This window comes from Convolutriloba macropyga, unplaced genomic scaffold (assembly GCF_964194025.1).
Source record: "Convolutriloba macropyga unplaced genomic scaffold, txConMacr16.3 SCAFFOLD_1010, whole genome shotgun sequence".
NCBI lineage: Eukaryota > Metazoa > Xenacoelomorpha > Acoela > Convolutidae > Convolutriloba > Convolutriloba macropyga.
In genome coordinates, this window is record NW_027449326.1 from 1 (window position 1) to 70,130 (window position 70,130).

The following is a 70,130-nucleotide window of genomic DNA, read 5'->3' on the forward strand; positions in this document are numbered from 1 at the left end:
CGTTAATTTCTTAAGTTCAATAAACGCTCAGAAACGGTCTTTCACTGAACAAAAATACGCTCAAAAACGGTCGTCTCCTCTAAAAACGGTCAAAAACGATGAATTCTTTGTCTTAAAAAACGCTCAAAAACGGTAATATCCTAATAAAAAATGCTCAAAAACTATCACTTTCTCGCTTTTTACGCTCAAATCCGTCAAAAAAACATTTGAACGCTTTTCCCTTAAAACACCGATCAAAAACGATGTTTTTTTGCAAAATTTTAACTGGGGTAAGCCCGGTTTTCGATCGAATGTTTGGCTCAGGATTGAGCCCAGTGTCCACCAGAAGCATTGGCTTTAGTATTAACATTGGTATTAACATTAGTTTTAGCAATAAATTTGAACCCTTTAACATGAGCAAAAAAAAGAAGCAAAATTTTTTAGCTGTAACAGAAAAATTTTAAACCGTCAATGGGAATTTTAGTCATTGTTTCACCATTAGGATTGAAGAATGACGTATCCATTTGTATTGAACACTAATTTAAAATGCTAATACCATTTCATGATGTACCGTCTTACAAAAAATTGCTATCCGTAAAGTAGTAAAATTATAGAATAATAATTTACTATCCAACACTTCGATGCGATGGAAAAAATCTAACTCAACTGATTATACGGAATTATATCCATATTACCATCCATTGCGATATGGTCACAATTGTTCAATTGAAACAATAGAATCAAAGTTCAAGGAACGTGTTTTCATTTTCTTGTCCATGAGTGGTATATATATATATATATATATATATATATATCATACAAACCCGGGTTGCTCATCATAAAATGTTCTTGGTCGTCATATTAGGTCATATATGGTTCTTAGTAATCATTCTAAATCATTTATAATTTGTATCATCTATTGGTTGTCATGCAAGTCATCATCAATTAAATATGTTTTCCTAGAAATCTTAGAAAGATCTTACAAAAAATTTCAAAGCCAGAAATTTGTATATTTTTCATTGTCTTTTGAAGTTGAAAAACTTTCATAGAAATCATACAAGGTCATATATGACACTAAAACATTGACTGGTAACATAAGTTCTCGTAAAATTTAGTCAGAGGACATATTAAATTATTATATCGCATTTGCAGAATATCTTTGGTGTTTAGACATATTCACAAAACAAAATTGAGGTTATATGCAAAATTCTTTTCAAAATAATTCTAACAAATGAGCATGTATAGGTATTGTCTCCTTAAAAAAACGGTCAAAAAACCATTCATATCTTAATAAATGGTTAAAAACGTTCATTTCTTATGTTTAATAAACGCTTAGAAATAGTCCTTTCCTATATGGATTTACGCTCAAGAACGGTCTTCTCCTAAAAATAACGGTAAGATACGGTGAATTCTTAGTCTTTAAAACGGTCAGATCCTAAAGAAGGCTCAGAACTATTACTTTCTATGTCAAAAAAAATCAAAAACGATCAGGCCAGTCAAGAAAACATTAGGGCTCTGATCGTTTTTCCCTTAAATACCGATCAAAAAGATTATTTCTTGTTTTTTTGACAAAATTTCAACTGGGTCAAGCCCATTGTTAGATCCAATTTCTGGCTCATGATTGAATACAGTGCCCAGCAGAAGCATTGGCTTTAGTGTTAACATTGATTTGAACATTAGCTTTACCAAAAGCTTTGAACCCTTTAATAGAAGCAAAAAAATCAAGGTCATATATGACAGATGAAACATTGACTGGTGAAATAAATTCTCGTATGATGTATTCAGAGGACATATTAACTTATTGTATTGCATTTGGAGAATATCTTCGCAGTTTAAACATATGTACCAACCGACTTCAAGATTATTTGCAAAATTTTCCCAAAAAATTCTTTCTTATAAACGAGCATATATCGGTACAAACTGGCTCCAGAGAATATCAAAACATTAGTATTTTCATTCTTTTATTTAGTGTCCAAGAAAGTATTAAAAACATAAATGGTAATAAAGATTGATGAAAAACAGATATATGATTCTTGGTAATCATTTTAGGTTCATATATGATTTCTTGGTAATCATACAAAGATCATGTATGATTTCTAAAAATTCATACAAGGATCGTACTAGGAAATAAGTTATGAATTAAATGACGTCATAACATCATAATATACCGCCGGCTCATGCATACGTGTGCACAGAACACCCAGTTGCACATTGATTTTGTAAGTTTCAATTTAATGACGGATTAAAAAACAATTCTTCCGCATCATGGCAAAAACTAACTCATGCCTTCCAGAAAAAATTGAGACGTTTGAACCTTGTTAAAAAGCAGATTATTTTGTATTTCCTTGTCTTCTGACTTAATTTTGATTATCATTCAATTACAACATCAAATTGACAACCTCAAATAACCTTTAGCCAAAACTACTAACTAATAAATAAAAATTTTAGATATATTGATTCTCTTAAAATATAATCAACTTTTTCTCAAAGAAACGTAAAACAAGGAGGCTCAGTAATGTGCGTTTTGTAGAGGGCCGACAAAACCTGTCATTAAAGAGGGTAAAAGACAGGACAAATAGCTAAATACAATAAAAGAACAATCATTACTTACGATCAAAAAATGTCTGTCTACATTTTTATAAAAAAAACTTATTAAAAAATCAAAATAGCATTAGATAAAAACTAAACTAAACCAATTGAAACACATTTCACAAAAACAGATATGGGACCAGTCTTCACGAGAATAATTAACCCGTACATAACAAAAAGAGACAAAGTTACAAAATGTGTTCAAACTTTTTGAACATAGATAAATTCAAAATAACGAAACCATTCGCTATCAACTGAAATCACTGAATGGCTTCATTTCCAACTCCATCCAAAAACCATTGAAGTCTGTCATTGCCTAGAATGTAAAGACTGCAACAAACAAATATAGGCCAAAATCAAAAAGTCATTAAACTTTGCGGGGAATAGTTGTCGGAGCCTATGAAATTGTCGTACGCAAATGAGATTGCGTACTTAATCTTGAGTCGCGAGTGACGATTATGTTTTATATCCTAACTTGCGCGGCGAGTGCGCTTTACATAATTTCTAAATAAATCCGCTTAGCGAATCGCTTGGTAATTACTTGTCTACTTTACTTGACTAGTAAGACAGTTAATGAAGAATAAGTTAAATTAGGCAACTGTTCGCGAAGTGCAAAACTAAAAGAGTGAGTATTAAGGCAACTGGTATTACAGAAGTCACAACAAATATGAACAATAATTTCCCGCTACGGGAGATGGGAATAACAGACTAGCATGTGAAATAACATTGACTTATACACATGCCCTTCAGGTATAAGTACACTAAATTATATTAAGTACATCGTATAATAAATTTACTGCACTAAATTAATTTATGATGTATGACACTTCTCCCGCATCAATGAAAATTAAAATTGCGTAAAATGAAATCTTAATAACAATATGAATAATATTATTACTTATTCACCGGTTAAATAGTATCAACAATATATGTACTGGTTATCATAGCTAGTCATAAATAATAATGTATCAAGTTTTAATTATTCAAAGTTTTCACAAGTCTTCTTCATCAATTATGAGCTCATTTGATGTACTGTGATCCGCTGGTCGTATACGAGGATCTGTTGGTGATACTTGTCCTATGATAGGCGATGGGAAGTCATTTTCTATGGGTTCAACCCGCGATGCTGTGTCTACAATTGTTTGTACAACTGAAGGTTGTATCGATTCAATATCTCCTACGCGTCGTTTCCTGCGGGGTAGAGCAAATTTCGGGGGGCACGAATTAGTAGATTCACCAGACGAGTCTTCTTTATCGTATCCATAGTATTTAGGACTTTTTCTAGTCCGTTTTGTTGCTCTTATCGGTATTTGTTGTAATGCTATTGCTGGAGCCGATGTAGATGGCAAGGTTAAATCTGGTTGGTTATTTGTAGGATGGGGTGCGATCAATACTTCTCCAGTTATGATTTGCTGTTCGGGAGCAACCTCGGGAATTTCGGGTAATACTTGGGGAGCGAAATTTTCCGGAATTTTGGGCATACGTAACCGCGTTGCACGAGCAATGTTTGATTTATTTGATGAGACACCGCTTTCAGTTTCTCGCTTGCGATGCTTCATCTTCCGATCTCCCTTTTGTATGCGCGTGGACTCTTTTATGTGGCTAAGTATCTTGGCCTCAGTTGTCTTCTCATGCGTGCGGGGTCCTCGACGGTTAATATATTCTGTTAATTTCGTTTTCCGTTCTTCCCGAGTACCAAATTTGACAATGTCACTATTGCGCACTGTTACCTCCACTTTCCCCGGTTCGCGAATGACAGAAGTATATTGATCGGTCTTTTGTACCACAGATCCTGGAGCCAACACCTCATATAGTCCATCAAGATTTTTCTTGGATCTTTTATGGAGATGTTTCTTCCGAGCAATGTTCAACTGTACGGCGTGTTCTTTTAGAGGTAGTGGACGATGCGCTTTTGTGGTGCGAAGGAAACGGGATTCGTTGTCTGTTGCTAGACGTTCACGTGTGGTAGCGTCCTTTGTTGCCTTGCACATGTTGCGCTCGATTTCATCGTCGCTACGGCTGTTACCCCAGTGGTCCTCTGGCAACAATTCATTAGGAGTTACTGTTTCTTCATCTAAATAATGATTCAAAATTTTTTCATAACTTAGATCAGATGACTTTGGTTGAGTACTTATGTTACTAAGCGTTGTATTGGCTTTGCGCCCAAAGTGAGATTCGAATGGCGAAAGCTTAGTTGTTTTATGTTTACATATGCGAAGCTGGTATAAAATTGATTTTAATGCTGCTTTAATGGTGAACGAATTTAATTCTTTATTTGCTTCTTTTATACATGCTAAGCGTTGCTTAAAAGTACCAATAAGTCTTTCAACTAGTCCTATTGCACGATGTTCAGTCGCCGGAGCTGGTATTAATGTGATATTATTTTTCATACAAAAACTTTTTACTTGGTTACCTATAAGACATTGAGCTTGGTCTATTCTTAAGGAACGAGGAACTCCAGGAATTTGTATATAATTATCTAAAAATTTTATTACATTCGATGCATTTGCATTATCAACTAATTCTGCAGGAGGAAATTTTGAAAATGTATCAATACATGTTAAAATGTATATTTCATGTTCTTTTTCGTTATTAATAGGTCTTGCAAAATCTATTTGTATTTCTGGGTTCAGAATTATACATGGTGTATGAGCTTTAAATTGTTTTGCGGGAATAACAGATTTTAAATTTTTACCAATAGTAGTGCAAAATTTGCACTCTATAGCTTTGACGAGCAAATCACGATTCATGTATGGCCACCAGCAGTGCTGAGCCATACATACCATCCCCCAGCTACCTGGGTGACTCGTATGCAAATCTTCAATGAGTGCATCTTTGAGCGCGTTCGGTATGGCTACCTTCTCGTCCATACAAACACATCCGCTATTCACATGAAGGTCCCGCCAATAGCTATGGAGATACGGGTTGAGGGCCTTTAATCGTTCTTCATCTCCCCTGATTATGCAATCCCGAACCTCCTTCAGAACTGCATCCTTGCTTGTTAGGGATGCGATTAGCCCTTTGTTGAACACCTTGCCCACCACTTTCTCAAAGGACACCACTTGAGGGCTATCCGTGAGTGGGGTGCTTAGATTAGAGTGAGATGATGATCTGCGTGGCGTGCTTGTTGTTGCATTATCCGTAAATGATACGCGGGGCGAAGCTCTTGTTGTTCGGGATGAGATGGATTTTCACTTTAGAGATGAAGCTTGTTGACTCATCGTTGATGAGAGTTGAGTTTTTTCGATTAAATCGATTGACAAAGAGGAAGACAACTGAATTTCGAGTTTAGTTTGGGCAAAAAGCACTGGTTTGTTGTTTGTTAATTTAGCACGTGAGTTATTTAAAGTATTTGAGTTTGGATTACTAAATAAGGTAGGATTTTGAGACTGATTTTTGATTGACAAGTGAGAATGACTTATTGAAGCAAATTTAGGAGTATTTTGGTAAGCGAGTGACGCTTTTCCTGTTTCTACAAGCATTTGAGACTCAATTTGTAGAGGTTTAATTGTAATTGGTAGACTATGTGACGCAAATTTAGAATGAATTTGGTATTTAGTAACTTGCTTTGCAAAAGAAGCATCTGAGGAATGCAATCTAATCTTTTGAGTATTTAATAAAGTATTATGCCTTGCGAGTGTTAATTTGTTAAATGAAAAGCGTACTCGCGATGCGAGATCAGAATTGGTATTAATTAATTTGTAAGTGTTTACTTTTGAAGTAGGATATGTATGTGCGAATACTGATTCATTTTGAGTTGAATGTACTCGCTGATCATGTGCACTAGTACAATTAATACTATTAGTGGGATTAAAAATCGGGTTATACTTTTGATCCGCGAGTGATTTAATATTTTGAGTTAAGTGTACGCGCGAGGCGTGTTTACTATACTGATTATTGAATTTAAGGGAGGTTACGTTAGAGTTGTATTTTTGCGCCGCGAGATCTGAACTAACATTTGTTAAGCGTACACGCTGAGCGGACTTTATGTCAAAGTTAGAATTTTGTTTTGAGAATAATTTTAAACTATTGTTTCGCGGAGCGAATAATTCGTTAACTTTTGTCTGAGGATTTGGTTTGACATAATCTATATTTAAAACTTGTTCAGTATTACTGGTGGATTTTTTATTTTCACCATCAATATCAATATATAATTTATTAAGTGAATGAGCTAAAATGTTGTGTTTTTGTTGAAGTAATTGAGCATCAGAGTGTATGCTTGATAATGTGGCGACTAAAAATTCCTCATCATATTTTGAAACACTTTTTGCTGGTTTATATGGATTTCGAGAGATGTAATCAACTAGTCCCATCTTCGCGCCGGGCAGATGCTCTATTGAGAATTGATAAGGCAAAAGACGATCAACCCATCGTGATAACCGACTATTGTAACTTTTATTTGATCGATGTTCTTTTAAAATAGAACGTAATGCGCGATGATCAGTGATAATAGTAAACTCTTTACCATATAAATAATTTTTAAAATATTCTATGGACCATACACCCCAAGAAGTTCCAATTCGTTAATACTATAACGTTCTTCACTACTATTTAAAAATCTTGATGCAAAAGAGATCGACTTCCAACCATCAACTGTTAGTTGTTCTAGTGCTGCTCCCAATCCGGAGCGAGAAGCATCACATTTGATTCGTGTTTCGAGTTGGGGGTTATAGTGAATGTTTTCTGTATGATTTGCTATGCGAGTTTTTATGGCAATAAAATGTAGAGTATGAGCGTCAGTCCAAATGTATTTAGTTGACTTACGAAGAAAAGGTCTTAAAGGATGGCAGAGTTGAGCTAAATTGGGAATAAATTTACTAATATATTGGACTGAACCGACAAATGAACGTAATTTTTTAAGTGTATTAGGTGGTTGTAATGACATAATAGAAGATGTTTTAGATTCGAGTGGTAATATCCCAGATTGAGTTATATTATATCCTAACCAGGAAATTTTTTGCTTCGCAAAATGGCATTTAGGATGGTTAATTCGGAGATTATCCGCGTCCAGTTTCTTAAGGCAATCTAATACAAGTTGTACGTGATCATCTTCAGAACCTTTGCTTACAATTAAGATGTCGTCTAGAAAACAAAATGTATTTTTGAGGCCAATCAAAGTGTAATCCATTGCCTTCTGAAACTCGGCAGGCATGTCAGTAAGACCAAAAAATCCCGTTTTGAAACGATATGTGCCTGTCATGTCACCACTTACAATATTGAAATTACAGTGTTTAGCAGTTTCAGGGTGAAGATTTAGTTGGCTGTATGCATATTTAAGATCTATAGTAGAGAAGCATATTTTATCCGCTGGTTCTGTTTTGTAGTTTGTTATTATTTGTGATATGGAATCCATAAGTGTTTCAATATTTGGCATCTGATATTTATTCTTGTGTATTGATTTATTAGGAGGTTTGGAATCCAATGTTAACTTTATTGTTTGATCTCGTTTAACTGTGATTACAATAGGTGAAATAACATATTGATCAGGACAGTTATTCAATTTTTCTATATGTCCTTCTTCAATAAACTTTTTAATTTCATTATTTACTCGTTCTTGTAAATTAATGGGTACTCTTCTGCCCTTTTGATGTTTTGGTTGAAAATTTCTATGGAACTTAGATTTAACAATGTGTATTTTTGAGCGACCAATACGTGTAATAAGTTGAGGAAATTGTTTTGCAATACGTGTTTTAAATGGACATTGGGATGTGATAGTGTTGACCATACTACCTTCATATTTTGGGGTTTGAGTTACTGAGATTCCGAGAGCGTCAAACAAGTCTCTACCAACTAGTGGTTTTAGCCCGTCACGGACCACCACAAATTCAGCTTCTTCAAGTCGCCATCCATTGCTCGCAATTGGTGCCTGTATCATACCCGTCACGTTTATGGGTTCGTTTGAAAATGTTTTGAGTTCCTGGGGAGGCGCTATCATCAACCATCGAGCAAGGAGAGAATTTTCCACTATTTCCGTAGCAAGAAACTCGGGTAAAATACTGCATACACTGCCTGAATCAATGAGAAGTCCTACTTGGGTATTACCAATTTGCAAGATGGTGTTCTTTGGTTCAATCTGTATTCCGTTACTTGCGATGCTGGCGACCATATTATCATCTGAGCTATCGTAATCTGATTCGCATTGTGGGTTATAATTCATTTTTTGTATGGCATTTACCGTCTGATCAGTTGAAGTTTCTTCAACAGAGTTAACATTAGATCGGATGGGTTTATTTGATGATGACTTCGGTTTCCTGCACACCCGCGAAAAATGATTTTGTAAACCACAGTTATTGCAAGTCTTGCCTCTCGCAATACACTTGACTTTATGATTTGCTGACCAAGTTAAACCACAGTTTCTGCAGAGTTGATTTGGTGGTCGAGTGAAACTAGATGTAGTCGGCCGTTGACTCGGTGGTCGAGAAGGTTGTTGAGAAATTACTGCGTTAACCTGTGGAGCAGGTTGCGAGTTTGTAATTTGTAGTTGATTTCTTTGACCTAATTCCATATTTATGGCCAAACGTAATGCTTGAGCTGGTTCTAGAGTTTCTCGCAGCAGTTCTCTTTGGATTTCCGGATCTAACATATTCGCAATAAATAAATCTCTGATAAGAGTATCTTCTTGACTCCCGAGTTCACAATTTTCAGAAAGTTCTTTCAATTTTCAACTTTCCAAAGAAATGTTCAATAGACTCTCCTCTTGTCTGTTTTGTAGTGAGAAGTACGTACCTATCAAATGTGATATTGCGCTGACGAATAAATGCTGATTCCATGATTGTCCAAAGTTCTGCTGTTGTTAGAATGTCCATCTTGAGGTGTGGGTTTCTGCTACAAACAATTCGACGTCCTTCGGTGCCCAAACTGAGATATAGCATTGACACAGTCTTTCGATCAGCCTGTGCCCACGGTTTATCTCCACACATTACTCCTATCTCCAGTTGTCTGTGACACCGATTCTCCTAGTTCATTTTTGATTGAGCGTTCCTCGCCAATCTTTCCCTCTCCGATTGTGCCGATGGTCCTGTTATCGTATCCTCATAGATAAGTTCAAGTGGTAGTTGTACTGTTTCGGGTTTTGGTTCCAACAAAGTGTCTAGTGTAATATTTTCCTTCGCAAGAAGAGCTAACCTGGCCTGCATCTGCCACTTTTCCCATTTCAACGGAGGGTCTGCACTAGGTTTATCCCGAAATGGCTCAATGCCGAGTGGGGTCCGCTTCTGAGTTGCTCACTGCGCCATGTCGTACGCAAATGAGATTGCGTACTTAATCTTGAGTCGCGAGTGACGATTATGTTTTATATCCTAACTTGCGCGGCGAGTGCGCTTTACATAATTTCTAAATAAATCCGCTTAGTGAATCGCTTGGTAATTACTTGTCTACTTTACTTGACTAGTAAGACAGTTAATGAAGAATAAGTTAAATTAGGCAACTGTTCGCGAAGTGCAAAACTAAAAGAGTGAGTATTAAGGCAACTGGTATTACAGAAGTCACAACAAATATGAACAATAATTTCCCGCTACGGGAGATGGGAATAACAGACTAGCATGTGAAATAACATTGACTTATACACATGCCCTTCAGGAATAAGTACACTAAATTATATTAAGTACATCGTATAATAAATTTAATGCACTAAATTAATTTATGATGTATGACAGAAATCATTATCCATTCAATTAAAAAACTAAAAGTAATTCATTATTTCTTTTATTGGGTCATTTTTAACGTGATTTTTGGCTGGTTATTAAATTGCCTCTGATGTGAAAACCGGACAATACAACAAAATCCTCAAAACATTGAAAATATCCATAACTAAGAGAATGTTATGAAAAATCGCAGTATGAACGCTAAAAAACCGTTAATTGAACAACGAATCAGAAATGAAGACAATTATGTAAGTCAATGGAAATATGAAGCCAATACTCTTTCTGTTTAAACTACGCTCAAATTTTGTAGAAAAAAGATTAAAATCTATTGTCTCAACAATCCGTTAGTTTCAAAAAAGAAATTCGTCACAAACAAAAAATCATAACAAGCTTAACAATTCAACTAGAAAATGGTGAACAAAACATCTTGCTAATCCTAATGAAGCCATTTGGGCTCTTCGTTAGTAAGACTAAGTTAAAAAAACTACACGGCAACAACAAATACAGGTAGAACTCAAAATTTCAAGAACAATTTTACTCAGACAAAAGCTTTACTGAAATGATTGATTGTAACCATCGAACATCATTTTACGTTAATTTAGCGGGTCTTAATTTGAAATCATTCCGATCTGTAAAAAATTAAAGTAAACAAAAATTTTAAAACAAAAATTATATTACAGCAACCCCTTACAATTCAAAGTTTTTTGGATTCTGAAATTCCACAATCAATCTTAAAAACAGGTCCTGCTATTGCTGCTTGTCCGCTAAGACAATGTTCCAATGTTACCAAAATTGCTAATTTGACAAAAAGTCAATATATCGAAAACAGAAGTTGAATTTTGGGTATCTATATATTTTTCTTTGGGAAATAAAACATTATGTATCATTTGAAAGCATTAAAGTATTTCATTGAAACTTCCATAAACACATTAATTTTTATTAATTTGACTCAATCAAAAGACTACGACAAAACTTCAGATTTCTTGGAGCCATAAAAGCCATGCACTTCACTCAGAAAACACAATATTTAGTCTTGAGACCTCATCTGAACATAAAAGTTAGCTGATAGAACTGAAACCGTAAAATGAGGACACATTTTCTTATAATTCATAAGACAAAAAAGCAAAAAAAAACTATTTTAAAAGGAAAGACCTAAAATACGTTCCGTGAATATTTTCTTTCCAGAAACCAGTAATTCGACCGCAGCTGGCCTTGCTATCACTTCTCGGCTTTCTAGAAAATCAAAAATCCAAATAACCGCCTAATAGTTATTTTGTGAAACGAAAATGGTGAAATATTAAAAACAAGTGCTTTTTAAAACTAAATTTTACCTTAAATTTGGCGAAAGACCGCAAATATTTTAGTTCCAGAACGTTTTCACTTGAACCGGAAGTAAAAATAACTGCTATGTGAGTAAGTTAAGATTGTGTTAACACTTTCTTATCTGCACTGCCGGTCAAATTGGACCAAAAAGCATAATCAATGCATTTTTTTATGAAAAGAAAAAATGCTGAAATTTCAAAATTTAGCCAAAATTTTGGCCAAACTAGCTGATTGAAACAATTCGAGCAAATCTCTTTCATCTTTAAAAGTAAGAACAATGAGATTATTGTTTCAAAGTTCAACCTTTTTTAGGACAAAATTGATCAAATTTTTACAAAATTTATCAAAAATGTGAACAAAACAACGGAAAATAAGCAGCTAAATTTCACAAAAACTTAAACCTCGTTAACTCCTCAGCAAAAATCCAAATTATTTTTTTTAATTTGAGTTCATACGCCGGACAAGCTTTCTAATGTTATCACTCACAAATCTGTACAATGAATACAAGGCTCAGCAAAAATTGACTGAACAAAAAAATACCTATTTGAAAGTTGTCAGGGTAATCAACCGCAAAGCAGTTCTAAAAGCCATAATCGGGGACAATGATGAAGGACACAAGCCTGACAAATATATATTTACCAATTTTGAACTATTAGACTCTGAAATTTTCCTCGACAAAAATTATTCAGGAGTAAAAATTGCGTTGAACAAAAGTCAAATCATAAATCAAAGAAAACATTTTTTGTATGTTTTTTAACCAGGTCAAATCTATTGTCAAATCATGGTTCGAGCAAAAGTCTTTCCACGATACTGCATGTTTGGCTTAGAAACTTGACGCGTAATTTAAAGCTGACTATTGCTTATAAGGTAGTCAGCATGGATGCTTCTTTTTCTTTATCTTTAGGTATTTTGAAAAACAATTAACCTGTCAAAAATCTGCATTTTTAAACTAAAGATAAATCATATTTTTATGAAAGGAAAACTTAGCCCGCAGTTTAACGGAAAAAAGACGCGATAGACGCTTGTGGCCTTCCATGAATTGAAGCAACTAAAGAAATAAGATAGACAGACCGACCACCAGTCCTTTAATAGACCACTAGACTTTTTGGGTTATATTTAGACTGTCAACGTTATGACACATACGGTCTCTAGGGAAATAGCCCTGAGAGCTTTTCCAAAAATGATATCTGAAATCGAAAACTCAAGACTATTACTCAAGAGGGCATATAAGTTTGGCACGACTTAGATGCACACTATTGATCTTTAACTAGTAAATATTTATAAAATTAAAGTTCCATAAACGAGTTCAGAAGTCATTTTTTAAATCAGGCAAGTCAAGCAAATGACTTAAAAGCGGAAATGACGTAACGCACTCAAATTTCAACTGCACAGCTGCAGGATTGACTGAAGTCATTAAAAAAGTCAGTTCAAAGAAGTCAGGTTGTAAGAATCATCGATGGAGGCGACGAATTAAAAAACATAGCAGGACAAGTCCTGACGTACAATTCAAAGAATTTTCATTGACTAAACAGAAAAACTAGACCTTTAATGGAATATGAGTGAATTGAGAAAACCAATTTTTAAAAAAATTAGATAAAAAAATAAGAAAAAAACAGAAAATCAATGTCAAAATGTCGCATGTGAACAAAAAAAACCACCAGCGAGAAATTAAAATTTAATTCAAACAAAAAAAATTAGGCCTAGAATGAGCTGTGAAAAAATCCGATCCAAAAAATCGAAAAAACAGTAAAAATCAGAGTGAAATTGCCGCATGTGAACAAAAAACCACTACCGAGAAACCGAATTTTTGTTCAAACACCGTTTTCCCACTCTACTTTAAAATTAGAGCGAAAAAAATTCACGCCGCAAAGCCACTCGCTTTTTCGCTCCATTTCCTGTTTCGGCGTGACCAAAATCACTACTCCAATTTGACTTCAAAAATCATGAAAATGTGTGAATAGATCTTAAAAAAAAGACAGCGCCCCAATACAATTCAAATTCTTTGAATTGTAAAAAACATAGCAGGACAGGTCCTGATATACAATCCAAAGAACTTAAACGTTAAACTTCGAAGTACTCTACCTGGCCAGCAGATCAATTGAACAAGGCCAGCCAAAACACAGACAAAAACATCTCAAAAAGTTGAGAAACTAAAAAAAATTAAACAAACTAAACAAAAATCTACTCATGGAAAAACTCTTGAAGTTTTTCACTCAAAGTCAAATATTTCCAATACGTCTGATAATATTTTAAAAAAGCTCTTGATCCGTTTAAACGTAGCTATTTCAAAGTAAGTTTTGTTCCTAAAATCGGTCCCGGATTATATCTGCCAGACCTGAAAAAAATTCATTGGGCATCGAAGACCGATTATCTCAGAAAAAGACAGAAATTTTTATTAAAAAATGAAACCATTAGCAAAATTTAATGAAATTCATAATAATAATAATATCTTCAGAAACAATTCTGCGTTTCAAGAGGTTATCCAATAACACCAGAATCCAATTCCTCAAAGAGTTCACTTGCTCAATGATCGATAGGCAAAAATTTTTAGAAATTTCAAGTTTCAAAAAATAGAACTTCGTTCTGTTAGAATGTTGCAAAACCATTCCATTGCCCCCCAGGAACTATTTAAAAAATTGTCAAAACTCTGGAGGATGTTACCTGGCTACTGAAGCAAGAATAACTGAATAAAAGACAAATTATTTTAAGAAAACTTGAGAAAAACAGCAAAATTTATCAAAAAATTTCCTAAATTCAAAAAGTTAAAATGTTGAGAACAATTCCTTTGACAGCAACAAAAACTGTGCAGGAATTTTTATCAGACCATGGCATAGGTTTTCTGGCAATTGAGAATAAGCAAATATCAAAAATTGACAAAAATTTTAGGAAAACCTAAAAATAAATGAAGATTTTATCCAGAAAAAGCTAATATCCGAGACATTAAAAAGTTGAAAACCATTCCATTGTAACTAGAAACTATAACGTGCTCTATTATCAAACCTTGCAGGAGATTCCCTGACCCCTTAGTCTCGAAAAACTCAAAAAATGACAAAAATTGTTTTAAAAAATTGCAAAAATTAGTATCATTTTGCGTGTTTGTTTGTAGTCCAAAAACAAATAGCTCATAAAATGGTCATAACAAGCAATTTTGTCTTGCAAAAGACATTCATCGATTTTAAAAACTTCAACCTAAGATTAATCAAACAGAAAACTAAAAAAAATCGCAAGAAAACATGAAAAATTGCAACATTTTAAGCCCAAAAACTCATAAAAATGACATTCTATTCATAAATTAAGGCCATCCCAGCAGCTGCAACACTCTAAGCACTTGAAGTACTACTGACGCCCAGTTTAGGCCTCTAAGGATACTTACTGCCCGCTGGGTTTTACCTGTTTATCCCGTTTTGAAAGATCAAAATCAATTTCACTCATGAAAAATGTGTGAAAACATCTTAAAAAAAACCACAACGCCCCAATACAATTCAAATTCTTTGAAATTTAAAAAACCACGATGTCTCCATTAACACCTACTATCGCTTCGAGGCCAATAACAATCCAATAATGCCACAATTTTATTATGCCCCATCTGAAGGAGATTACAATTAAGCTAACTAGTTTCATTCAATCAAGTAATGTGGCAATTTAGTCCAGCTGTGATAACAACTTTATATTAAGTATTTCAAAAAGTCATAAGACCTTTGACAAATTTCCGTCTTAAGTTCGAGAGCAGTGGTTGTGCAGCAGGAGCAAAAAAATTTTCCAATTTTTCAAAACAGCCGACTTATTAAAAGACTTCTGCTCGATTCATGAAAAGACGTTTGTTGATCTGTAACTAATAAGCTCGACTGTGTAATTTTGGTAAATATTGATCCCTCCTACTAGACTATTTGGGTCTATTCATAAGTCTAGGTGTGGAGTAGAGTTAAGTTTGGTCAGTAATTATTTAAATTTGGACTTAGGTATCTGAATGCATACTCGTGCCAAAGTCTTCAACTCACAAATATGAACAAAAAGAGCAAACTAAAAACTTCGAGATTGTTGAAACTTCGAATTTTTTCCTCTGATTTTGCTTGGGCTATTTAGGTGTTTATAGAACGATTGAGGAGAGGAGCTCTGGCAGCATTTTTTTGCGGATCTACGTTTTTTCTCAGTTTTCAGGTTAGTGAAAATCTGAAACTGATTCAGATGTCTTCAAGAGTTCTTCCTTCCATGTTAATAATTTTTGTTGTTTTAAGTTTGTATTGATCTTAAACGGCCCTTGTGAGTGTGAACTATTTTGTTAGCTGATAATGTTCTGTAAATTCTGTAGCTCCTTGAAAGTTTATGTTTTTGTAATTGTAAAGTTAAATTAAATCTAAAGGTTGTTACTTCTGTACAAAGATTTCTGGCACTAAAATTGTTAACATTAAAAAGTATAATAAAACAAGCTAATTAACTAATCACGTCTGAAAATAAACAAAAGACTAAGAATTAATGTTGAACACAAACTTGTGATTTAGAGCAAGTGAAGTTTAAAATAACAAGTTTATGCAATTTAACTGGTTTATAAACCAAGGTCACAGATCAGTCTTTGAAACCGACATCAAGATAATGTTTTTGAGTGCATAACTATTCAAACTGTGGTTTTTCATACTTTGTCCCTTGAAACGATCATTTTAGCTGGGCTCCAATTGGAGTATAATGCTACTCACATTATAAGATCAAAAAGCCTCGGTTGCGCTAAATTAATCATAATTTTCAGTGGAAGGTCTGAACACAAGCTAAAATTTGCAATTCGGTCTGATCAGTATAAAAGTTCATATAACAGATTTGGGTAACTTTTAGAAGCCCAAAAGCCTGCGAACAAGTCTGAAGTTGAGATCCCAGCTCATCATACCTAAACCGAGCACAAAACAAGGTGTGCTTCCAGACCGAAATTACGGAGCCTGGAAATCAGTTTGAGCTCAGGGCAGTGTAGACAAGGGCCTGATTGGGGTCTGATCAAAGGTCACTCGGTCATTAACCTCAACGTGGGTAGTTTTAGTGTAATTACTTGAAAGGTTAAATTGATTTTGTTGTTTTTTTTGCAAAATAACGTCAAAAACAAAGAATAACAAGACTAAAACTCTTCATAATTCAATGACATTGCTTTTTATTGTTCATACTCGTGAGCAGTCTTTTGATCAAGATAGCTTAGCAGAGTCTCAATGACAAATGTCAGTTCTTCGTTGTGGCACGACTGTTTCACTTTTTCAAAAGTTATTTTTGGAATTGAGTTGAGAATTCGGACGTCACTGATGCAGATTGCAACAGAGTGAACCAATTTGCAGCTGTTGATTTTCAGCTCCTTGTCTATATCTTTCAGTTCCAACCAAGCAATTGTCGACATCAATAATTCTTCGAAATGTTGGGTCAGAATACCGGCGCTATTTGGAAGCAAACTGAGGTTGAACAGAAGCATAACTCCAAAGCCTTTGGCAGTCAGAAAGTCTTGGGGCTGAAGGTAGCCTGTAAAAAAAATTGAGGTTAAAAAATGATTCGCATTTCAAATTATGGGAGCACTAAAATCCTCATTTTCAATTCTGGAATAAACAGGCAAGACTAATTTCTGTGCACGCAATATAATAGTATAGTAAGATCGTGGATCGCAGCTAATGGATCTTAGGTATTGGTTATTCCAACATCAACACAAACAATTGTATTTAACTTTTGCTTATGTTGTCAGGTTTTTTTTGGAAAATGTTTGTGATTTCTCATGTTTTTTTCTAGCAAATAAAACATCTTTATATTTTAAATATAGGTTAGTATGCAGATTGTTGCAACATAATAGTGGTTTTGAAGACGTTAGTACTGCGAAATTTTAGCAAATTTCAAGTAACGTTTTTCGAGTTGTGTTTTTAGCCCTATTTGTATCTCATATGTCAAGCAAGGTTTCTGTTGGCCTATACTGTAGTGCATGATTAGACGGATTTGATTTCAAAAATAGTATATGCTAAACAATTGAAGAAAGTTAAAGTAAACAAATGCAATATTCAACTTTTATCTCTATCTCTTTATCTTTCTATCTCTGCTTGGCCCTAAAGGGCTTAAGAGGATTTTTCTTAGCTGTCTTGTTTTTTTTTCAACATAGAAAACATTGTGATTTATAACTTTTAAAAGATTAGCAAATACATTTATTCATCTGGTATTTTTTTTAAATCAATTTGATGATATTTTTTTCTCACTCTCACTGGGTTTAAATGGTGAGAAAAAAATGTGTTGATAGATTACAGTACCCTGGATTTCTACGTTCTAGTTATTAAAACACGCACGGTGTACATGATCTCAAAAGTTTATTCATAGAGATGAGTATTGAGATCAAAATATCTTTTAGTACAATGCTTTCAGACGTTCATGACTTTCGTTCTCAATTTTTGGATATTTTTCCATGGTATTATGTTACTTTAGGCGAAGCAAAAAATCTAATTCCATCTTCACCTTGTGCTTTTGTTCAATTTCTTGCGATACCTATAAATTTTTAAAGCCAAAATAAGTTTTATTTCGCAATTTAATTGTGCTCTGCATTTAAAGTTCCAACTTCATTCTTTTCTGGATGTTGGTCGGAGCATTTCAAAAGCTGGCCCAGTTAGGATTTTTCAATTGGCCCATTTAGTTTCCTGCGATTTATTTTGTTATTTGCCCTGTTATGCCTTTTATTGCAAGTTATGCAATATGCAATTGCAAGTTATGCAAGTGGATGCATTTGGGATTTTCAAGCCGTAAAAAAAGTTTTCTCTCACAATAAATGCAGAGAAGAAAAAATTGTCCATTAAAACTTAAATTGATATAAAAAAAAACGAACGTTTTCGAACATTGCCTTCAATGTCAGGTTTAAAAATCAAATAAAATCATTTAGAAAGCATATAAACCTGTTTTTGACTGTAATTCTAAGAAATGAGTTAAAAAAACGAATTTTTGAAATTATTTACAGTTAAAAGCACATTTACAACAATTTATTTACCCTTATTACAATAAAATTACTTAACTCGTTATTCCGGAGTTCTTGAAAAAACCGGGTGCATTGTTTTCTATTCCTGAAAAAGAGTTTTTACTTTCATTCCTAGCTGTTGTTATTTTTTTACTTGTTGAGGTTGACAAAATTTCGAATTAACATGTACCACAATAATTTTATAATTTCAAAAGTCAAAATTTTTTGCATTTGAACTAATACTTCAACGTCTATTCCCGCCCCCGGGACTCGTCACGCGTATTTAATTGCCGCTCCAGCTTTTTGATTTAGATCGCGTCTATTGTCATTAGTTTTTCAATCTCGCGACATGCATCTAGGAGCTCCCATTCAATATAATGCGCTGTACCACAACATTCAACGAGGTGCTGTCCCACAGAGAATCCTTCTTTTGATGCTCCGAAATTCTAGTAGTACTATGTCGGCTGGTTTGGCCAACATAGATGGAACTGCATCCATTTCATGTAACTTTATATACTACATGGGATTTCAGATTTTTATCAAAAGATGATTTTCGGGTGGGCAAGCAGGTTCTTAGTTTTCTCACAATAGAATTTAAAATGCGATTTTAAAAGTAAAAAAAAACAAAGATCTGGTAGCCCTCCTTTAATTCAGCTGCTTTCCTTCACAAGCAAACAAAAGCAATAAATGTCTGAAAAACAATTATGTAACAAAAAGAACTTGTAACGTAGGAAAGCTTCAATTTAAGGAAACACGGCCGAAGAAAAAATTCACATTGGATTCCACAATAACAGAAATTATAAAATTTTATAATTTTTAATTTTAGAAATCAGATGGTTCAAAATAAATTTCAATGCAGAAGGTATATGACAAAACTATACAGGAAACTTAATAAAAAGGATTTTTAAAAAAATTACTCAACATGTCATGCAATTCGGTTTTTTCAAAATAATTTTCAATTTTTCGAAATAAATCCGATAAAACAATTTACTCAATCAGTCTAATTTAGACATAACAAGATCAAACTGAAGCAATGGAAACCGCTTAAGCTAATAATTTCAAATGGAAATCCTCAACGTCCATCTTAAACCTTTATTTGGCTGAAAGGTACTATTTTCAAACAGCTGTAAAAATGGGTAAAAACATCAAAGATATTCCAAATGAAGCAATGCATGCGTTCATTTTGGAAATATCTTTCTTTATTGCACTTTACTTCTTGATTGCATCTACCGCAGCAACGGCTGAACTTTATTTCTTGTTTGTTTTCTTTAGTTGAATTCGTTGGAACGTTTTGTGCCACGAATCTTGTTTTCTGTCTTGTTTTCAAAAAGATAGGCAGAAGTGAAGAAGAAAGACTCAAACAGGCTTGTGAGCAGCACTGACGGTTCAACTGACGGTTCATTATACGTTTTTGACATAAAAGTAATTAATTTTGCATTAATTTTATTTTCGATATTTTGTAGTATGAATTTAAAGCAGCATTAAAACACCAAATTTGACTATTATAAACAACAGAAAATTTGTAATTTACTTTTTACAATACATTACTACGGTAAAAATAGCATGAAAAAAAGTTGTGTTGTGAGAAATTAAATATGAATCAATATGGTTTGAAAACTAAGTACAGCAGTAAAAGTAGAGAAACAACACTGATCCATTGCGCTAAGAGCAGACAAATTAGCGCAAAATGATCAAAAAACAACTGCTACGATTAGCACTGTAAAAGTCAGTTCTGAAAGAACATGTTAACAATTGTTGTTCTTGTTTTCAAAAAATGAAAAAGTAGAGCAGTTACAAAAACAATAGAAAAGCTAAGGAATAAAAATTGTAGAATCCAATTAAGAGTAATATCAAAAATTAAAAGAACGCTTAATCTTCTTAAGTTGTTCTGATTTTTTTGATTGTTCTACATTTTTACATGTTCTAACAAATTCTAATAAACTAATACGGTGATACTTAATGGATAGTAGAAAACCTGATATTAGTAACCCTATTAGTCAGAACCATGACCGTCTTATGACAAGTGAATGAACGAGAAATTTAGATCATGCAGAACTAAAAAACTGAAATGCGCAAAAGCCAAAACAGTCAAGCGAAAATTTTGCACCCTTTTACAATAAATGCTTCCAACTTCGTTCGACATCAAAATAAAATGCAAATAATTGAATGCTGATTTGGCCCTGCAGGTACACCAACTCAGTCCAGTAAAAGAACCAGATTAGAGGTTTTCAGATTAGAACTACAAACTTCAGTTTCATGAGGAGAATATCAGTCTCATAATTTGTAACTTAAACAGGAAACTGTTGATAGTGATTTGCTTTTTCTTGCACACATCCAACTGCAATTCAAAAAAATTGGGTCAATATTATTGTAAAATTGATGATCAAATCACTGATCAATACTTCTGCAAAGTATTGACGCGGCGTTCAGGTACCGCAACGTTGCAAGGGAAAACAAATTAATGAAAGGTTTTTAAGAAAAATTTTAAGATGGCTGGTAGTAAATGACTATCACACGTCTCTGATTTTTATTGTTCAGTTACAGCTACTGCTGAAAAGAACTTCTCCCCAAAAAAGTAGCTGATTTAAGTAACTTATCAAGCTCCAACAAGAATCGTCAAGACAGAGTCAGAAATTTTTCGAGGCCGACCCATTTAAACGCAATTTTTAGAGCATAAAAAATTGGGCATATAGAACACGATGAAAAAAGAAGCATTATGCGAATAGCTAACTTCATAGTGAGCTAGTGTTCCCTTTTTTCGGCAATTTCCATCTGTTTAAAATTTTTATCCAGCATCCTTCGCATTGCATCTTGACCATAAAAATATCTTCAAAATCGCTCGAAAATTATCAGATCAAACCAGAGAAATTATTGAAAACAGTGACAACTGCGAGTCGTTACTTCAGAAACATTTTTCACGATGAACATTAACTAAGATTCATTACATCTGACAATTGAACCCACCATACCATATAAGCCCACAACTGCATACTTTTAAAATTTTGTTCATGCTAATATGGTGACAATTTACATCAACATACAAAGTTAAGCAGAAAAAACTAAGCCACTTTAAAATTTTGACGCCCAATTCAAGATCACTTACACCATCGAATTGAATCGGAATTATACATTCAAACTCAATTAGCAGAGTCAGAAGTCATCTTAAGTGATGTTAGTCAGGTATGATGTAAAATCTTAGATGTAAAATCTTAATTATTTAGTCAAGTGTTAGATGAATAAGTAAGAAATATGAAGTCAACAACACAAATTCATTTGCTGAGAAACAAAAATTTAAAGCTAATAATATTAATTTTGCTGCTTCAAGCATTCAAAGCTAAAATAATTTGCATGCTTTGTGAATACTGAGCTTAGATTCATTAAAAAATGCCATTCTGGAAAATAGTTTCTCACTGGTTGATTGAGAATTAGACTTAGGAACGCAATTTCTACAGCAGTTCTTGTTTTTTAATGTTGTTTGCTTTTTGGGGGTCAAGATCTAAGGATCTGGTAGTACCGCCCATCCTTCTAGTGCTCGCAGACAATTTTGGTTTCCAGCAGACGCCTTCCCGCCCTACATTAAGTGTGTAATTTACGCAGACCGAACTGAAATTCATCTACAAATACAAATGATTGGAAAATGTTTTCTCACTGTCGGTTGATAATTTTACTTTAGACAGTTGACTAATTGCCCATGTGTTTGGTATTTTGTTTTTTGATCGTTTGTTTTTCGACCAAAACTTCTATGCATCAATCCAAATTTTTCCATTTTTTGAGTCTTGAAGGAAAGCCTTTTCAATCGTGCTCCTCTAAAAATTTTGCACTCTGTACATACTCAGCTCATACTCAATTAAAATTAACAAAATACTTGGAAACGTTTTCCTATCAGTCCAGTTATAATTTGATGGCAATAAATACTTCCGACAGTTTCTCCGAAAATTTTTGTGCTGTTGCTTTGCTTGTTAAAAAAAATTATAGTAGATGGTTTCTCAGCTCAGTTTACAAAACATGTATTAGGGGTCAGTTGGGAGCGGGGGTCCATTTACAAGCACCCCTAACAGTTTGAATTTATGTCGCCTCAACAGCTTCGGTGAATCGCATAGCTCAAAGCTAGTAACTCTTAGCGAACTGCTCAGTAAATTAATGCCCTCTGTGTTTTACCTGTTTCTCCTTTTTTTCAGGACAAAAAGTCAAATGGTCAGTCAAAAAAACTATCCGGCGAAAGAAGAAACGTCGGCAGTATCAAAAATCGCGTTTAAATTATAGCGGTAGAATACCACAAAACAACTCGACAAGTCGTGCAACAAAATCACTAAAACTAACCTTACCTAAGTGAGAAATATCAACGAGAAAAAAAAATAAAAAACCTAATTGCCTAATGAAATTGTAGAAAGTACCTGAAAAAACGCATATACAATTTTTAGCTCAGGAATGTGGTGGCGAGGGGTTGGTGGGAGCTGGTAGGGAAGGGGTTGGCGGGGCGATGAGGGTGGAAGGCCTCGGGTAGGTAGGTGGGTTGATAGGTTGGTTTGAGTTAGGTTAGGTAGGTTGGTGGGTAGGTAGAAGGGGTAGGTAAGTGGGGGGGGGGGGGGGGGGGGGTAGGTGGAGGTGATGGGAGATAGGATAGGTGAGGGTTCCTGTAGGTTGGATTTCTTGAAGGGACTATTTCAGGAATGAAACTTCTGAAAAGGTCCCTTCGACCTTAAAAATTACCACCAGTTCCTCATTCTATTCATTAGAAACTAAGCTCCTGTTAAGCTCTACGTCAACGTTCTAAAATAGAAGTCAATGTTAGAAAAAAATACGTCGAATTCAGGTCGAACAAATTTGCTTCAGCTTTGAAAAACCTGTAGAATACCAATATCCCTCTTCGGGTCGTTAAAAGACCAGCAAGACTAATATAATTGCTGCAAACTTTCGTGCTATATCGATCTTCACGTGCTATTTTTTACATAGTAACGTGCTGTATAGCAACACAATTTGTAAGAAGGCGCTTAAAATACGCTTCAAGCGCCCACTTACAAATTAGAAGGCGAAACAGAATATATTCGAGAATCTTTAAAGTCTTACAGGATTTGTTCAAACAATCCTGGTTCAGACTTGATTTCGACTTCGGGTAACCTTCAACGTGTAATTCTGATCAGTATCTTTGGGGACTCTTTTTAGAATCTGGATAACTAGGGCATTTTACTAATCTTCTAAGATGAAGGACTCACCGACTAACTGGACAACAGCTTGAATCAGTTTGGCAATGTCTTTGTTAGACATTAGCTCCGCTCTGCCAGTCTCCCGTGCTGCTATGTTGGTTAGGCATCCTACCAAGCTAGTAACGAAGCGAGATTCGTCACTTGAATCATTTCTGTAATAACAAGTATCATAGAGTACTTTCAGCGCCCCAACTACAGATAAACTACTGTAAATAAGCATGTACACGTAGGGGTTTGCAAATAATCTGTTCTGCTCAAAAAAAGTTCTCCGTGGAAATTATCTCAATCAAACGTCTGTCAATATTATCCAGATCTCTACAAAGACAAAACGCGTTGCCTCCAAAGCCCAGTCGAGTTGCCAAATGTATCCAATATAAGGCTCCAGACCAATGTGATCTCTGATCAGACCATTTCCGACCAAAGTGAGCTCTAATAAAACTCGACTGAGAAATTGTCCAAAATTTTCTGTGACTATGGCGCAGACTGCTTTCAAGACACTGTTCAGACATGCATACGCAAAAAATGTCTGATAAGATCAAACGTTTTTGCTACATGAGCCAATGCAATCAAGATCAATAATCAACTCGTGGATTTGTACCGATAAACTATAAACCGCATCTGATCAGACTCTCGTGTGTTGCAAGTACGTTCAACGAGCGCTTTATTATCAGACCCTATTCAGATAATTTTCCAGTCAAACGGGGTCTGATCAGAGGTCGCCTTTGTCGGGGACATAAAAACTTAACTTCGTTAATAACCAATAAAAGTATAAGAATAGTTATGAATTTTTGATAAATACAGTGAGAACAAATTACAGCTAGTCCTAAGGTTCCTGTAAATAACTACTCCGGGCGTATTGATCTCAAACGACAGTCGAAGGGTTGACTGTGCTTGCAGCTAACTTAAGCACATGTTGGCTAGCCTCAGGGGCGAGGAGTAAAAGCGAGGGAAGGGGCAAGGGGTAATGGGAGGGGCTTAAATAGTAGGAGAAGTAGTCCAACATCTTCATCACAGAATTAAAATCCACCCCCTCAACCATTCATCAGCAACTTCGGTTAACCGTAGACCTAGAGCCTACTAAAATTCCCAGAAAACCGCTAAGACTCTTAATGCCCTCAGGTTCTGCCAGTTTATCTCGATATTGGAAACAGAAATATAACTTAAATCTCTCAAGCGAGCAAAAGAATGTTGTCGAATGTTCTAATTAAAGAATGAAAAAAAAAACAGTCACGTGGAACCTTTGCATTACTAAAATACACTCATGTTTACCATAATTGTCTCAAATTCTCGAGAAAAATTAAAAATTGAGCTACCAATGCCAAGTAACTTTTTGAGGTAATTCACTGTTTTGAAGCTGGTTTCCACTTTAACTTGCATATTGACTAATCAGTTTTAAGAACTCACGTATAATTGAGGGCAAAACATTTTCAGTCATGATAATTTGTTCAGTTGTAATAGTTTCACAACAATTCCAACGGCCGCTTGAACATGGCCATGGTTCGTGAGTCATGGCCGCAGGCCGTAATCTCATGTCAGGTTGAAGGCAACACTTAATTTCAGGCGATGACAATCAAGATTATTTTTCAATCTAAGCTTCAATTTTTTCCCATATATCGTCCATTTTTATTTTTTTTACTGACAGATGCGTTCTGTGTTGAGATTCAACAGTACATCAGCACGCAGCACTGTGATCAGAACACCACTGAAAGTCTGTTGGGGTTGATCAAAACCAAGGCGTCCAGATGCTGGCAACTGCCAGTCACCTCATGAACAGATTTCGAATCACTGTAGATCAAGACGTCATTATGCAAAGCTGTTCAACTATTCGTAAAAAACATAAATTAATGGCATAGTCAATAATTTTTTTTCTACACTTGAGTTTTCTTTTTATTAGCAACACTTTTAGAAGAGACTTCGTTAGTTGAATGAATGATTGAAAACGTCAATTTTCATGAAATGAATATATTATATCAATATTGAGAGATTTCTTCAAGTTCAAAATCATTCTCTGATCAGACTAGTTTGAACGCACTTTAGTCTAATAAGATCCAACTTCGAGCGCACTTTAGTCTGATCCGAGGTGGTTTCGAGCGCGCTTCAGTCTGATAACAGGCGATTTCGAGCGTACTTCAGTCTGATCAGAGGAGGATTCGAACACACACTAGTCTGTCTAATCAGGGAGTGACTTTCGAGCGCAGAAGTCTGAGCAGAGCCGGATTCGAGCGCACAAGTCTGATCAGAGGTGGCTTCGAGCGCACATTAATCTGATCAGGGGTGACTTTTGAGCTCACAAGTCCGATCAGAGGAAGTTTTCGATCGCACTTTAAGTGCACACGGAGCTTCGAGAGCATTATAGTCTAATCAGAGGACAATTCAGTCTCGGTCAGTCTGATCAGAGGTCGCATTTGTCTGGGGGTGGTCTGATCAGAGGCCATTTCGGTCTGGAACTCAACCTGGGCAGCCACCCACTTTTGTATCTTGCACAATGCACGGCGAAATTGGACTACCTGCTTATACTTAATCCTCTCAATTGGCCGGTTAGTCGTGTCCAATTTCTTTGAAAATGGCCACGACTCTTCATTTCGGTTCTTCATTCCAAATCTTGGCTAAATGCAAGGGAAAGGAACGTCTGAGAGCTAGCTACCTGGGATCAAGTTTTCTCGGAAATTGTACTCCGCTGAAGGAAGTTGAAGCAGTGAGTGGGGGCGACACAAATTTTCCAATCACTTTGCCTGACAAATTGACCAATTCGCTGAGATCAGAGCCACAGAGAGATTCAAGTGCATCGTCACTCTTCAAAGTCTAGAAGGCAAACAATTTCTTCTCGATTTCAGTTTTACAGCAACTACTTTTCAACTAATGAATTGATTTAGGAACCTCATGGGAAAATGTCTCACCTAATGTTATAAGTTTAAATTCCTGAAGATATCTAAAATATAACTGAAACATACATCTATATTCTTCTATTTGACTAAGAGTTGACTTAGAATTTACTGGGAAATCAAATAAACTGTTTTCACTTCATTCGTCAAAATTAATATGTTTTTGATGTACGTATGTTCACTTTTTGTTTACAGCTTGAATAAACTTCTTTCAGGAAAAAAATAATAAAGATTCAAATCGTGACGAAAGGTGAGAGCAATGTGTTCCTCATATCAAGGATTGTTCAATATCCTATATTCAGTGTCAGTTGACTCATCAAGACTCACTATCAAAGTTTAGCCAGAAGAGCTTGTTCTAATATTAGTCCCGTCCATTTTATTACACTAAAATTTTCACAAAAATAGTTTTTCAATTTTCCAAAACCTTGAAAGCAAAAAATTTCGATTAACTCAAAATATAAGTACATCCAAATGAAACAAATGTAAAAAAAAGGTTGAATATTATCCAGTCTATCGTATGGCTTAACTAACTTCGGTTGCTAGGTATACTGATTTCACAGTTATATCAACAAGACGCCAATACACCTCAATACACCCATCAAGAAAGATCAATTATTTGTCAGAGAAAAGGTTTACTGAGATTATCTTGAAAGCACATAGAACTAATTCTTTTTAGAATAATTGAGCACTCTGCCTTTTTTCTAAAGCAGAAAATATCATGAGTGTTAACTTAATAAAGTTAAAACCCATTTATTGAATGGAGAAAATTGGTTCTTCGGCAAAATTTGAAAGCCAAAAAAATGACTAACCGGTTCGTTTTTGATTCTTCTATGTTGATACCAACAAATAATGTAGCACTTATTGATATTCAGAAAAATTTTGAAAACTAACACTGAAATTCAGACTAAAATGTACGAGTTCATTAAGTTTTGTTTTTTGAGAGAAATGATTGTGATACAGTTACAAATTTAGTATACAATCTCGACTACTAATTGACCACGTTGTGAATTTGATAACGTTGTGAAAAAGTATCTAGAATTTAGTAGTGGGGAAAAAGGGGCTATTCCGCCACTTCCTAATCGGAAGACGACTGAATACCCCCCTTTTCCCACTACTCTATATAGCATACAAATAAATGTAAATACACACAAAAATAATAATATGATCAATCCCCTCTTTTATCCACTACTCTACATACATACTAATCTGCGAAAATTCACTTCTTATTCATTTTAAATCTGTCATTTCTTGTCTCACTTAGTGCAATCCACTAGTACAGAGTTAAGCTGGTAATTGTCCATTATCAGACGGAGAGTTCGGGTTCTATCTCCACCGACTCCGGTGGAAGTATCCCAGATACTAGTGTAACTAGAGAGATCGTGTAAAAGGCACGTAAACAAACTTGCGACAAAACTTGAACAAAAAAGAAAACTTGAACAAAAATTGAATGAAATATTAAAATAATGATTTTCATATATCCCCCTAATCAATATTTAATCAATCTAAAACTAAAACTTTCTGTCTCACTTGGCGTAGTGGTTAAATCATCGAGTCTAGTTAAGTTGCTTTAGCAAACAGAAGGTTTGGGCTTCCTTCCTCACTAACTCCAGTGAACGTCCCCCGACTCGGATGAATTACTATGAAACTAAGTGAGATAAAAAAAACCAATTTCACAGTAAGGTTGATCAGTGAAACTGCTTCGCAGATCACTGCTGTGAGACTGTTTATGGGACACACTGTGATGGGTATACAGTCAAAAACACTGAGATCGGTGGAAACACAGTGATTAGTGTATTTCAGTATAACTAGTGAGACCGTGTAACAAGCACGTAAAACCAAATTGCGAAAATTGTTGTAACCACTTCGTAGATAACTTGAACAAAAAGAGCACAGTCAAAAAACACTGAGATTGGTGGAAACACAGTGATCAGTGTTTTTCAGTGTAACCTGAACAAAAAAACCAGCTTAACTCTTTTATAAATTTTAAATTTTGATAATATTTATATAATATTAAGATCCTTGTTTATATTTACTACTTGGTCAAGTCATCATTAAGCTAAAACCCAAAGTAATAGCAAAACTTAATAATTTATTTAAAAAATAAATCAAAAGACTGCTCACGAGTATGAACAATAAAAAGCAATGTCATTGAATTATGAAGAGTTTTAGTCTTGTTAGTCTTTGTTTTTGACGTTATTTTGCAAAAAAAAACAACAAAATCAATTTAACCGTTCAAGTAATTACACTGAAACTGGCCACGTTGAGGTTAATGAACGCGTGACCTTTGATCAGACCCCAATCAGGCCCTTGTCTACACTGCCCTGAGCTCAAACTGATTTCCAGGCTCCGTAAATTTGGTCTGGAAGCACACCTTGTTTTTGCTCGACTTAGGTATGATGAGTTGGGATCTCAAATTCAGACATGTTAAGGCTTTTGGGCTTTACCAAAATTACCAAAACCTGTTTTATAAACTTTTGTACTGATCAGACCAAATTACAAATTTTAGCTTGTGTCAAGACCTTCCACTGAAAATTGTGACGAATTTCGCGCAACCGAGGCTTTTAGATCTTATAATGTGAGTAGCATTATACTCCAATTGGAGCCCAGCTAAAATGATCGTTTAGTAATGTGTATATTGGTACCTCCGCAGCATAGAGCCGCGATACGGTACCAATATACACATTACTCTATTTCACTTTATATATCCACTACTCTGTATTCACTTCTATATTTAAAATCTATCATTTCTTGTCTCACTAAAAGCAAGCCACTAGTGTCGAGTTAAGCTGGTAATTAAATGTTATCAGACGGATAGTTTGGGTTCTATCCTCACTGACTCCAGTGGACGTCCCCAGACACTAGTATAAAACTATTGGGACCGTGTAAAAAGCACGTAAAACCAACTTGAACAAAAATAACTTGAACAAAAAGCAAACTTGAACAAAAATTGAAAAAAATATTAAAATAAAAAAAATTTTCATATGTCCCCCAATCAACATTTAATCAATCTAAAACTAAAACTTTCTGTCTCACTTGGTGTAGTGGTTAAATCATCGAGTCTAGTTAAGTTGCTTTAGCAAACGGAAGGTTTTGGGGTTCCTTCCTCACTATCTCCAGTGAACGTCCCCCGATTTGATGAATTGCTATAAAATTAAGTGAGATAAAAAAACTAAATTCACAGTTCTTAGAAATGATGATCCCTGCTGTGAGACTGTATATGGGACACACTGTGATGGGTATACAGTCAAAAACACTGAGATCGGTGGAAACACAGTGACTAGTGTTTTTCAGTGTAACTAGTGAGACCGTGTAAAAAGCACTTAAAACCAGATTAAGAAAATTGGTGTAACCACTTCGTGGATAACTTGAACAAAAAGAGCACAGTCAAAAAACACTGAGATTGGTGGAAACACAGTGATCAGTGTTTTTCAGTGTAACCTGAACAAAAAACCAGCTTAACTCTTTTATAAATTTTAAATTTTGATAATATTTATATAATATTAAGATCCTTGTTTATTTTTATACTTGGTCAAGTCATCATTAAGCTAAAACCAAAAGTAATAGAAAAACTTAATAATTTATTAAAAAAATATAGCAAATTTCAAAATAATAGTGAAATCCCTCTTTTAAGAGCGAATCACTCTTTAAGAGCGAAATCGCCCCTATCGGAGTGATGCCCCAGTACAAAATCACTATTTATGGCGCTTAGAGAGTGATTTCCCTCTTTTTTAAAATAATTTTAAAAATTATCTAAATTTTTTAATAAATTTTTATTTTTTTTACTTTTCTATATTTTTTATTTTAAATTATCTGTACTCTTCAATAAATTTATATTCTCTTTTACTTTTTCTATATTTATTCCATTATTAAAAATAAATGATACAAAATTATAATATTTACACGAACAACTTTCCCCAGTTTGGGTAATAGCTCTTCGATGATTTAAATTTCTACTAAATCCTCTAGTTAACGTTAATTCTACATCTGGATGTTGTTTCTTTACATGAGCTCTTATCCCATCATATAGACAAATAACTTTAGCTGAAGTACAATTTTTACATGTATACTTACTCTCATCAAAATCAGTTAGTGGTTTTACAGAATTACATTTATTACATTTTTTAGTTAAGACTTTGGTGTTAAAGTTAGTTAGAGTTAGAGTTATAGTTAGAGTTAGAGCTAATGCTAGAGTTAGAGTTAAAGCTAGAGTTAGAGTTATAGTTAGAGTTTATGCTAGAGTTAGAGTAAATGCTAGAGTTAGAGTTAGAGTCAATGCTAGAGTCAGAGCTATAGTTAGGGCTAGAGTTAGAGTTAGAGTTAATACTAGAGCTAGAGTTATATCCAGATTCATCTTTATAAGAACAATCAGTTTTCATACAAATACCACTTAATGTTTTATCACCACATGCACATTTACTAATTTTATCTTCATGATATATTGAATGATGAAAAGCTAAATTAAAAGGGAGTCCACATTTATGTTTACACTCTAAATATTTTATAACCATTTATAATTGGTCAGATTTCAATTACACACATCATATTTAGCCAATATCTCAATTAAATCTTTAGTATTATCTTTAGATAGGATACACCTAGCTAAATATTCCTTCCCTGTCGTATTGAGTGTATTGGTATCACATCTTCTCTAACAAAATTTATAATTTCTCTAAATTCTTCATTTTTTACAAATAGTTTGTTTAAATATGTTTGTCCCTTTCTATTTAAAGTTCCCATTTCTTCATCTATATATTCTTCTTTTATCTTTTCGATGAACTGGTTTCTCTGCTTTTCTTCCCCATATCCAAAATGGTGAAACATGGACGAAGTCCCATTAACCAATGTACTTGCTCTATTTAATATATTACTTGCATTCGTTGCCACATGCCCAGCAGTTTTTACTGTTGTATCAGGACTCATATAATTATATGTCATAAAACATGTACCTATAATTCCTAAAATAGTTGATGCTAACCTAAAACCATCAGATTTAACCATTTCTTGTGTTAAACCATCATTCTGTATTTTAATACCTTTTAATGTAAGAAGTTTATTAAAATAGAACTGATAATCATCATGATTAATAGTATTTCTATCTGTAGCATTTATCATGAGTGGTTTCATATATGCTATAAGTTTATTTTTGTCATCACTTTCTAATTTATCTTATAAACTAAAAGCTTTTAAATCAAGGAAACCAACTCTCGAGCCATATATCCTAGTTCTGTTTTTATCAATAATAATAAACGTATTCTCTTTCTTATTATATTTAATTATACCATAACGAAGTTCATCTGATATTCCATCTGTACAATTATAATAGTTACTATTTAACTCACTAATTATTTTATTGAAGTTATGTTCACATTTATATTTTTCATTAAAATTTTTAAATAGATCAGCTCCATTATAAGTTGTTAAAAAAATAGTATCTCAACCCATTCTTGCTGTATTAATTATTTGAGCTGGTTTATGAAACATTACAAACATTTGAATATTATAATGTCTTCCTTCTGTGAAATAATAAGCTATATCCTTATTTAACTTATCACCCATATCGTCAAGAACAATTACACTATCTTTGAATTTAGACTTATTTTTTGATGTGATCATAATTATTTCGCATGTATTAAACCCAATATAAATCTCACCAGTCGCAACATCTATCCAATCTCTATCATCTTTACATACTATGATTATATTTTTAGCTTGATCAATGAACGAACTTTGTTCGTGGTTTACCAAATTAATTCCCTGATCTTGGTCTTGGTTTTGATCTAAGTATAATTTTAAATATTGTCTAATAAAATATGTTTTACCTGTTCCAGTTCCACCATAAACAATAGTATGTAATGGTGACTTTTCATATTCAAATCTAACTAGACTCCTATTCATAAATCCACCAAAACTTTCTTATAGTTTTGTATATTTACTTGGTATTGAATCATATATTATATAACAAATTCCAATTAAGAGAAAAAATTATAACTGCGCTACCTGGCTCCATTTTTATACCTATTAAAAATGCTTATCCTAACTTTTGAAGAATTTAATATTAAATTTAATATTGATAATAATGCTATGAGTGATATCAGAATAAAAGATATAGGAAAAGGTATAAGTCTAACACCAATTGAAATATTGATGAGAGATCAAAGTCCTAAAACAATCTGTGAACCTAACTCCAACACTATTGTAAATTTACATCCAACTGCTGGTACACATTGGGTTTTAGGTATAAGAAGAGAAGGTGGTCCAACATTTTACTTTGATAGTTTTGGTGTTGAGACCCCACCATTATTTTTAGAAGAATATATTGATCTAGGCTCTAATGAGAATACAACAATATGATGAGCCTTATTGTGGGGCTTATTGTTTATATATGATCTATCTTATTGATAGAGTATTTAGAATTAACAATGCTTTGAATATTCTAAATAATCAATGTAAATATCCAGGAATATATATTGATTGTTTTTGTTTAAGTTGTAATGTTAATGATAATGTTAATGTTAATGATAATGTTATTGATAATGTTAATGATAATGATAATGTCATTGATAATGATAATGATAAAGATAATGTTAATGATAATGATAATGCTAATGATAATGTTAATGATAATGATATTGTTAATGTTAAGGATAATGATAATGTTAATGTTAATGATAATGATAATGATAATGTTAATGATAATGGTAATGTTAATGATAATGATAATGTTAATGATAATGATAATGATAAAGATAATTTCATATATCTATTTGGTGAAAAACATCAAAGGGTAAATCTAACAACAAAGAATATCCGCGAACAGACTCCGTCTGTGGTAAACCAAGCAGTTACGCTGATCCTAGTAACAATATCTCTGTAAATATAAATGAAGATCTACAATCATGGCTAAATGATGATAATATAATTACAGAAGCTACACTCCCAGAGAACTTTAGATGTATAATATCTGGTCCTAGTGAATACGGCAAGACATTCTTATTATAAAAACTAATTCTGGCTAGAAAATACTTTGATAAGCTATACAACATTGGTCCTACTGGCGATCAATATGAAGGTCTAGAGAGAATAAATCATAAAGCAGATGTCGAGTTTGTTAAAGATATAAAAGATTTACCCTCTCTCGATCAACTACCCAAAGACTTAAAGAAACCAATGATATTCGATGGTGTTAGAGCCAAAGAACCAGTTATTAATGAATACTTTTGTAGAGGTAGACATAATAATTGCAATATGATATATCTTAATCAAAATCTATTCACAATAGATAGACCGAGTGTTAGAGAGAATTGGAATCTATTTATTGTATTTGAACAAAGAAGTGAAGTCCTCATATCTATATATCAAGATTTCTTTAATAATTTTGAACTTAGTTATAACGATTTTTCTAATATATGTAATAAGGTATGGAAAGAGCCTTTTAATTATATTGTCATTGATATAACTAAAAATAAAAATATTAATGGTAAACTAAAAATTAATTGGGATCGGAGAGTTTTGTAGTTTAGTTTAAGTTTATATCAATATCTAGAGTTAGATCTATAATTTAGACTAGATCAACGAAGTTGCTGGTTACACCAGATGTAAAGTAAACCTTAATACATCACCATAAAAGTCTATAGGTCTTCCATGCTCATCTTTAATATGAAACTCTAAATATTCTATTCTATCTTTTACATTTTGATACAAGATATTAGTTGGTATAATATTTATCAAGTAACCTGGTTGTTCTGTTAGAGTAAAAGTATATAGTATGTCTGTGTTATTCCCATTATCTTTAACACCAGATATCACATTACAATGAATGTTAATAGTACTAAAACCCATAATATCAACAATTTTCAGAGATATATATTTACCTTTTTTATAAACTATTTTTCTAAAGCCCAGTAATGGGGCTATTGAGTTTTCTACATCAAAGCTGAGTGCTCCTCGTTTTATTTCCATTAAACATTTCCTCGTATTCTTATCAGGTTTTATTATAACATTACCATTAGTTTCTTCTTTTATTAATTCTGCTATGTCAGTTAACTCATATGATCCTGGTGTAATAGTTGAATATAGCAACGGGATTTCTTTATAATTATAATTAAGGACAGATGTAAAGTTTGGGCTAGAATGGGGCTTCGCCCATGTTGGGGTACCAGGGCCTACAGCCCATTCACCATTAGAGTTGGGGTTAGAGCTAGAATTAAAGTTAGGGTCAGAACTAAGAGCCTGAGGTAAAGCTTCTTTACCATCTAAAACAGTACTAGCATATAAGAATTGATTATTCCTTCTATTCACATTAAGCATTGAGTTATAAACTGATAATCTAATTAAACCTAATTTTGTTGTTATAAGTATAGGTCCATTAAAGTTGAACTTTTCTGTTGGCTTTATCATTCTAAAGTTAAATGTATGCTCTTCTTCAGTTTTAGTTAAAGCATCATGTATCTTTTGTAGTTCCCATAAGATTAAGTTATCCGTCATTTTTTGACTTAGAAAAATGGATTTTAATTTGGATACAACTTATGGTTTTAATAATAATATATACAAAAGTAAGATTATAAAATATAAACCCAATAATCTAGCAACAATGAATACGGTTAATACTAATATTAATATCATTCTCAATAGAGAAGAGAATCATTTTAATTTGCGTGATTCGTATCTAGAGATAGAGTTTGTGGTATTAGATAATGCTGGTGGTGTATTTGCTGATAATGCTAATATCAGATTAGTTAATTATGCTATGATTGCATTATTTAGTTCAGTTAAGCTTGAAACTAGTGGTGGTAGTTAATGATAATGATATTATTAATGTTAAGGATAATGATAATGTTAATGTTAATCTTAATGATAATGATAATGTTAATGATAATGGTAATGTTAATGATAATGATAATGTTAATGATAATGATAATGACAAAGATAATTTTATATATCTATTTGGTGAAAAACATCAAAGGGGTAAATCTAACAACAAAGAATATCCGCGAACAGACTCCGTCTGTGGTAAACCAAGCAGTTACGCTGATCCTAGTAACAATATCTCTGTAAATATAAATGAAGATCTACAATCATGGCTAAATGATGATAATATAATTACAGAAGCTACACTCCCAGAGAACTTTAGATGTATAATATCTGGTCCTAGTGAACGCGGCAAGACATTCTTATTATGAAAACTAATTCTGGCTAGAAAATACTTTGATAAGCTATACATCATTGGTCCTACTGGCGATCAATATGAAGGTGTAGAGAGAATAAATCATAAAGCAGATGTCGAGTTTGTTAAAGATATAAAAGATTTACCCTCTCCCGATCAACTACCCAAAGACTTAAAGAAACTAATGATATTCGATGGTGTTAGAGCCAAAGAACCAGTTATTAATGAATACTTTTGTAGAAGTAGACATAATAATTGCAATATGATATATCTTAATCAAAATCTATTCACAATAGATAGACCGAGTGTTAGAGAGAATTGGAATCTATTTATATTATTTGAACAAAGAGGTGAAGTCCTCATATCTATATATCAAGATTTCTTTAATAATGTTGAACTTAGTTATAACGATTTTTCTAATATATGTAATAAGGTATGGAAAGAGCCTTATAATTATATTGTCACTGATATAACTAAAAATAAAAATATTAATGGTAAACTAAAATATAATTGGGATCGGAGAGTTTTATAGTTTAGTTTAAGTTTATATCAATATCTAGAGTTAGATCTATAATTTAGACTAGATCAAAGAAGTTGCTGGTTACAGCAGATGTAAAGTAAAACTTAAAACATCACCATCAAAGTCTATAGGTCTTCCATGCTCATCTTTAATACGAAACTCTATATATTCTATTCTATCTTTTACATTTTGATACAAGATATTAGTTGGTATAATATTTATCAAGTAACCTGGTTGTTCTGTTAGAGTAAAAGTATATAGTATGTCTGTGTTATTCCCATTATCTTTAACACCAGATATCACATTACAATGAATGTTAATAGTACTAAAACCCATAATATCAACAATTTTCAGAGATATATATTTACCTTTTTTATAAACTATTTTTCTAAAGCCCAGTAATGGGGCTATTGAGTTTTCTACATCAAAGCTGAGTGCTCCTCGTTTTATTTCCATTAAACATTTCCTCGTATTCTTATCAGGTTTTATTATAACATTACCATTAGTTTCTTCTTTTATTAATTCTGCTATGTCAGTTAACTCATATGATCCTGGTGTAATAGTTGAATATAGCAACGTGATTTCTTTATAATTATAATTAAGGACAGATGTAAAGTTTGGGCTAGAATGGGGCTTCGCCCATGTTGGGGTACCAGGGCCTACGGCCCATTCACCATTAGAGTTGGGGTTAGGGCTAGAATTAAAGTTAGGGTCAGAACTAAGAGCCTGAGGTAAAGCTTCTTTACCATCTAAAACAGTACTAGCATATAAGAATTGATTATTCCTTCTATTCACATTAAACATTGACTTATAAACTGATAATCTAATTAAACCTAATTTTGTTATATTAAGCATAGGTCCATTAAAGTTGAACTTTTCTGTTGGCTTTATCGTTCTATTCACATTAAACATTGACTTATAAACTGATAATCTAATTAAACCTAATTTTGTTATATTAAGCATAGGTCCATTAAAGTTGAACTTTTCTGTTGGCTTTATCGTTCTATTCACATTAAACATTGACTTGTAAACTGATAATCTAATTAAACCTAATTTTGTTATATTAAGTATAGGTCCAATAAAGTTGAACTTTTCTGTTGGCTTTATCATTCTAATGTTAAATGTATGCTCTTCTTCAGTTTTAGTTAAAGCATCATGTATCTTTTGTAGTTCCCATAAGATTAAGTTATCCGTCATTTTTTGACTTATAAAAATGGATTTTAATTTGGATACAACTTATGGTTATAATAATACTATATACAAAAGTAAGATTATGAAATATAAACCTAATAATCTAGCAACAATGAATACGGTTAATACTAATTTCAATATCATTCTCAATAGAGATAAGAATCATTTAAATTTGCGTGATTCGTATCTAGAGATAGAGTTTGTGGTATTAGATAATGCTGGTGGTGTATTTGCTAATAATGCTAATATCAGATTAGTTAATTATGGTACGATTGCATTATTTAGTTCAGTTAAGCTTGAAACTAGTGGTGGTAGGACTATTGAATATATAGATCATTGTCATCCTAATCTATTGATGTATAAGTTTTTAACTAGTACTCATGATGAATATGTGAGTGGTTTTGTTAGAAATCAAGGTAATAGAGATAGTCAACTTAAAGATGACCATACTGCTGCAGAACGAGGTCTTATGTATATGATGGTTAAGATGAGTGATCTATGTGGTTTCGTAAATGATTTAGAAAATATTATATTTGGTTTAGGATTTAAACTAATATTAAAAAGAAATAATAATGATAGAACTCTATTTAGAGTTAATGCTGGGGCTGATGCAGTTGGTAGTGATGGTAATATAGTTATTAGAGATATATCATGGTGTGTGCCTAGTATTGATCCTAGTAATGACAATAGAATTATTGTGCAAAAGGGTTTAAGTAAAAAAGAATAATGTACAATTTAGTTATTATGAAAGAAAGAAATTTTATAAGAATGTACCCAATGCTACTAACTTCTTGTTTGATCTAGGTATGGAAAGTGGTATGGAAAGACCACAATATATAATAGTTGGTTTTGAAAATAATAATGTTAATGAACAAACTCATGATGCAAGTACATTTGATATAATGAATGTTACTGAATGTTATTGAAAGATTGGTAGTGAGTTTTATCCCGAGGACAGAATGAATATTAATTCTAGAACTAATAATTATAATGAAGCTTTTAAAGAGGTTGTTAGCTTTAATAAAGATTATAATGGGCTACAACATAGTATAAAACCATATATAAATCATAGAACATTCAAAAGTAATTATAGAATATATGTATTCGATACTAGATATCAAAGTGATCATATAGGTCCATAACCAATACAACTTAATTTTAAATTTAGTACTGCAGTTGCAGATGTTATATGTCATGCATTAGTATTAACTAGAAAGGATATTAGTGTTAAGAGTGATGGTAATAAGATGGTTGATATTATATCTTAGGCCTAGTTATAGTCATGGTCATTGTTATAGTCATTGTTATAATTATGGTGAAACATGGGCGAAGCCCCATAGACATTGTCATGGTGAAACATGGGCGAAGCCCCATATCTCTAAACTATTTCTTACATGTCTTAACAAAACCCTTAGCATAAATAATATCTAATTTCTTTTTATTCTCTTGAGATAGGCCCTTAGCTTCAAGCTTTGTCTTAGGCTTAGTCTTCGAGCTTCGCTCGCGGGTGGCACCCGTAGTCTTAGGGTTAGGTTTAACAACAAAAGGATTATACTTTTTAACTTCCCTTATTTTTTATATATAGAAATGAGTCTTTTGCAGAAATTTAAAACTAATTCATATTGTGTTGGTGGTAGACATTATAGTGGTAATAATAACATAAGAGGTTTTATTACTTCAACAGGTACTAAAATGTTAAAAGGTAATTGTGTTAAATGTAAGAGAAATAAGTCAATGACTGTCAGTGTTGCAACAATAGAAGCAGAGGGATTGAAAGATTTCTTTAAAAGTGTTGGTAGAGCTACAGTTAACTTCGAAAAGAAAGTTGTTAATAATCCTGTAAGAGCATTAGAAATAGCAAGTAAAATAGGAAGTGCAGCTGCATCTAGAAACCCTAGAGCTGTTTTATCAGCCACACCTGATTTAATTAGATTTGCAACTACTGGTGAAGGTATAAAGGTAGTACAAAAAGGAAGATGGTTATACTTAGGTACAAAGAAAAGATAATTTAGTTATAACTAAGACTAAGAATATAGTTTCAGTTAAAACTCTATATCTATCTATAAATATTAATACTAATATTAATATTACTAAAAGCATTGTTATTACTAAGCACTAATAGCTTTAATCTAAAAAAACACTTGACTTATTTTTCTTGTTCTTCTTATATTTTTCATATACCTTGACTAATTCATTATATTCATCATTATCTATTTCATCATTATCTTTCATTGATTTAGTGTATAGTTTACTAAACTTGTCGCTAGACTGTTTACTTAAAATATACATTTGTGAATACTTTATAATTTTATTTCTTATTTTGGTATTAATTGTTTTTGATAATGAACCACAAACAGTTGCTGTAGCAAAAGCTGTTGGTATAGAATAAGGTAATCCAATACCTGTTAATGCCACTGATGTTGTTGTTGCCGTTGTTGCAAATGATGATAATAGTATTTCTGTTATCTCAGCTACGTTAATATAATTTTTATATCTACTTAACTTCTTATTATAGTTATTAGTTTCAGTTTCATAATAATTTCTAATATATTTTATATTGTTAATATTGTTGTTAAATTTATTATTAGCTTGAATCTTATCGTTTAACAGCCGCTCTGATACTGAAGACCGATCTGGATATAGTAATCTCTCACTCGGTGCCGTTGGATTGGTCATGGACTCCGTCATAGCTTTGCTTATTTTCATTAGTAAAAAATCTTTCTATTTTTTTCATTATATCTTCTTGTTTAAAACCATAATGCATCTCAAGTCTTGCTTGCTCTTTATTATCAACCAATGTACTTTTTAAAAGTATAGCAATTATATATTGTACTATAACTTTTTTAAGAGATTTAATGTATTCTTTCATTTCTCTTAGACTGTTAGTAAACATATCATCTAAATGTATGTTAGTAATATTTTGATTAAATTTATTATTATCGAATTCTAGTTTTAATTGATTATATTTAGAGATAGTATCAGCAGCAACTTTATTACAAAACTTAACATTATTTGTGACTTCATTTGCTGATTCAATAAACTCATTAATTAGTGTTTCATCATTAACTTGTGTTTCATTTAGTTGTAATGTTTTCTATTTTATTATTAGAAGATAATAAGTTATTGTCACAATACTCTTTATTAACAACATCCTTTTAATCTATTGGAGGATGTACATTTGTAATTTTATAGGTATCCTTCATATCAATATTATCATTATCTTCTAGGAATAACCCACGAGCCTTACTTAGTGTTAAGTTGTTTGTTGATGTTGATGTTCACTGCTGTTTAGCCTGATTGAATCTGTTTCTTGTCATTATTTATATTAAGAAATATATTTAACGATTCTAAAACTTTATTATTAGATTCAAAGTCAAACTCGGATTTTATTAATTCCTGTTCTTAATATTTACCTTCTATTATCTCACCTTTAATATATTCTATTTTATATGTTGGTGGTTGTGTGTTCAAAACTTCATTAACTTTAAACAGTTCTCTTTTCCAATTAGAAGTGTATCCATTAGAGAAGATATTACGTTTATCTGCATTTCTAACTTAATCACCAACTTTAAATTTTGGTTCAATCTTAGTAGAAGTAGATATAATAAATCTAACATTATCAGGGTTATTAGAAGCATCAACTGGTGTCATATTAATTGTTGATGAATGTTATTGTTATATGTTATGACTGCATCATTTAATATTTTTACCCAAATACCATCACCATTGATGAACATTGATTTATTAATTATGTGTAATAATGTTCTATTAAATCTCTCTATAAACACAGCCTGTCAATCACTATAAGTAGAATCTAGTTTTGTTTCATATTTTTTAAGTAAAGATTTAAATGTTTTAATGTAAAACTCACTACCTCTATCTACCCATAACTTTTCTGGTTTTCGACTTTCAGAGCCACCCTGTGGACCTTCTGATGGGATTAATTTAAAACCATTAGTTATAGATAAACCAGATTTATTCTTTAATGGAATAGCCCATGCATATTTTGTGAATATATCTATAACAGTTAATATAAACTTATAATTATTATTGTATTTACTTAGAGATGATTTGTCTATCAAATCAGCTGACCATGTTTCATCTTTATATAATGGTATTAGTCTTTCTCTTCTAAACTTTGTTCTTTGGGGACTGAATACTTCTTGAGCTAATAGTTGTTGTTGTTGTTTTTCCATCAGCATTTTATTTACCATAATTAAAAACAAAATTATCCAAATGTTCTTGATTAATAATATTCATAGATAATAGTTGTTTAGATATATTTAACATTTCCATCATTTAATCCATCATGACCAGCTTTTTTTCTAGTATTAATAATTCTAATCTTTCTAATAAGTTGTTGGGGTCAGTCTTAGTAAGACCGCTGGCTTTAACTTCTTCTTCTTCTTCTTCTTCTTCTTCATTAGTATCATAAACGGTGGATTCACTACTAAAGGAATCTCCTCTTGGTTATGCGGTATTAATTGATAATCTTCTTATAACTTTCGATCTATTACTTTTAGTATCTCCTCTTTGTTTGTAATTGATATCCCTTAGAAATCGTTTTATTTTTTTCACCTTTCATGTCTCTTTCTGTTACATTTTTATCGGTGATAAACATAAGGAAACCTTTAGTGAAATCATAGTTGTTATTTCTTAGTTTTATACCATTCGGTGTTATATGAGTGGGCACATTTTAAATTGTAAACTCATTTTCATTTGCATCGAATGGGACTAATCGTAATTGAATATTCGTTTGTTTTCTCAGATCTGCTAGAATATCAAGCCTCTCGACCTGGTAATGTGATAGGTTCTCTAACATAGAACCCGCTTTGTTGAACGGGAGAGAACCCTAAAGCTTTCAATGCATTTGTGTTGTCTTTTATCTGCGCAGCAGTTTCACCAATTGCTTCCATTGTTTGTGTTTGGTGGGCTTGTAGTATTTCACTATTAGTATTTAAGGTTTTAGTTAAAGGATCAAATAACCCTTCTATTTCCTCGTAATATTTTTGTTGTCTTAATTTATCTTCTAATCTATTTCTTCTGTTTTGTTTGTCTAGACTGTTTAATTCTATAAGTTTATCTAGCTTAGCCATTTTTTATTTGATAAGATAAAAATTAAGTTAAATCAGAAACTGCTTGGTAAACCGCGGGCAGAGCTCGTTGGTAAACCACAGATGGAGTCTGTTCACAGATCATTATATAATCTAATAGCAGCTTCAATTAACTTTCTATCATCATTATTGGTTAGTTCTAGAATATTATTAACCAGTAGGTCTTTCTCTCCATCTAATGATGCATTCTAAATTTTATTTATTAAATCTCTTTTGAATAGATATAGATTCTCATCATGAGGATAGCTTTTAATATTATTTACATAAAATCTTTTATCATCAAAGTTGTTTAGACTTCTTTTACTAGTTTTAATTGTTGTCACTATATCTCCAACTTTTTGTATTCTACATTCCTCTAAACTTCTTTCTTTATTATCCATTAATGCATTATAGTAGTCTTCATGCTTGCCATTGTTCTCTTTCTTTATTCCTTTCTCTTTTGACGAATAGTTCTTAAAGCTATAGGTCTTTGGTTTTAAAACTATGAATTCTTTTATTTCTTTAATTCCTAACTTATATTTGAATTTTCCTGGTATTTTTTTATTAGTTTTATTTGGATTATCTAGATTACTCAGATCGATTTATTTATTATCAACATTACCTTCAGTGTAACTTAATACAAAACTATCAGTATCCATACAGTGCAGCATTAGATCTTTAAGTGATGGTTGTAATACGTTATAAAAGAATTCATACATGTGAAGTTTACTGAGTTCTAATACAGTTGAGCCCAGGTATATTGGTTTATCGTATAGTATTTCTTTTTCATAAAATGCTATTAGAGCGTAATTGTCATATCTAATTACATCTTTACATGTTGGTTTACTAACAGCTTTAAGTATTTCATAATCATCAGTTAGAATCTTAGCCTCTAGATACTTTAATGGATTCTCACAACTTTTACCAAACAGAGAACTATTCATTAACTTAAATGCATCTTTCTCGGGTTCAGTTTTAGCTTCAGCTCTTATTTTAGTATTAAGTTCAATATAGTCTCTAATAATATAATCTTGTTTAAATTTAATTGTTCTATGGACTTTAGTAACCTTTATACCCATCTTAACAACAAAATTTAACATTCGATAGTGTATTGGATATTCATATTTATTATTCTGATCTAATATTAGTTTCTCACTTTTTGAAGAAGTTGAAGGTCTTTTTTTGTATCTTAGTTCTTTATTCTCTACTTCTCTTTTAAGTGGAAGTAATTGGAAGTTGCTAGTTTTATCTTTACAACTATTTTTGTATTCTAAATCACAGATAAGCCAATAGCCATAATCACTATCATCACTAGTGTTTAACACTTCGTCTAAGGTTAAGTCGCTAGCCCATCTAAAATCTTTATATGGTAACTTTTGCATTAGTGCATAACCATGTAAGTTATTAGCATCGATGTACAATAACTTTCTGTTTTCGTTTTTGTTTATTTTCCTATTACCCATAACACCACAAATACCGCCTCTCATTGCACCAATGAAATCTTTTATTATTTGTTCATCTTGTATTGTATCTAATTCAACTTCACTTAGTTTTAGGAAACAATGAAAGGTGTATCCTGGTAGAATAATATAATGTGGAGGATTAAGTTTATATGTATTTATGTTTAACTTAACAAAAAGATTAAAGCAATACTCTAATATAACTATATCATTTCCATATACTCTAATGTTAATTCTTTACCTGTTTTCCTAGTATTAGAAATATTAAAGCTATCGACATCTGCTTGGGTTGGCAACTTAGGTGTTAGTGATCTAAAGTCTTGTATTGATAGATTGCCCAATTTAATATTATAGCTATTTTCATCTTTAAAGTACTCATAAGGATACAATGTTTTACTTTTAATGCCGTAAACATTTGCCATTTTATCAAGACACATTGTCATAAATCTGTAACTATCTATAAATTTTAATACGTCTACTCTAAACATTCTAGCTTTACCATTAGTACTAGGTAATACATCGACTCTTCTCTTACTTTTATTCTGATTAAATAGCTCATTAATTAATAGATTAAAGTCGTAGCCTTTACCATTACGAAACATTACAGGAATGAAGTTTTGTTGTCTATAATTTAAGTTACAAATATTAGATGCGGGACCTCTATATCTACCAATTTGGTGACAGTGATCTCTAACTTTATCAATACAATGTTTATTACAAATATGACAAATATTAGTAGTATTATGATACAGTTTATCTTCTTCTGTAAATACCATTGTTTTATTAAATTTAATACTATGCTGCGTTTCTATTTCTAATAAATCTTTAAGAAAATCTTTAATACAGTTAGAACCAAAATATGATCTGTGATTACAATTGTAGTTATAGCCAACAGCAATAGGTACATGTTCAGATATTTTATACGTATTATCTCCAATCTTTTGATCTGTTCCTTTCATGTAACATTCAATATCGGCAAAGATAATATTCTTCACTTCTTGTTGTTTATGTTGATTCTTGAATTTGATTTGTTTTATTTTAGGACAAACAATCTTTGGTTTGATTTCTACACAGCATTCATGAGTTTCATATTTATGTTGAGAACTAAACCAATAGGTGCAATTATCACAAAACCAGAATTTTGCATGTTTGGCATTAGGTCTTTCTAATAATACCCCTATATTTTTAATTAGGTCACAGTGTTCTTCCCAGACTGGGATCCTAACATTGTCTCTACCTTTGACAAAGTTGGAGCATTTCTCTAAGCGTTCTACTTTGGCTACGTTGCCGTCTTGAGACTTCGACTAGGTTAGCAATATATTTAATTTCTCTAGTTGCATTTTCAGTTACAGGATGCAATGTAGCTGTAATACATAATCGTAGACAGTTTAATTTATTACTTCTAATATTTAAAATCGCTTTTGTTTTATCTCTTAGACCTGGTGGCAGTTCAGTATAAGATCCTAATAATGGTTTAGTCCTTTCTATACTTATTTGCATGTCTGTTATTCCAATAAACACATAATCGTAGCCCTAACCCTCATACGTTTCTCTAACATGATCACGCCATTGGTTTAGATTCAGTCGGTGACCTTTATCCATATATTCATCGGTTCTAAAGTTTATATTAATAGTCTTTTCTTCTTCTGAGTCTCTCTTCTTATATAAGCAATTGGCAGTAACTTTATATTTATATGATTTAAATGGTTTAAACTCGTCTAATATGTAATCTACTGGTTCATTAATATCCCTGATAAAACTTTCATTAGATTTAGTAATATATAACTGCCTTTGATTAAAGCTTGATTTAATATTATAATTATCGTTTAAGACAACGTTTTCTCTAAAGTGTTTATTCATGTGAGTTTGCAGACCAATCTGATTTTTAAACTTATTGCCGCACACCCAGCAGACGACTACAGGTTCGGTTTCAGTTTTATTATCAGTTTCTGTTTTAGCTTCAGTTTCAGTTTTAGTTTTAGGTTCAGGTTTGGTTTCAGTTTTAGCTTTGGATTCAGTTTTAGTTTTCGATTCAGTTTTAGACCTAACATAGATCAAGTTATCATCATCATCAGACTCAAACATTTTCTCTTATAGTTCCTTATGTTTGGTATCGTATGATTGATGTTTGTATAACTCTTTCTTCGTTTCAAATACTAAATCACAGACTTCGCAGAAGTTTACACTTCGAACAATACTATTAGTTGAGCGAGACATGATGTATTTTATTAGGGAAAATTCATAATTTTTTTCGAAAAGAAAAAATGAAATGCAATAACTGCAAAAATAGACCTTGGAAAGAATGTTGTAATAAATGTAAAGAATTAGAATATAGATGTTATATATGTTAGAGTGTAGTCAAAGTAAAAATTATATTGGGCATTTAGAGGAACATTATAGAAATCCTAATTTACATTTAACCTGTAATATGTGTAAAGTTTATAAACATTTTTCTTTCTTTGGATTTAGAAATGCAAAATAAAAATTGTGTATTTACCTTCATAGATATAGATTTGGTCATACTAGAAATCAATTGACAGAACATGTTTATAAATATAATATCCGCGAAGCGGTTTCACCGATCTACGAACGGACGGAGTCTGTGGTAAACCCACGAGCTCCCATCGTGTCAAGCCAAGCAGTCTCCCCTGATCTGCGAAGCAGTTCAACGGAGTTGTTTTGCAAATTCACTGATTAGTTACACTGAAAAACACTAACCACTGTGTTTCCACCGATCTCAGTGTTTTTGACTGTGCTCTTTTTGTTCAAGATATCCACAAAGTGGTTACAACAATTTTCGCACTTTGGTTTTACGTGCTTGTTACACGGTCTCACTAGTTATACTGAAAAACACTAATCACTGTGTTTCCACCGATCTCAGTGTTTTTGACTGTATATACATCACAGTGTGTCCCATATAGAGTCTCACAGCAGGGATCTGCGAAGCAGTTTCACTGATCAAACTTACTGTGAAATTGGTTTTTTTATCTCACTTAGTTTCATAGTAATTCATCCGAGTCGGAGGACGTTCACTGGAGTTAGTGAGGAAGGAACCCCAAACCTCCTTCCGTTTGCTAAAGCAACTTAACTAGACTCGATGATTTAACAACTACGCCAAGTGAGACAGAAGGTTTTAGTTTTAGATTGATTAAATATTGATTAGGGGGATGTATGAAAATTATTATTTTAATATTTCATTCAATTTTTGTTCAAGTTTTCTTTTTTGTTCAAGTTTTGTCGCAAGTTTGTTTACGTGCCTTTTACACGATCTCTCTAGTTACACTAGTATCTGGGATACTTCCACCGGAGTCGGTGGAGATAGAACCCGAACTCTCCGTCTGATAATGGACAATTACCAGCTTAACTCTGTACTAGTGGATTGCACTAAGTGAGACAAGAAATGACAGATTTAAAATGAATAAGAAGTGAATTTTCGCAGATTAGTATGTATGTAGAGTAGTGGATAAAAGAGGGGATTGATCATATTATTATTTTTGTGTGTATTTACATTGATTTGTATGCTATATAGAGTAGTGGGAAAAAGGGGGTATTTAGTCGTCTTCCGATTAGGAAGTGGCGGAATAGCCCCCTTTTTCCCACTACTACTTATTGATATTCAGAAAAATTTTGAAAACTAACCCTGAAATTCAGACTAAAATGTACGAGTTCATTAAGTTTTGTTTTTTGAGAGAAATGATTGTGAAAAAGTTAGAAATTTAGTATACATTCTCGACTACTAATTGACCACGTTGTGAATTTGATAACGTTGTGAAAAAGTATCTAGAATTTTATATTTTTTCTTATGCTTCTTTTTGAATCAAATGAGAAAAACAAAAAGAAGTTGGAAAACAGTAATCCTACGAAATTTACGTGCTTATAGAAATGATCGGTCTGGTGAAATCGTCGGAATTGTGATTTAAACATTTAGACTAAGTTGACAAAGCGGAGAAATTACAAAATTAGTCAAGCAATTGGTCAGAATTGGTCATTATTTCAAAACTAGTCATTTCATTTCTCATTTTACGAACACATGTTCACTCAAGTCTATTTTTCATAAAATAATAACTTCAGTGAAATTATACTTAAGTAGGAAAATTACGAAACCAAAAACATAAAGTCCAAAAAAACATAAAACAAGCAAATCAGAAAAAAAAGACTTCTGATATTGTTTTGACTTTCAAGAAAAAATTTTAAGAAAAAGTCTACCTTTTCTGATCTCATGAATCCTATTTTTAGTAGTAATAATTGTTTGTCGAAAGCTTAGAGTACCTTGAAGAGAAAAAATCATCCCGGCAGATTACAGTAAAATAGCTGCCAATGGTTCCCATAGTCTCAATTGGCATTGAAACCAGGAAAAATGATTGTTTTACGCAACATCAAAAATCGAGCTATTTTAAAACACTCTAATGTTATAAAAATAATTCTTGAAGACCTATTTTGAAAAAATGAAAAAAAAATTTGATCAGTCTAATTGGTTTGTATGAGTAACAGCCTTCAAACAGTCAAACCATATATCTAAAACACCGTGATTATCATACTAAATTTCCTATAAATTCTCTTCTCAATTTTCACGAAAAATAGGAATGCCCAAGCCATTTAAACTAACAACATGTTCAGCTAACGGTTCCACTACAACGCATTTGACACAAAAGATAAGATCTAAAATTGATTTAGAGTGCATGCAAGAGGATAACGAATTAGCAAATTGTTTTGGTAACCTTCGTTTTCCCGAACGTCATAAAAAATAGTCCAATTTACTAAATTGAGTAATTTAAACAAAAAAATTCTAACAAAACAATTATTAAAATTAGGGCAACTTTTATAAATAATATTACAAGAAAACGTAAGAAAAATTACAACATATTAAGTTAAAACAAAATGTTCCGAAAAAGAACAGTCTTGGCTAGATCTCATCAATCAATTCTATTTTTGAAAATTAGTAGAGTAACTAATGTGAAATAACATTTAGATAATTTAAAATAATTCAACAGTCTCTCATTAGGTAGACAATGAGACCAGTGACTGGTGACAATACGAAACGAGGCAACAAAGGTTTGTAAAATACAATCGAAATCCAGACAAGTGCAATTTATAGTTGTAAGGAAATTTAAATGAGACTTGAAATCCTAGAGTGATAATCATGGCTCTGAGAAAATGAGAGCGTTCATGTGACACTATACTACAAAGCAGCAACCAAAAATGTAAAATAGAGATATTTGAAGGTAAGTAGCGTCAAGTCTTCCAAAAACGATAGTTATGAAAAGAAATAGTTACTAGACACGACAAAGAGCACAGGAACAGTCAAAACTTACAAAAACAACCGCAAGTGTCAACAAGAAAGTTTCACAATACAAAAATTTTGACGCAACGAATTAGGAAATAAAAAGCAAAGTTAAATTGCCGCAATTTGTGGTTTCATTGACAGCAAAAACCTTGAAAAAAAATGCAAATAGATTTTTAGAAAAAAGGCATAACACTAATTCTTTGATTGCTAGAAACATTAGGAGCGCAAAAATAGTCAACTGTGATCTGGCGGCGGCTGTTAAAAATTTTAGGGATATTTCCATAGGCCGAAAAACAAATGGAAGTCGAAAAAAAGTCCTTACTTTAGTTTTTTTCAGAATGTTTAATCAATTCATGAAAAGCATTTTTCTTCACATAGTTATATATTTGTCTTTGAAATATTATTTTACAGGGTTTATTTTCAGGTTTCACGTTTGGAAAAGTGTGAGGTACAATGGGTATTTGATGCACGTGAATTTTAATTTAAAGCACCCATATGGAAAATTATTCAGAATTATGAAGGTATCTTGCAGGTTATTGTTCTATCTACATTTTTTCATTCAGTTTACGAAATTGGGAAAAAATTTCATGAGAATTATTATTAGACTCGTAAAATTGCCCCATTTTTAAAATATCTTGGAACGAAAAAACAATAATTTATTTCAAAAGCAACCGATCCTTTTGTTTTGCTAATATTTGCAGAGTCTAATTGACAAAAAATTGAGAAGTCCTGGAGGTATTTCATTATTTTCAACCTGAACCAACTAACATTGGATGAATTGCTCTGGAACGACTTAGGGGTGTAGCAGCTTAGCGTTTTTATGGGAGCAAAAACTCGCCTCTTATTGGTTTTCGAACCCGAGACCTCCAAGAGCAGTCAGACATCTTAACAACTAAGCTAGATCCGCTTTCAGCGACAACCACTAACAATCGCTTTTATATTAGCAAAAAAATTCATTTCAGAATGAGAGCAGCTGAAATCACCCCAAAATGAAGTATAGAAGCGTGAAAAAGTCGCTCAAGAAATCACTGAATATTCTAGAAAATCGCAAAAGCGTCGAGCAAAATTTTGCATTAAACAAAGAAAATTTACAATAATTACTTCAAACTTCGTTCGAGATCATTTAAGATAGCCCTAAAATTTTTCTCACTGCAAAAGCATCTGTTTTATTGTTTGTAATTGGATTTATTGTCGTTTTGTTCAACTGGTTATCCAGCGTCAAACGAGGCAAAAATTCAATTTTGCAAATGCACTAGATTGCTTGAATATAGTTTACCAGTTCCCAAAAAAAGATATTTTGAAGCAATCGAATCCGTTTCAGATACAGCTATTTTCAAATACCAATTTGAAAAAAAATTATAAACAACTATCTATCGTCTGGCCGAGAAATTATAGACATAACGACCTAACGTCAGGCAACGTGCTCTCAAACGACTCTCACGTGGTTCGCTTCGTCACAAGGTAGCTGATATTTAGGGGGCTAGCTTAAGCTTAACTTGCGAGAGGGAGTGGAGCGAGGGAGAGGGAAGGGGGTTAGTGTGCGGGGTTGCTGATTGCACTTCATGGAGGGGGATGGAGTGGATTGGTGTCTTCGGGTGGGATCACGGGAGTGAAACTCCCAGGAACCGCCCTTCTCATGATGAATCTGTATCTCACCAAGAGTTCCTGTGAATCTCATACTTTCAGACCAGTAAAGCGAAAGAACTGCTCAGGGACTTAATACTTTGTGGGCGTTACCTGTTTAACCCGTTTTTGAGCGAGAAAAATTGGTCAGACAAAACAACTATCAGATGAGAAGTCTGTAGCAAAAAAATGGCATGAAAAATACCAGCAGAACTAAGATCATTGTTAAACTTCGGTTGAAAGCAATTACTGATCACATATCACGTAATATCAACCGTGGACAATCATTTTTGCTCAAAAATAACTTGGGTATATAATTAACAAAAAATTTTATGTTTCTTTGTTTTTAATTCAAAATTTAATTTTTTTAATTAATATCCACCAATTTGACGAAATTACAAGCTTCACAATGGAACTATAATATTTTGTTTCTATTGTAAATGCTGTCACCGCTTTTCTATTTTTCGGTCTACAAAGGTTTTTCTACTTGATTGTTTTTTTAGGTCTGTAAGCCGCTATCAGATATCCTTGTTATCATGAAAGTTCAACGGAAATTTCGATTTCAAGATTCAACCCATTAGTTCAGTCATTCAGACAAGATCTATCAGAGCCTCTCAGTGCATTTTTCTAAAATTTCTGATAAACGTCTTGACCCGTAGTTTTACATAGATGTGAGAAACTGTACTATAAATTTCGTTTGTTGGATATAGAAAATTGTGACTGAACAAGATAATACCACCGATTTGCTTACTTATTTGTTCCCAGATACCGGTTATTAAACTATCAGATGCCTGTCAAGTCAGAATACCACTCAAATTTTGAGCGATTTCTGAATAAAATTTTTAAGATTACCTATTATGATAACACCAACTTCGGGCATAAATAAATGATGATTGGTAGTGATATATCACGAGTTTCGAGCTGCATTGTAAATCACATCACCAACCTGATCAATAAAAAAAATACTTGGGGAATAACTATTTTATTTCGCCTGCGCAGATCAATAACCCTATTTTTCTGGACTGGACTAACGTTCCACAGTATGTTTGCAAAGGTGAATCCAATTTGGTAAGCTGGCCTGTCTGCATCTGAAAGTTGTGCTTGTAAATTGTCCACTTCCCAGCAAAGGTTTCTTCTTTCACTTCTCAGGCACTGGATTGTATTCTCGCTCTCGGAGAGACGACTATGTAGCTCATTGATCTACGTCAAATCATTACAATTCATTACAGAATTTCGATGATTTATTTGAGATTAATGCTTGCATCTAAAATTGGAGAGCATTTTTTCCCACTCGATGTTTACCTTTTAAAATGATCACTCAATATTTACCTTTTAAATTCGAATTGGAATTCCACAATTTAAATTCCACAATTTATTGGAATATTTTTAGCAACGTTTACATTCGAGTACGAAGATAGCAACGTATTAAGCTTACATCGATGATAGCTACAAGTGGTTCAGACGGCAAGAGATCAATGAACAGGAAATGTAAAAGATCACAAAACTAAATCAAATTTCGAGCAGAGTTTTATTATAAATTATGGTTCACAACTTTAACTTTGTAACCAAATTCACAATTAAAGAGCTACTATTCTCTATCAAAACAGAATTTCTCAGCACAAGAAGTACTCCAAATACCTCTCAATTAAGCCGCTTGATCTAACAGCGGTTCTCCGTTGTTCTCTGTTTATCGAGTCAGTTCAACTCTCTCAACAATGCCTTCGTCATCACAACTTCTCTACAGGTCAACTTGGAAGCTACAGCTCTGTTTTGGTACTGTTTTGATGATCTAATCCAGCAAGTTACAAGAAAATTCAAACGAAAGAATCTGTTCACTTCGCATTATGTACCGCATTAATTTTGCCTTTCTTACGTAAAGCTTTTCATGACTTCAAATGAACAATTGAATGACCTGAACGAGTTTTTTATACATTGCTGACTTCTACTCAAGCTATTCAAATTAAAACAAAATCAGTATCAGACTTATGACGCTAGCAATTAATCAATCGGTCAACCACTCAACTAAACAAATTCGCCTTTTTTGGAAGTTTAAAGTCCACCCACTGTACCTATAAAACAAATTCTCTAACAGTGACAACGATGGAATTTGCCCCGTGGTATGTACTAACTCCCTACTCAGTTTGATCAGGCTAACGTAAAGACCTATTTATAACTAATTTTAAAATCTTGATCAACATCAGAAAATCAAAACCGCACTCGTTTAACTTCTAATACCTCGTGCTTTTGTTCTATAAATGTCTGATTTGCCAAATGGCATTGAATCGAAAGCCAACAGTCTGACTAATAATTTGTTGGTGACCGATTTTCGAAATTCAAGTTCTATCACTTGCAATTGCGACACTTTTGTGAGAAAAATAGTGTTTCCCAAACTCTGCATTCCTCCCTTCTACACTTTTATCCCCCCGAATAATTGCTACGAAATCGTTTGATCTAAATCTCCAATCTTGTTTAATCCTAATGATGTTTCGTTTGTTTGTTTTAAGTATTACATTCCTATTATCAGTCGCTTTCGTTGCATACACATCTTTCCCATTATTAAATCCACAACACCCCGAATGGAACTTGTTCACCTAACGTAAGCCTGGTAGAATAGTTTGTGAACCATCGCAAACTACAAAGAAACAGCAGAACTACTACTCCATCACTTTTATCAAATTACAGCAACTTAAAATGAATCACAAAATCTAAGCACTACTATTGAAATTAATAAACGAATTACATAGACTAGTCTTTGCTCTGAGAGAACTAAACACATAACAAACAAGCTAAACGCCAAAACTCAACGAAAATTTCTTTAATTCTTATCTGAGTTAAAATAGCTAGTTAACCCGACAACCTTTTCCATCATTTACCCTGGCCATCCAGTCAAAAATTCTCCTTCAAACAATTCCGATAACTCAAATTCAATTACTCGGGGTTCAACCCACCTTTCTAATAAAATTCCAAGGTTGGTGACATACAACTAGTTTGCTCAATACGATAACCTAAAATACTGACATCAGAAAGTTCCTGTACGCAAACACTGCTTTCCTTTGAACTTTTTTTTACAACTTCAGGTTTTCGGATGCTTTGAAATCAATAATACGTTTTTATGACCACTATTATCAATGGTCAATCCAATTCAACCTGGTTGTAACGTTCCCTTCGTCGATAATTGAAGGGATAGCCATCCATCTCTTCGTTGGACCGTCATCTCCCGTCAGGTGGTCTCCTTCTCCAGCACCATCTCATCAGCTTCAAATTGGTCCATCTCTCCTTCCAAATTGCCTCAAGCCACATCGATCCTCTCAACATCGTGTTCCAAGCAACGTTGAGCCAGACTTCCGTTTGGCTGGTCTCCTCCCTTCCGTGTACCGAACTCGTCGCCTTGATCAACAGGTACTGCAAATCTACCAACGAATGAAACTCGTGCTGTCTTTTCCAATCGTCATCCCTCCACGATAAGATGAAGCAGTGCTCCGAACTCTTACCGCTTTGTAGGATTCCGTATGCAACTTTGGCCAAACCAGAGTCTGGCGTTGCTGGCAAAAATGAACTTCGAACATCCCACTGAAAACTCCGTTTCTACCGTTCTCAGCTTTTGTTTCCTTAGTACTGTGAATCAGCTGATTGCTCAATCTTCGAATTTGACTTCCTCGCCAGTTTATTCGCTCATCAGTTGCTAAGTCCTCAAGTTGTCTGCAAGACTCACTCGCTTCGGTTAACACCTGACAACTTCTGGATCTCAAGTCCTCACTACATGAGCCGCGTGTTTCCACTGACTGCTCACAGCGACTTGAGTTCCATTCTGCCTCTCAGATGTCGCCTTCTCACACCGCTTTCAAAAATTCCGCTTCATATATTCATATAGCATTGTGTGTACTGAATTCCAAAACCAACTCTTTTCCGCCTAGCCGTTCTCCGATGTCCTGCATTTCGTCCTTGATTTGACCATTCAAAAGAAAATTCTACTCTTAAGGCTATTTGGATTTTCATGAAACACTGCTCCAAGGTCTCAAAATTTCCCCAACCAAAAAAACTTTTTCCAGTTGTTACGTTAAGTTAAGACACTCAGGTTTTCGGGGGTAGTCGATAAACTGGGGTTGTCGATAACTGGGGTAGTCGATAAAATCTTGTTTACGTGGGCGTCCGATTTGCGCTCAGTATCACTCTCTCGCATCGGAACTGTCCCTCCATTCTCATCTTCTGGCCACGGGTCTTCAAGTTTTTTTCCAGTCTGGCCCGAAGCTCAGACCTGATTAAGCACGACTGATTCTCAAGACCCAAGTTACGATTATAGCTTTTCTGTAAATCCCGAAACTCCTCCAATTCAAACCGACAGGCCCATATCACTCCCTTATTGTGAACACTTGTTTTCATTATGTCATGAACTGAACAAAGCTCAAATCGTTCTATTACTCAAGTGAAAGTGGGGAGTTGATCCCGCTCTCTGGTGGAAATCGCTACACATAAACCCTGAATAGGAGTGTCTGATGAGTTTTCCCATTCGAGCTCGGCGACTCTGCCTTTGGACAGCAGTTGTAATCTGCAACCACCTGAACTGTTCCATGGGTGTACCACTGAAACCACTGAAGTGCAGTTATCAGGCAGGGACTTGAGCACAGTCAGCTTTAGACGTGTGTGATACGGTTAAATCATAAGATACGAAAGTGCACTGAATTATTAATTGTCCTTATATCATTTAAGTTTATGTTTAACCTCCATGTCATTCACTTAGGTAAAGTTTTACCTCCAACTAAAAAGTCAGTATTTGGATGAGTTCACATTCCCTACTTTTATTTTAATACCATTTTCATTCTTTCATCAGTTAATCTTAAACTCAGTTGCTCGTCAATCTCTCCTGTTTTGAATTGAGAATAGTTTGTGGTGGAATCGAGTCGGCATTGCACATCGTTAGAATAGAGTTACATTTGTAACAATATTACTTAGTAGAAGTAAAGACTGTAATCGCAAGCTACACAAAATACGGTGGATTCGCACCACGAATCGAACTCTGCTAAAGTAGACAAGTATTCGTCACTCAAATGCATACTTCTACATTAAGACGTATCACATGGCGCAGTCATCACCGAAAGAACGATCCTTTCTGGGGATAGAACCCTTTTGGGAATGGCAAAAACTGGAACCCCCTTTGAGAAGGGAACGTTGGAGAATAATTCTCAAGTTGGCAATACTCGCAAAAGAGGGTATTTCAAAGGATATACTAAGAGAGGCACCTTCGGATAAGGTCACTTTTCCCCTTGAACCAATCTATGATGATGTGGAAAACAGCACGGCCCAAAGTGAGAGAGATCGCAGAATTCGCAATGAACAACTTTAAAATGCATGGCTCAACAAATGCCAGAAAAATGAGGCAGCAGGAATATTGTGCGTGATAGACTAAGGAAGTTCTGTGATACCAAATCTGTCTCACTAACATACCTCAGTCTTGGCATGGAGGGTCGTCTAATCTTTGGTTCTCAAGAACCAACGATACAGATTGACCATATTTCGACGAAGGACTTTTGGGATAGTTTGGATGACGTCTTCACTGAGCAAAGAAACATAAAATTTGAACTTTATACATTTCTAACATAAAACAACTCAAAAGAGAGCCAATCGAGAAGCTTTACAGATGCCTTCCAGAACTATCCTTGAACTGTGACCTTTGTAGCCATGAGGAATCCATAATTCGAAACGTATTTTTTGCCAGCATGCAAGATGGAGAAATACAGAGAACTACTGAAAGAAGCAAGGTCGGCCAAGAAAGCGTTGAAGTGCAATATACATTGATATGGGTATTCAAAATCAGTTGAAAATATCGGGAACAGCTGCATATACTGCATCAAACCAAATCGCAAACATCTCTATTAACAGTATTCAAAACTCCTGGAATAGACCCAGATCGACAACGAATAACTCCATGAAACCTACAGTTTGCCCTAATTGTGGTTACGCCTGGTCGGCTAGTGATCGTCAGAACTGGCCAGCGCGTGGAAAGACCTGAAGAACTGTACACATTGTGCAATTGCAAACTACTTTGCAAAAGTCTGTCGAAAGTCGAACACTTAAATGAAGCCGAAACCACGTGTAAACAATGTTGATGACAAATATTCTCAAGCTGCTACCATAGGTACATCTGCAACGGTAGGGGAACAAGTGGATCAGATTGAGGCTATGATGCAAAAATATAGTATATATGATGCTAACTACGAATCTGTCTATGACGATTTTGACGACAACTGTGTAGCTCTAATCTCTGATAGTGACAACATCAGGGAAGTGGAGCCGTTAAAGATGCATATTTGATTCGGAAACACTGAGACAAAAGCATTAGTGGATTCAGGGAGCGTTTGCACCGTCATTAGCAAAGGTCTAGCAAGCGCGGTGGTATTGAATAGCCAAGAAAGCTACTGAGTACAATCTCCGGAAACTCACGACCTCAAAAATTTCTCAAATGAATTAATCAAGATTATTGGTTTAATAAATACGTCGGTGAAATTCAACGACTGAGCAGCTAAAAATGTTATGGTCACGGTCGTTGATGATGGTCAGATGGTCACAGAACAATATTTGAGCGAGATTTTTTCCCAAAACTCAGACTTTCACTGACGCAAATTAAACAAGTATTAAACATCATTCAAAATCAATGTTTAATCAAGAAACAAATAGCTCTTGACTTTCCTGGCCTAATCTCTAGAATCGGTAAATCATTAAAACAGACGTTTAAATCTACATTTCACGAACATTTTACACCAACCCATCAAAAAGGACGGCGACTCCCTATTAATCTCCAACCCTTAGTAAATGCAGAACTTATATAATAATTAGACAAAAAAATAAATATCAAATGCTAATATTGATAACTTAATTGACACGATACAAAATTCAAATACAAATGCTTCACCTGAAACAGCTTATTTCTCAACATTAGATTTGATATACGCATATATTCAAATAAATTTAGACCCGGAAACTTCCGGCCATTGCAACTTTAACATAGTTAGTGGCAATTGTACGGGCACATATCGGTTTATTACTGGATTTTACGGGTTAACTGACATGGCGGCAGCTTTTCAAAAAGTAATGGAATACACCTTAGTTGGACTAGATATTACCCATTGTTTTTAGACATCATTGTTGTTAGTGTTGGCTCCTAAGAACACCACTGAAAGTTAGTCTACAAAGATCTTAAAAAACTAGATGAAGAAAATTTGAAAATGAAACCACCCAAATGTCACTTCGCTTAAACAGAAATAGAATGGTTAGGTTATAAATTTACTCTGAAAAATTTGAGGCAATTACAATACATTTTAGGATCCGTATATAACCTAGGCAAACTCTTACATAATTTGTCACAACTATGTCATCCTCTTCGATCACTTCTTAAAAAAATAGTAAATTCATTTGGAATAATGAACCTGACTGTCATTTTCAACACAGCAGGAAAAGTAGCAAACGCCACAGAAAGCACACATTACAAAAACCCGAATCAAATGCGATGCCTCTAGAGCTGGATTAGGGGCAGCATTAGAACAACGTTCAAGAACAGGTTGACATACAGTCACATTAGCGTCTCGATTCCCTAATTCAAATGAAGACGATGTACTGTCAGCGAACTAGAATTATTAGGAGTGGTATGGTTCGTCGAATAATTTAAATATCTATTTGGAAAATCATTCACTATTATCTATGATCATCGAGCATTACTGTCAATCATGAAAGAACATAGATCTAACAAATCTTACAATAGTCGTCTAACCCTTTAGATAGATCGCTTATTACCCTTCGACTTTAATTTTAAATATATACCAGGCGCAAAAATGGGGCTGGTTGACTACATTTCTGGCCAACCAAATGAAAAAGAAAAAATTATAAACTAATATGATGAGGAATTTGCGGTTGCCACAATTACCCGCATTCGTGACCCGATTGCAGCAATTTATATAAATTCCACAGCACAAAACTGTAAATCACAGCACTTTAACAGCGTAAATCAAACACATTCTACACGTGCCTCAATTGCTCAGCAAACGAACAATTCCAAATTGCCCTCTGCCTTAAATTATCCAACAAATCAGTTGCTTCTCAACACTAGTGTAAAGGATTCTTTTTTCCGCTTCGAAAAATTTTCAACATGAGTGCATCTAATAATACCCCGCAAACTCTATCATCATCTACAACTGGCCGGGTCACATTCCAATCAACTCCCAATTCTGGCTAAGCTCCACTCGCTCGTCAAATGAAGTCCCTCTCTGCATCTCCAAATCTGGAACTTTCAAAGGAGAAGGATTTTGAAAACAACCTAAGACAACACTTCACAAAAAGATTTGTTGCTGTGTTGACGAGCAAAGACGCGGTGCTAAAAGAGGTCAGGGATTGCATTCTCCAAGCAGACGCGCAAAAGTGCACCTACCTCCACCCATACTGGAGAGATCTACACGTCCGTTCGGGATGTGTTTGCGTTGACGGAAGAGTGGCCATCCCGAACTCAATCCAACACGCGGTACTTGAGTCACTACATCTCACTCACCCAGGAAGTTGGGGCATTATCACGCGCGGACAATATGCATTTATATGCAACAGGAAATTTTAAATAAGGCTGCAAAGTGCAAGCCATGTACTGAGGTTGGTAAGAATCTTATATCCATAATACAGGCGTCGAAATGGCAGCCTCTAGTAAAATGCTCCAAACCTAATGAGGAAAAAAATAGACTTGGGTGGATCAATTACAAGTGAAAAAGATATAGATAAAGACCAAGATATACATTTTTTGGCATGTATGGATCGTTTTTCTAATATCCAACAGTAGAAGTCTTTGATAAATCAAACAGACCTAATGTAGTTAAATTCTTAGACAATTATAATCAAACAAATGGAGAGCCTAGAAAAATTCTACTAGATGATGCACGCTGTCTAATCGGAAATAAAGTTAAAAACTTCTGCAAACAAAATAATAACATTATTACAGCACCTGCTAACAATCACAGAGCGATTAGATTAGTGGAGCGCTTGATACAAACAGTTAAAAGACGACTAAGCTGCAATAAATTAGAAATAATATATTCACAATTAAAGGCGCAATAAAGACACTATTGTATCAGTTACGCATATGCAAACAAAAGCCAACAAATGTAACATCTTTCCAAGCAGACCTTGGAAAACTAAATACACCACTTAGTAATATAAGTACAACCCCAAAATCATCAAATCTTTCTTATGAAAATAATCTAAATCACTCTTTAGACGCAGACACAGTCCCAGTAAAATGTTATCCCGACGATAACGGTTGACTGGGGAAGGCAGCAACATCTTAATTGAGGAGACCATGACGAAAGCCCAAGTGGATGCGGGTCGGCGATACAATGGTGAGAAGAACAAAGCGGTATCCCGTTTCACTCTTCACCCGAAAATCTCTAACCCAGAACCCGGAACGGAAAGATCTTTAGAGCTGAAAATGTCTAGCAAGGTGTCGAGGAGATCAAAACGAGATTTACAAGGTCAGTAGTATATAGGTGAGCTACCCTCCCCGGAGGGGTGAGGTCCCCCATGTATTAAGATAGGTTATAGCGTAATTTCCAGGAGATAGGGGACTCTCACATGTATTAAGATAGGGAATAGATTGCTTGTATTAAGATTAGCCGGCGAAATGTATTAAGATTAGCCGGCTACATGTATTAAGATTAGTTATAGCCGGCGACATGTATTAAGATTAGATATAGCCTCCGACATGTATTAAGATTAGTTATAGATGCCGCCATGTATTAAGATTAGTTATAGGTGCCGCCATGTATTAAGATTAGTTATAGCCGCGGACATGTATTAAGATTAGTTATAGGTGCCGCCATGTATTAAGATAGGGTATAGGTTTTGTGCATGTATTTGTTTTGGTTTTGCAAATGTGGGGGGTAGGCTCGGAGACGCTCCTGATTGGCTGAAATTTTGGGGGGAAATATCAATTTTTGTGTAGTTGTTAAGTGTTTACTTGAGAACAATAGAGTTGGCGTGGGTAATTAATTGCTGTAATTATCTGAGGGGTAGTTATGTGACATGTTGAATTTTGGTTGTTAAGCTTTCGGTCAATTGCAAAGATTGTTCCCCTAATTGTTTGAATCAATTGTGTAACAGTTGTCTTTTGCGCGCTCATTAATTGGAAAAAGTTCAATGATAGCAAGAGGTAGATTTGATGTACCGTCCTCTGGGTTATGGGCCCAGCGTGCTCCCGCTGCGCCATCTTGCTAACTACATGCATATATGCATTATTTTTTGTACATTATTTGAAAAAAAGTTAAATAAAAGAAAAAAATGAATTAAAATAGTATAAAATGACAACAATTGTTCCAACGCAGAAGGCAATAATATAAAAACCATAAAAAACTGAAAAAAAAATAAAAATCTTGATTAATGCAGAGTTCTTCAGATATTTTTAGCAACTGTTCCAAACTGATCAATTTTAACTGTTGAGATTCGTTCTCCGAGAACAATTAACTCGGTTACATTGGTTAGCGGACGTTCAAAGAATATTTATAAACGAACACTTTCCCCACTGAGTTCAGGATAATGAACATTTTCACCAGCATCTTGGAGTGAGGTGAGATCGAATACAAGCACATAATGATCTGTAAAGAAATCATTCGGTAACGCAGGAATTTCTTTGTTGAAGTTCATTGCCTTCATTGTTGTAACATAAGCTCTACAATTGTTGGTTGTATCAATTGAGACAACAGCTCTCCCCCCTTGAACAATTCTCAGCTCCCGCAGTCCAAACTTTCGATAATGAAAAGGATTTTCTTGAAAATATCCGGTGAATGCTGAATTAGTGTTCATTGCTATTGCAATTCGCCTGATTGGAGCATTATTGAAAACATTTTCCTGAATAAATTGATTTTGTCCAGAAGGAATAAATGTTCGCGCAATTGTCTCCATAAAATTATAGCAAGCTGGTTGATGTGTTAGTTGATACTTGATTGTCTTGTGATAGACTTCATTAACGACAACACGTCTCGTAAAAAGTGAACAGTCAAGAACTGTAAGGGAAACATGGGGATTGCAGGAAATCATGTAAAAATTTGGTCTCGCTTGAATCAATTTGAGTCTAATTTTTGTATTTGGAAGATATAATTTTTCACATTGAAATAAGTCATTGCAAGTTTACCATATAAGGTGACCCCATCTTTCAACAAAAGCTCTTCTTCCCTATCTATGAACGGGCTTTTTTCATAATCACTAGGATCTTTCTCAAATTCGTATCCATGACAAGCCAAAATTCCTTCATTATTCATTGTAGAAGCATTAAATTCATTGAATATCAGAGCTTTGTGACCATGGAGTCCGTTAGAGTTGTACACTTGTTGATTGTTTAAATACACTTCGCAGTTGGAGAAAAGAGAGTGTAACAAGTTGTTGATATGAGTCAAATATTGTAAATCTTCATCAGTGAAAGTCATACCCATATCTGGTTTTCCATGCTCCTCTTTTTTCATGAAATCTTCAAATGATCTTCCCTTTTGCAATCCAACTTTAATTTGTAAATGAATATCTCACATATCAAGATAAATACTTCTATCTGTTTCAAATTCAAATTCAATGCTGCTTTCATCCAATGAAGTACTGGGATAAACTTCTTTAATATGAGAGGATTCAATTGGTTCCAAAACCGGAATTTTGTCAAAAATCTCCAAGCAAGAATTTGTAAAGTGTCCATAACGGAAATTACCAGCATTTGTTGATCTGGTATTCATTTTAGTTTCGAAAAAATAACCCTCCTAGTTCGACGACGTCGACTGATTTTTGGCGAGCGTTTTCGAAAAATACGTCGTTTTCTAGGTTTTCCTCCTCCTAGCTGTTTACGTAAAGTTTCCTTTCCAACATCTGTGGCAGCAGATTTGAACTTTTTCCTTCCAGCTAATACATTTCCGATTTCTGGCGCAGCTAATTCAATCAATTCAGCACCAACTCTTTTAGCTGCTGGTACAACATATCGTCTCAAAAATGGAATTGCTGTCCTCCCAATTGTTTGTGCTAAAGCACCAAATCCTCTTCCCCTTTGTCTTGAAAAACCACGAAAATACGGTAAATCACTGTCTGCAACCATTTTTTGTAAATTTAATTTTAAAAATGGTTGTCTGAAGCTCTTCTGAACATCAATACAGCTCTAGTTACACCTACTGAATTGAAGGGAACTTTTTCACCGTATGAGTCGCGGCGCTCAAGTTTAATGCTGTGGAAAGAATTTTTCAGAATTTTTTTAAATTGAAGATTTGGAAAGTTTTGATAATTCAAATATTGTCCAGTAGATATTATGTCTTCATTTTTAATTTTAGAAATAAACTGAATACATCTCAAAAGCGCGGATTTTGTATCACCTACAATATTGTATTCAACAATATCACTGTATATCATGAGAGTTTGAACTCGAACAAAATCGTAGAGAAATTCTGAAAATGTGGTCCAGCATCACTCATAAAAACTCTTAAAATGGAGTCACTGAGGGACAGCTTGATTCGAGGACATTTCAGTATTTGATCTACAACTGATTCGTTTTTGAATGATTTTGTGTTGGTGATGATGTCCTTGTGAGGAGAATCTAAATTTTGTGGTACGAAGTTAACTTTTTCCTCACTCTTGTCCAATTTGTACACATTTAATTTGAATTTTTGTTCGTAAAGCTGCTGAGGAATCAAAACAAACTGTTCCATTTCACGAAAGACGGTTAATGATAGACGGAGTTAAAATTGATATAAGTTCTATTCCTTTCCTTGAACTTAAAATCGCTCTCCTTTTATTTATTCCAGTTCTTTTTAGAATAAGCTGATGAATTTCGTCTTGATACTTTATTACGTCTCGTTTTTGAATATCTTGCAGTTCTCCTCTGAGCAGGTTTACGATGCACTCGTTTAGAAACTGAACAAATTCTTTTGGACAATTTTTTAGGTAAGTTCTTTTGAATTTCCGGGAATAACTTTGGAACGTTGTCAGAGTAGAGAGATGTTGTGTGCTCATCACTCAAAAATGTGGTCTGCTGTTTATGTTGTGGAAGGAAAAAAATTGAAGGAATCGATCCACTATTTGTACAAAATCGAAGAGAGTCGACTGTTTTGGGAGTTAAATCAATAAGTAAATGACCATAAGGAATAGAAGTTGCTTTGGTATACCCATCTTTTAATTGTGAACCTAATCCCAACTGTTGACTCAGAGTGTTTATTTGCAGTACATCTCTAGGCAATTTGAACCAGACAATATGAGTATTCTGTAACTCTATATCTCTTCCAAATCTACTCTGACGAAATAAATTGTGTTTGATATATATTGTGCTGAGTCCTTTATGTCTTCCAGCTGTTGAAATTTTAACAAAATCTTTAGAACTGGAAATCTCCTCACAAAAGTCGTTAAAAATTAACAGATACTTTGTTCCGTTATTCGGGAGGTTTTGAATAAACTCAAAGTCAACTCCTTCTTTAAACTCAATTTTTTTAACATCTTTAGACATTAAACCATAATGAGATTGATAATGTTGATCGAAGTAGTATATTTTGTCGAACTCTGGTTGAAAAGTTCCAATTGTTAACCATTCATGTACAAGATGAGATTTCCCGGACCCGCTTGGACCAAACAATGAAACAAAAATTCGTTCTTTTGTGGAAATTATCTTAATTCATAATTTAGGTGAACGTAAAATATAACCAACTGTACTAGAAAAGATTGCAATCCAATCTGTTGTTTCTTCACAAGTTGTAGCCAATGTTATTCGTACTATACAGTAGGCCAGAATAACAAGTATAACAAAAAATTGGGACAGAAAAACGACTAGAGGCCTATTACAGCTCTGTCCAAAACATTTCCATGATTGTCGTTCTCGATTATTATCATCAAAGACAAAATTACCCCAATTTAATCCTCTATCTGTATGCTGTCATTTATTGAGACGATAGAAAAAATGTTCCAACTGAAATGCGACGTAAATAAATTAAAAAATGAGATAAGCTTCAAAACATAAAAAATAAACAAACAACAGCGAGAGCCAAAACACTGTCTCTTCACAAGAATTAATAACACAAAGCATAAAAAAGGAAAATAAATTCAAAATTAAGAAAAACGACAGAATTGAAATGAAGAATAACTCTATAACGCTAGGACAAAATTTGTTCAATTTTCTCATTTTTGAAGCAACTTTTCTATGTTTTGTAAAAGAATAAAATGATTCTAAAAATTAATTAAAAGATAATATGATACATTACAATCAAAGCACATAAAAATTTTTACAAATATTAAAATTTGTCAAAAAAGTTAAGAACCCAAGTTCCATAAGCATAAGCTTTCTTCTCTGTACAGTGTAATGTTTTCTTGTGTCGGAAGGGGTAGTTACTACATTCCCAGATAGTATCTTTGGACATCCAAAATCGTCCAAATTTTCCACATTCTTACACAAGTAATTCGATAGGATTTTACATTTTTCCAATCCTTTGGCAAAATATTCGGTTGTAGGAGAACAATGCTAATGAATTATGGTTGGAAGATCTGAGTAATCAACTTTTCCATTATTCCAGTTGATTTCATGTATTCTTTGTGTTCCACTTTGCTTGAAATGTTGGCTTGTAGTCATTCGGTGGGAGGAATGTATATCTCAACACAATTCCGTCCTTGAGAATTCATAGCTCCTTGACAACTGTTCCCTCCAAGCACTCAATATCAAACACCACGAGACTCATCCTATTTTTAGCTGAGATAATTGACAAATGATTAACAATCTAGTATTTTAAAATTATGAGGATGACAAACTTTGATGTAGAGACAAAAGAATAATCCAGTTATATGACCTAGAAGAAAGGAGCTGGGTATTTGCGGCAGCATGTAACAATAACCGGGTCCTTTGTCTGTTGTCGTTCTTACAGCTCCAGCAAAATAATGTAAAATTGCATGTAGACAAAAAATTTTTGATCTAGCTAAGAAAAAATCCAAAAGAGAGTTTCCATATCCGATTCTTCCTCCATGAGGAAATTTTTGATCAATTTCGTCCAAATCGACATTTCGTTCCCAAACTTTACAAGCTGCGAGAAAACAGTTTTTATGTTTTTCGTTCGTTGGAATTAATGAAAGTATGCTTTCGTAACAATTGAAAATGTTAACCAGAGTAACAATGTTCATTAAATCTGAGTTGTTTCGTCCAAAATAATGCAGGTCTTTTTGTACTTTTCTATATAGGAAAGAAGGGTTGGTAGATGATCTACTAGATTTTTATTCTCCTCTTTTTTCAAATCAATCTTTGTAAGAAAACTCCACTGATATCCGTTCAAACGGTGTTGAGAAATGGAAATTTCCTGTTTGTCAGAACGATATGTTAGAGTTGTTCTGCGCAGTCCATTATGAATAACCCACTTGAATTCAGAAATTTGGGACTCTACGTCTAAATTATCCAATTTGGAAAAATTTTGCGCTTCAAGAACTGTATATGAATACCTTTTAAGCGGTTGATGTAACCTGACGTGAAAACTTTTGATTTGTCTCTGAGACTTAAGAAAATGTTTCTAGAGCATCCAATATGCCAACTCATTCTAAGAAGAAAAAAGTTTCAAATGAAAAATTGTTTACTGAAAGACAAATACATATAATCACCAAATATTCATCACTCAACATAAAAAATCATTATAATATTGCGCAGCAGTAGTTATTGAAATGTACATTGTTCAATATTAGAGAAATCTATAAGATTTTCAATCAGTTACTTGAATTCTTCCATTTTATAGCTGACGAAAGTGACTTGCTTGAACTCATTGCTCTCTTTGCGACAAAATAGTCGGATCTGGACATAAACTGAAGCTGGGTTGTCCTGAACGTACTGCATAAAGGTAACGTAGTCTTCGATTTTTTCCAATGCTGATCTCTCTTGCTTTGTGACATTGTTGCAGCACGTCTTCCATTTTTGGCTTCTTCTCTGGATTTTCTCGAATTTCCCAGTCTCCATTCAGCAGATCGTTCTTCAGGAGACAAAATTTCTTGAATTCGTAATCTCCAATTCTCAATTGTTGGTATTTTTCAAATGTTCCACATTTATCTTTTTTGAAGACTTGAAAAGTTGGTTCAGAGTAATTTTGTCCATTTCTAAATATTTGGGACACAGTAAATCTCCCAAATCTGTTTGGATGAGAGCCAAAGTCAATGTAAAATGGGACGAAATCAGTACCCAATTTGGGTTGTGAATCTGTAAACATTGATGAAGCGCTCGAGTAAAAAGGAGATACTTTGGAGAGAGACAATTAAGTAACTTGATTAAGCTGCGAGAAGTTGATTAAATGATTTACTTAAAATTTTAAGGCCCTCTACAACACACAATTTCCTTTTATGCTAATGACATCATTGTTTCCACACAATTTCCTAAAAAGGAAGAGAAAATTGTGTCTATTTATACTTTTTCCTTAAAAGGATTTCTAATCAGAAATTTTCAACAAAGAAAACTTTTGAATCATTATAGAAAAAGCGTCTTTGTGTTTAGCACGTCTGTGTTGCATTAGAGAGAAGTAGTGACGAAAATATTTTGAACAAGTAAAACATCGAAATTTCTTAATACGCTGTTTCTTGAATTGATTCATAGTTCAAATGAGATTTTAAATTGCCCATGACAATTTCATTTGTTTCCTTATTTGGAATTTGAATCCGTTTATAATAAATAAGTTGAATTCCTTAATTGGAATTTGGCTTTATTTATAATAAATAAGTTAGTTTCCTTATTTGGAAAATAAGTTCTAAAGAAATTGATTTCCTTATTTGAACGTACTAAATAATTTTACAGAATGGCAGCAGTTATGTGTCAGGTTTTACCACACTTTTACAAAAAAGTTTTGTGAAAAAGCGTTGTTTATATCTGTATCTGTCGAAGATTAATTCTTACAAATGAATATGTTGCTTCACACAACAGTTTCTGTCCTCTGAAAACCTGTCGATATCACATTGTTCTCGTTTCTTCCTCCACCGAAGACTTGCTTCAAAAACTGGAAGATCTTTCTTATTTATATCAGACAGTCGATTGTTTATGAACATTATATAAACATCAATTTCTTGGCAATATTTTGGAAGAATCGGGATTTGTCTTTACTCAGTTAGACAGAGCATTACAACACAATTATGAAAACAAATTTGTTGAGAATTTACCTAGTGTGTCCAAAAAAAGATTGAGTAGAAAGAAGTTCAAGAGACATCTAATGCGAGCTGAACAAAGAAATGTAAGCACACAAACGATGGGATCTTCATTTCTGGACAGAATTCAGTCTGTAAAAAACTCAAAATAAGAGAGTGAATTGATAAAAATTGTTGACTGTTTGTTAGATGGTCATGGCTTAATTGATAACTCTCTGTTATATCTTGAAATTAGAAAGTAATGAGTTTGTAATTGCATGACAAGGATTTACACAGTATCAGTTTTATATTTTGGTCTAAAAATCAAAAAAATTCAATTTCTCATTTTTTACAATCTTTTTCTTGAATGTTTAAATTGATACCTCTAATCTGTTAAAAGTCGAGTTTTGTAGCAATTTATTCTTTTAAAAGTCGAGTTTTCTCACGAAAATTTTTATTAAGTGTTGGGTTTTTGAACAATTAATTTTAATAAAAGTCGAGTTTTCTCAACAAAATTTTTGTTCAATGTCTAGTTTTCATTCAATGATTTGTTAAAATATCAAAAAACCGATTTCAATTGGATACAATAAATCAGTTTTTTTTCTTAAATATCAAGTTTTTGATCAAGTATCTTTGTTAAATGTCGAGTTTTGATAACGCTCTTTCCGTTAAATATCAAGTTTGGTAACAAAATTTTTTAAAATTAAAATTTTATTTGATATCCTTATGAACTGGTTTAGAAAAGAAAGCTCACATAAGAAAGATTATAATATACAGAATGTTTAAATTCATCACCAGGAAAATGTTTAAATCAACATACAACTTTTCCGTTAAGATCGATTACAAATGAAGCTGAAAAATTGTGCCAACTCAAATCTATTCAAATAGAGTTCTCACAACATACTCTGGCAAGTTTTGAATCTCATTCCCAAAAGGTCAAACGTTCAAATTTTACTGGAGGATCAGTTGGTTGAACGCTGATTGAAGTTGTTGAATTTTCATCAGTCAGCAAAATTGGATAGTGGGCTGTACCGTCCTCTATGGAAGGTGTTGTCATTGATGGAGTAGTCGACATATCAGTAGAACCATAGTACTGTGCCGGATCAAAGTTCTGCTGATCATTCGCTGACCAAGTGCTAGTATCAACACTTAGCTCGCTCCCATCAAAGCCTGACACAGTTTGAAGCAAATTCCCTGACTCCTCCACTGAACTCAAAACTTGATTTACATCTGGGCTAGAGAACCAAGAGTTGGAATTTTGCCCTTCTTCCCAAGGGAAAGTATATTGAATGTTGCCAGCGACTTAGTTCGGCAAAAATTCTGTCCCAGCAACGTGAGGATAGTGGTGTCCACTAATAACAGCAACTTCGTGTCCCATCGCTTGAGTTCCAAGCTGATTCTCCGTAATTGGAACCTGACCCTGATGATAGGTGTCGAACTGTTGTCGCTGGTGTTCAATAATATGCCACACAGTGATGGGTACAGTGATTATAGACTTATAAAATCCGTTTGATAAGTCTTTAACACTTATCCGAGCAGTCTCCTCAGTGAAGGAAAATGAGTACAGAAGACTATTGTTTTGCACAGTAAACTCCATTTTGTTCAGATTAATTGTTAGAAGTCAGAAACAGATAAACGTTAAAACTGGAATAAGCTCTGTAGATAAGAAGAATGTGAATGTAGGATAAAGTTTTGATGAATAGTTAGCAGGACGATGAGGAACAGAGGTGAAATTAATTTTGAGGAACTGAAAAAGAATGATAATGTCTAACTATGTCGCTCCTATTTATAGTGAATTCCATCCAATAAGAAGAAAATAACCAAAGAAGGAAATATTTTGTAGAAAAAGTGACGTTAGTAACCAAAACAGGAAATGGAAAGTTTTTAATGTAACCAAATAGGGGAGAATTTGTTATAAAAAGACGCTCGTATACGAAACAGGAACATCAATGCGTGAATAGAAACCAAATATTGTTTTTGAATAATACATGTAACACATGATATGACTGCTTGTTTACTAAATAAGGATAGCTGAGTGGGAACGAACTGACATAATTTACCAAAAAGGTCAAGCTCTGATAAATTTGTTCAACTTCGTTAAGTTTTAAAGCAATCTCGGAA

General features: G+C 33.6%; 1 protein-coding gene across 1 annotated transcript; it reads right to left on the minus strand.

Annotated features, from left to right (window-relative positions):
- Positions 1–16,665: 16,665 nt before the first annotated feature.
- LOC142354957 (heat shock factor 2-binding protein-like) lies at positions 16,666–54,095 on the minus strand. The gene is made up of 5 exons (XM_075407289.1): positions 54,048–54,095; positions 51,933–52,100; positions 26,329–26,486; positions 23,694–23,836; positions 16,666–17,021 (listed from the first exon to the last, which is right to left on the minus strand). Exons 1-5 carry the CDS (start codon positions 54,093–54,095, stop codon positions 16,666–16,668), a joined length of 873 nt encoding a protein of 290 aa, XP_075263404.1.
- Between the last annotated feature and the right edge of the window lie 16,035 nt (positions 54,096–70,130).

Excerpts from the sequence above, each read along its gene's own strand:
- LOC142354957 (XM_075407289.1), bottom strand. The coding sequence starts at position 54,095 with ATGGATGGCTATCCCTTCAATTATCGACGAAGGGAACGTTACAACCAG. Across the intron at positions 52,101-54,047 it reads GAAGGGAACGTTACAACCAG|ATCAATGAGCTACATAGTCG; the intron begins GTTGAATTGGAT and ends GATTTGACGTAG. Across the intron at positions 26,487-51,932 it reads TTGCAAACATACTGTGGAAC|ACTTTGAAGAGTGACGATGC; the intron begins GTTAGTCCAGTC and ends TTTGCCTTCTAG.